Raw genomic sequence first — 64,597 nt, 5'->3', positions numbered from 1 at the left:
TAGGTTCGTAGTTTTTCATTGAATCCTTTATCTCTTTTTTCTCTTCATCTTCTTGTCTATCTATCTGTCTACGATACTGTTTACCTGTTTCAGTTGCGCCTTCTAGCTCTAAAAGCTTATAGTTCATTAATATTCGTAGCTGCTCTCATTCCATTTGTACTAATTGAGTACAATTTTTCATTACTGTACAACTGTCAACGGATTAGCTTAATTAGGAATCTCGTTATATTCAGCAACTTGCTGGTTTTTTGTTCATTTCATACTGCTTCTATTTCATATTGTTTTATCTGTGCTGTGTGCATGAAAGGCGAATAATTATTTAACACTTTTAATGCTATTTTTCTGGATAAACAGCTAGATTGCACACAACGCACCGTAGTGCTGATGTATAAACAATCCGAAAAATTATCATGTCACCTATTCAGTCTTCTTTTCTAAAATTTTCATGTTGAGTGTTTTTCCGTACAGACTACAGTCTAAGGAATATTACCGGTGTAGTAATACATTTCAAAATTCCTCACACACAAATTCAATTAAACGATTTTGTGAAAAACGTGTTTGGCGTGTAATGTGTGAATAATGTTATCGAAACAAACTGGAACCCGAATAGTCCAGTCTGTGCAGTGCAACCTATTTTAACTTTCATGTTTTATGGTTCAATTCGAAAATTGTTTACTTTAATTTTGAATATTATTAAACGGACCGGACCAAAATCCCATCCGGACCAATCCCCCGTAGCAAGGACTGACTATCCTGCTACGTGGTATAAAATAAGTCGATACGGCCAGGCCGTTCTAACGAAACAAATTTTGAATATTATTAAGTCTATATATTTAATCAGTGCATTTGAGAAACCAGTTACTATTGTAAATTAAACTTGCTGTTACTTGCTTCTTGTTTAACGTTCATCGGTTATGCTATGCACAGCACTATTACTTTGAGCTGAGACACTAAAACTATCTTTTTGAATATCCATCCTTGCAGAATTAAAATGCAACATTAGTGATGTATAGTTTTTATATTCTAAAGCACGATAATTTATTTAAAGCGATCCTCCTAATCAGCTATTAAGCGAATGGGAAAAAATAATTTAAAGTATCCAGAATGGACCATACTTTTGTACATTTTGTAAGTTAAAAACGAAATGAAGGTTCGTCCCTCGCTCTCTCTCTCTCTCTCTCTCTCTCTCTCTCTCGCTCTCTCTCTCTCTCTCTCTCTCTCTCTCTCTCTCTCTCTCTCTCTCTCTCTCTCTCTTACTGTCGTACCTTGACCTACTAGGCCATGCCTGCCATTTTTTACTTACTAGACTTATTTCATCACGTAGCCGGATAGTCAGTACTTGCTGCAGGGGATTGGTCCGGATGGGATTTTGGTCCTGTCCGCTCGTGTGAAGGACGGCGCCGATACCATCCGCCCCGGGTTATTGTCATGTAATCATTTGAATGTGCAAATTGTACATCTAATGATGATTATAATCTTCCAATTTTTCTTCGGACTGTTGAATACTTCACTTATCGCTATATTGCAATGACCGATATATTGCCGATTCAATTAATCGTGATTCGTTACTAGGAGGAAGATAACGGAGAATAACCTTCACTTGATGATTAACTTGTTACAATTGTGGATTATAACGTTGTGGATTACAAAACGTGGTGTTTTTATGTTTGCTGTTGCCATCATATCACCAGTTGAGTATTACTAGCTACTGATCAAACTAATTAAACTTGCCGCAATCAATCACAAACCTATCGTTTCTACAAACCTATCACAAACCGAAGCAGTAACATGTATTCCATGCTGTACAAGTTGATAGAATGATGACGATTGAATGACCACAACAATGAACTTTCGCTATAGATTAATGCGTAAATCCTTTCAAAAAGATTTATCGTTAAGATGTCTTCCAATTGGCTCATGAAAACGGAACATTTTAAAGAACATCAATCACGAGACTTTATCAGCTTTCGGAAAGAAACATCAACGTTGTTGTACCATCACGCATCATCAGGAATATGTCAATAATTCTCCTAGTCTACGAGAGGAAGTGTTATTATCTGTTTGTAAAGTTTACCATTCATTTTCGTGAAACCCATGTTTACGAAATAATGTTAATTTTTTTTTCTTTCTTACAGACAAATATTGTTTGAGAAAACCTATTAACCCGAACCCAAATATTTAAAATTCGCAATAATACCAAATCTATGAAATATGTTAAACCTCTCTTGGTGAGACAAAGACGTTTTATTCCATTTAAAAATACTCACGATTTTGTCTCGATAATAATATGCGTTCTCTCACCAGAAATTCAAGTTCTACTGTTTATATTTTCCTCTTGGTTATTGTTCATTAATCTAGATCATGAAAATAAATCCAGATGGCATAAAATCATTTTCGAAAATACATTATGTTGCCCTTTGTACACAGTAGCTAAATTCTTTTTAATCGTAAGAATACCTATACAACAGATTTTACCTGATGTACCATGTGTTCAAATCTATCATCCCTTATACATATTAATTCTATCACCTAGCTTTTAAACCGATCAATCTTTACGATGAAAGTGTATGTCTTAAAAAATGTTGAACGGACAGATGGCCCAGATCGTTCCTTACGTGTGAAATACATTTTCCGGGCTGTCTATACTACCGGACCATTCGAAAGTGCGTTACGATCTGATCCAAATTTATTCTAATACATAGTATGATTTTCATTGATTATCCAAGCATCATAGCGAGGAAAATGAAGAAAATTTTTTTGTAAAAATATCTTGTCATTGTTTTATCGAGGAGCAGAACCAATTTCATAATCATTCTCTGTCGATCTAACATTCCGTACTGAACTTGCAATCAAATTATTTCAATTAAACAGTTCCACGTCATTCGGGGTAATTTGAATTAAGATGTTTCCAACAATAACAAAAAAACTAGAATATATCAATTGGTGACTACGGAACCTCTGAAAATTCAATTACGACTCTTTATCTTTAGCTACATACAACTCAATTGAAACTGAACATGGAATGAGCGAGCTGAACTATTTATATTGCGAATGTGGTCTATTGAGAAACGTTTAGAAGGAGGGTTTATCAAATTCGAAGTCTCACTGTCAATGACGTGGTACTCCAATTTGGTTCTAACAACACAAATCCACTCATTCTATTTACATAACTCTATTCAATGGTCAAACATTTTTATTATAAGTTGATTAAAAATAGCTTAGAAGTTTTTTAACATACTGTTGGTTTCATTTCGCACAAACAACTGTAGTTCACCGTAAATAAAAAAACAAAACAAAACAGGGCTAGGTATTTTTTTATAACTTCTTCTGGACATGATACTAGCGGAGCCTGTTTTCACACGAACGGACTGGACCTAAATCCCATCCGAACCAATCCCCCGCAGCAAGGGCTGACTATGCGGCTACGTGATAAAATAAGTCTAGTAAGCCAGAAATGGCAGGCATGACCTAGTATGTCGTTACGCCACGAATAGAGAGAGAGAAGTTCTTGAACAACATTTAACAACGAATGAAATAATAATTTAAGTTTCACTGGCGATACTTATTAAAACGTCTACACAACTTTTAGACTAATTGAGTCCAACTTTCTGAAAGGACAACTTAATTCATCTGTCCTAGAAACCGTTCAATTATTCAAAAGCTACTGTCTTACACACTCCTGTTGACTTGCTCCGAATGAATGTGACGTAAGTTTACTGAAACATGGTATAATGTCTACTCACCACAAGCCTTACCACTTATCCTATGGTTTCAACACCGTTGGAATGTCTTTAATAGTTTCTCAATAGCTTCAAGGCGCTGCGGTACGGAATGTTCCACCAACCTTTTTGCTACCCGCACCAAGAAGTAACACCATCTATCTTTCCGAGGAAATGTGCTGAGTTAACTTTAAGCATTTGCCCACCTTAATTCCACCACCTAGCTCTACTGGTTCAGAGTGAAAATCATTTGTACAAGAGCTGAGCTACTATTATAGAAGTACATAAATATTCTGCTTGAAACTATTAGCAAATCTTCCACCCTACCTGTACATGTAGACCACCAGCTTGGTGGTAGCTGCGCAGAACTGGGAAGGAAAGTCATTGTACAATCACTCCAACTCACACAAACTATTCTTCAACACCCGGGGCCAGCTTTAAATATCTTACTGCTCATGAGAGGATAGTATCCGAGAAAATATCTCATTTATCGTAGTATTGAAGGAATTTTATAGCAAAATTGATATTAAGTTTTTATTGCTTTACAAAACGCACCATGCGTTCCTAAACAATTATGCATTGTAATAAGAGTATTACGAAACATAACATTTTAATTACAAGTTAACGTACTGACCAAACTATCGTTATCGTTATTTGTTTACTACATCGTCCTGTTTGTTTCGGCTTGGGAATTTTTCCAAACCAATAAAATTATTGTTTTTGTAGCGTGGTTGCATTCGCAATCAAAGCGTTCAGTTTCAAGCGGGAATTCCCCACTTGTTATCGCTTTGTCTTCAACCTTAACAATCACTTCCTTCCATCGCATTCCATCCATCCGCCTGCCGTTACACATACAAACTAGAAGCGATCGGAAACAGGAAACAGTTACCCTCGTCGAAAAGGTACATTATTTCCGAAATGAATAACCTGCACCACCATACCGATCGGTATATCGACAAGAACTGCAACACTTGTGTACTCTCTCGCCAGGGTGCGTTTTCTTGTTCCACACATAACGGATACAATTGTTGTCTTATTCTCGTACTGTTGCTCCACATGTGCAGACGTAAAACATTTCATTTCGGATTTTCTCCTTTTTTACCAATTATGTTTTATAAAAAACATAACTTCGTTTTAAAGTTCCAGTGAATGGAAAGCATATCTTACTCCTGTATCGAATTAGTAGTAGGTGCATAGTGCATTATAGAACAAAGTCTTGACAAGAATTATTAAAACGTTCTATGTGCCAACCGACTTTAACCTACTCACAACTATTAATTTTGAGTAAAACATTCATACTCTACTCAAAATTACGTACCCGATTGTGAATAAAATCCCGCAAAAATTACTATTTTACAACATGATTTTGGGTATTTATTAATACCGACACTCCAGATGATTAATGGAATGCATAACAAATAGTATTTCAGTACATGATCATCTCCGATCCTTCAATATCTAATTGATTTTTTTGCCTAAAAAAATTTTTTCAACAGATAACAAAACAGTAAGCACTGTAACAACAGATAACAGAACAGTAAACAATCCACTGGTAAACGACTAAATCAAATTAAAATCCCACCAAAGGAATAACGACGAAAGGAGTGAGATACTAAAAACGTTTTTTTTATTTTCTACTTTTTCTATCCTTATATTCTTTTTCCATTGCATGCACAACGCAAGGAAAACAGGGACGGGATTACGATACCCCTCTGCACAAAAGAAAATTATAACAAACTAATTCGACAATCTTCGGCCTCTTCACAGGACGGTACTAATTCAGCACGGAAGCTATGTTCCCCGGCAACCGCATCGCGTACACCTAGTAGCCCAGTATCCTTTCGCAAACTAATTAAACTTCATTGACTTCGTTAGCGAAGGTATTGTCGAAGTACGGGTATTCCCTCGATGTGGCCGCAAAAAGATCACCAATCACGTCGCTGTAAAGCAAAACGATGGAATAAGTCAAAAATGATCAAAAAAATCAGTCAAATTTTTTTATTCCATGCGTATTAATATCCCGAAAAAACCTTTCTCAGCTAATTTTATCCTAAGAAGGTCTACAGAAAAGAATCAATGATTGTTATAAAATAATCTATTTGTTGTATCCTCACCTTTTGCGATCCATGAAATAACCCATCCGGAATCCCTTTGGCCATGCTGGTGCAAGGCGTTTCGTTTCACAGTTTTGCTTGTTAGGCATGGCCAAAAAGTCATATTTGAACGCGCTGTTGTAAATGTATGGACAAAGCCCATGTGAGCCCTTGGGATAAGGACCGGCTGCGTCCTGTGATTTACCGCACCGTCCCAGATTCCAGTTTTGGTGGCATTTTCGCTCGTGCGTACCGTAGTTATCACTCGTGTGGATGCACTGCACATTTTTCGCTGCTTCTTTCGGATCTTTCTCGCGATACTTCTGTTCTCCATCGAAACCGGGGCCAGCTGGCTCACAAACTATGAAAACAATATCGATCGAAAAAAATCATGTCACAACACTTTCCAAACCTTTGCCCTCACGATCATTCCATCAATCATATACGCACCATCCAGCGCAGCCAACTTGCCGGGACCAAACCTTCTTAACGAGTCGAACGCCAGATGGGCACCGTAGCTAAATCCAAACATATAACCATCATCGAAATCGTATCCAAACTTCTCCAACTGGTGCAGTTTCGTCACCAACACTTCCGATATTGGCAAGAACTGGCGCACCAAACCGAAATAGTCATCGTGGCGAGAGAAATTGTTGTAATTCATGCAATAGATACAACCGTTCCGAACGGTTGATAGATTGCCTATCATGTCTACCAGCCATTCCGTCTGGCAACTCTCCTTCCATCCGTGGACTATGACGGCAAACGGATCCGAACTGTTGCAGCCCAGCGCTTCAAAATCCTCAAAGTCCGAGACAACGTTCGTAGTCACGTTTTGCTCACTGTAAGCCCGCACAGATGCAAACAACATGGGAAATACGATATTGAAAAAAGCTTATTTTTACACGAGGCTTTTTTGAGATCAAAATGATATCGTGTACACCTTCTTTTACCTGTTATGGATCGCAAACGTGATTAAGTTTGTATAAAAACTAGCATCTTCTGCAACAACTGTGTTCTCCCACACTGATGCTATTATAGCCATCAACACAAACCGACTCAAGCCACTTCGAAAGAAATGTGCACCCATTTTTGCGAAACAAAGCACTACACGCTTTAAGCTCAAACTCAACCGTTTCACCACCGTTCGTCACTGGAATGCAAAGATCACTCTACTAGCGTACGCTTTTATAGAATGAAATTCGGAAGATCACACTATCAATATGACCCACTTCACATTTGTTGACGTACTCATCACCGCATATGGTCCCAACTTTTCCTCTGTTTTGAAATTTCTCATTGTAAAACACAACCCAAAGAGAGCAAGCATGCTTACACGCCTAACACGTTGAAGATACCGAGCAATAGCACCAAAACCTACACTCGAAACTGTGACCCAAAAGAATTGAACAACTTTTCGATCATTGAAAGGAATCAAACAAAACCCCATCTGTTCAAACTATCCACCGAAACAACATTCTTCATTTTATAAGCTTGATCAATGAATATACTTTTTCCAGCTTTATTCTTCTATAGCCAAGCGCACTGTTGGCTAGAACATATGCCATAAAAAATACAACAAAGTGCACAGAAAAATAACACGAAACCAGTTTCGAAAGCGGTTTAACCATCAGTCGGTAGTTTGCATAGATATTTCTATTTTCACTTTTATTTGCCATTTGCGTAAACCAAATATTCAAACGATTAGCACATCATTTTCAAAGAACCTATTCAATGCATACATATGAAGGTAGGTTATTACACTGCTTTCTATTTTTCTATCACTCTTTACGCACCACTGTTATATGGCCGTTGTCATCCACGACAGATAGTATGCGATATTGAATAAAAATAAATTTGGTTTTTATTAAAAATGAAAAGTGGTACACATATTAGCATTATTGAGCACATCAGACATCTAGCAATGTTATTGTGGAGCAATCAGTCATATCAGGTTCAAATCACATCTCTCTGTTTAGTATAAGAAAATCAATCAAAAACATGACCTAATCGTCCGTTAAACACAATATGCAGGAAAGAACGTAAATAATTTTCTTTGGCTGAGAAATTATAATTCTTCACTAAGTATATTTCACATTTCAATTGATTACGCAATGATAAAGTTCATTTCACTCACTTAATTTCTTTCAATGTAACCTTTTATGTGGCATTGTTAGCTTTGATACAAATGAGAATCCAATTATTAACCAAACTTGCTAATGTATTTTTCAATTGCTCTGTTTTCAGTTTTAATTTATTTTTAGTAGTCGATAGTTCCAATATGATCAAATTAAGTTTCATTCAACGAATAAACAACATATTGTTTACACCCTTTACCTTGCAATTACGCCTGACAATACTTCATGTAGTGCACATTGCCTACCGATAGGCGAAAAAAACTATCGGTTATTTTCTCTCATTAAATTCTAGCACTTTCGAAATTTCGGTCATCTTTTGATCTACTCATGATAATAATAGCTCTCTAAATATCTCCACACATTCGTACACACATTAACTGATATGTGTGATAAGATAACATATGATAATAGTGTGTTGAACTATTTATGTTACTTATTGAAACATTTTCACTGCCAACTAAATAACTCGATTACCAACGACAACTTCAAATAGTTAATCAGCACACACCATCAAACGAGTCAAATCAAATAGAAAACAGAAAAAGTAATTGATTTATTTGAGTCTCTTGATATCAAACGTAACAAATGTTTGCCGGGGATCAATAATTGGACAAGTAATTGTTTTTTCGTTCGAATAATTGTTTTTTTTTTCAATGCATTTCACATTCAAATCGTTCATCAACATTTAAGGATCACATTCTATTCAATTCTTCACCTCACATCTTTTCATTCTCGAGTACATAATTACGGTAATAGAGAAAACGTAAAACCATCTGTATTAATTTATTATTGATAGATCTATTTAAATAACTAATGATTTATTTTATTTGCAATTCCAATATGGCGGCTTTTGCTGTAATGTCAACGTTGTTTGTTGAGTACCTGTTGAGTTTACGCTTTTCTAAGTTGGCTGTATTTATGTTAGGCTAAGTTGTTGTATTTTATGGTCGTTGTGGACTTATCGTCGTACTATTATGTGGACTATCGTCGTTGTAGTTATTGATTATGTATATTCTATTGCTTTGCGTTGAGTTCTTGATTCGAGGCTTTTTCGGTGGTTGCAGGTTGTTGTGATAAACGATATGTTCTGTGTTGGAACAATTGCTTGTGATGTAGATGATGTGTGCCTGAGTTGCTCTTCTCTAGAACAACCTTGTGCGTTTCAAAGTGACCGATCCTTCACCGAGCTGAACTAAAACAGCCAACGAATAGATTAATATGAACTACAAACATACACGTACAAGTTTACCCCCCTTTTACCGACTTCGGCTCTATCCTCAAAGGCGGTTTTTCCATCGGCCTAATGAGCCACTACATACAACAATTATCGACAACAATAACAGTTGATAAAGGAAGGACTACAAAATGATAGGAGAAAAACGGAAATTAAGGATAGGATTAAAAGGGTCAGTCCGTTGTCTCGCGCAAAGCGTTTAATGAGCCTCATCAATTTGAGTACCCTACAACCCACATATGGAGTACCCGGGAGCCTCCGATCAACCCGACCGCATCTTAAAAGACAGTTCTGGCGAGCTCAAATTCCACCGTAGGACCACATCGTGAAATCCAACCCTGCAACCACATACTTTTAACGTGACAAGATTAATACGCCGTAGGTGTGCATCGAAAACGGAATTATTGAACATGAGTTTTGACATCATCCGTTTGAACACACGATCTATGCAAACCAAGGCGGCCGGAACTCTTACGAATACATTATACAAATACAAGGAAACTCCATACTACGTACGATTAGACAAAATAATCTGGGTTCTAAACAGTCCTTGAATTTTTCGATGCTTCAGTAGCTCTTATGTTATCTGCAAATAAGAAGTACTTGACAGGGGAGCTAGATGCTTTTAAGAATAGCGCATTAAAATTACAACAAGCTCAGCCGTGAACACGCTACGTGGTAGCTGCCTCAAGTCAAAGTAGGTGGTCTCGCTGAAAACACCGAAGCCTGTGCTCTTATCAAAGGATGATCCATCGGAGTAATACTAGTTCATTTTGTCAATATAGTCGTACTTGTTTACAAAAATATCATATCAGATATCAAGATATCAATATCAGCATATGTATCCACATTCCAACGCTGATAGTACCGTAGACTTATCTTGTCGCAGGACATCGGATGGTTGTGCTCCCCACCAGAATCCGGTTACTGTGTTTAGGATGTTTTTTTTTGGTTAGAACGGCCTGGCCGTATCGACTTATTGTACCACGTAACCGGATTGTCAGTCCTTGCTACGGGGGATTGGTCCGGATGGGATTTTAATCCGGTCCGTTCGTGTGAAGAGCGGCTCCGCTACCATCATGCCACGGGGTCGCAACAGTTTTTAAGAAGTTGATTCTTTCAAAAAATTTTAATTGAATGATAATTATGAATATTCCAGGGTCGCTCCTTTCGGTGCCATGATGCTATTGACGCCGGTCTTCACACAAACGGACCAAAACCCCATGCGGACCAATCCCCCGTACGCATGACTAACTATCCGGTCAATCTATGTAAAATAGGTCCAATAAGCCAGAAATGGCAGGCATAACCTAGTAGGTCGTTACGCCAAGAAGGAAGATAGAGGATATTCCTGTTTAATCTCGAATTGAACCAAACACAAGGTATCAAAAGTTGTCAGTAATTGATATCTTCTCCCCGTAAAGAAAATTATCAATGTTTGGGACATATAGTCCTTTCTCGCTGTTCTTTCAGTGTCACTAAAAGGAGGAAAGATAACTATTTCAATTTTCATCATAGAAAAAAATGCCAAGATTTTCAAGATTCTTCTAGCCAAAAAAGAATCATCGTTTCAATGAGTTTCATCTGGCATCTGATAGCGGTTTGTCAGACTTCAAAATAGTCTGCGACTACCTTTGTTTGTAATGGGATTTTTCGTTGGTCATTAAACAAGGTACAAATCAAGTACTGCTGCTGTTGCAGTGTGATCCTGCTTTTTTAACTAAAATCTAACGATTACCTCAGTCTACATAACAAGAAGCTAAGTATTGTTTATGATCACCTACTTCCGCATGGTATAGCGTAAATTAATGAATTTCTTCTCGGTTCAAATGCACTTGCACGAAGGAAAGTGTTGAAATACGAATCGATACGACTTTCAAAAATAGCTTACGATGAGAGCGAAACACTACATGGAGAGTATTTATTCACCATCCGAGTTTGTGAGCGAAACACACCATACTGCCGAGCCGCCATGATCGCGATCAACATCATACTCAGTTATACTCATCGTTTATCCGATAACTGACGTTTTAAACTATTCGTCGACCGTTTATAGTGCAAACTAAGAATGAAGCCACTTCCATTTGGCAAGTTACTTCAATATACCTAATAGAGAATGCCAATTGACGATCTGATAAAGATTGGCTATATTAGGTTGCTAAAGTTATCTTCCAAAGCGACCATCGCCAGTTCTCTCTCGGTAACGCCGGCCCGTGCGAACAACGTTGTGTAAAAATCTAGTGATATATAAATTTAGAAAATCATTAGCTCGAGGCAACCACAGCTGCAGCCGCACAGCAGGTATCATTCTGCCTCGTGAAAACAGGGCCCATGAGATGGTTTAATGTCAAAACGATACCAACATTTCCACGTTTGCAATTACAACCACAACGGCACTTGCTGTTGATGTGATGAAAAATCACTTGGATACGATATGAACGGTGTTCCGTTTCGTCGATAGAGCTGGTTTTCCCAGTATAGTAACAAACCACACCCTATATCTGGGAGGAGTAATGGATTTTTTTGTAACAACAAGATACTGCACAGTGAATACTACCAAAAATGTGCTGTGTAAGTGACTAAAAACTCAGGTTAATTATTGTCCCGGAAGTGATGAAAAATGAAACACCAAACGTACTACGCAAACATGATGTCCAAGTCTCTTAATCAAACCTCCGTTTGAAATCTAGTGCTACGATCAAAATTTGTACAAGAGCTAAATACGTGTAGAGATGCGTGATAGTTTTATGTGAATACAATGATGATCATAGAGTACAAGTTAAGAAGTGTTCAGTTTTCGCAAAATACTCTTTTGGAACATGTGTTGAAGTGAGAGTGTAAATTATTAAAGTATTTGCTAGTTACGTACCACTTACTTAAAACACGCATACATAACACAGAGTAAGTGAAAAATTATTTTTTTTTTATATTTTGGTTACAAATCGGGTATGATTCATTTTCATTTCCGTAATGAAAAAAATACTTTCTTCTTCATTTGAAGGACAAATTAAACGATTGTAACAATGAGATATGAAAACCAAACAATACGTACGACATCAAGTTTTTTTATCAACAACTCGATAAATTAGCGTTATTTTAACTTGTAAATTAACAAGACGTCCAAACTGGGTCCATCCACCACAAACCGAAACGCATTTGAAGTGAGACTCAACATGATAAAATGTGCAATTTAAGTTTGATTTTCATTCAAATGTTATTGTTGTGTTTCGCTTCGATGCAATAACATATACAAATTCCTATGGTATGACTAGTTCTTTTGTAATCGTAGAGATTAAGTTGCAACTGCTGCTTATCAGATTTATGAACTGCGATTCACTTGTCGAGCTTAATTATTTAATAAACGAGTTTAAGTCAAGTGATTTAAGATTAATCACATTCTATAGAATTTCCTCTATGCAATCGTGAGAAGTTTGTGGCATATCGCTTAACCCACTGCAATAAATCATCTTTTACAAAAATCCACGATTTCAATGTTATGGCGTTTTGTTTAAGTAACTCTTATCACATAAGCCTCAGAAAAAAAGATGTCAGCCTTCAAACCGATCGCAAACACAAATCAAAGCAATGAAACAACCATACCTTGATAAACAGCACGAATAACAGATAACCGTCAATGTATTGAGGGTTTAAAAATAAGCCGTGGCACACAAACATATGCCACGATCACCTGTTAGCTCCGATCATGTCGCTCGTCCCATATCAATAATCTATGAACATTCGCATTGGAACGACCTAAAAATAAACAGTTTTCATTTGACATGGAATATTATACAGCATTGCAACGACAAAAATATGTACAGACTACAGGATCTTTTCCTGTGTAAGTGAGATGCGTTTCTAGATCGGAGTAGGAAAACATATCAAACAAGGGTTCCCCAAATGTGTGCAATATAGAATATGATCCATCAATCTGAAATCAGACACTTCCATCAATTGATCTCCAATTATCTATTTATGTGACAGTGGAAAACGGTGACAAAATTTTAAAAAAAATGTCATAAAATTGTCAATCACATGAGAGTATTAAATTTCCTGTACTCTCTCTCTCACTGTCACCGTTTGATGTTGCCCGTTGTGATCAACGGTCTGCTTGCCGGTGCGTATGTTTATTTCGGTACATAGTTGTGTGCAACGTAATTAAATTTGTCCTTCAGATAGCTTACAACGCGGTTTTTGATAAATAAACGATAAAATCTCAGTTTCTGTTTCGTTTTGTTCATATTTTTTATTCATGTTTCTTCTTACCTTTCTCATTTTATAACTCTATTCAATAGCAGCTAACAACGTGAAAGTATCAAAATAATGATTACAAAATGAGGTCTCCAGCCTAGCTTTGTGCTGTTATCTTAGTTAGTGAATTACAAAACATCGACATACATGGCATCTTCAAAGAAATCTAGTGGAAGCATCCACAAAGTTCGCGAGTTCGAACTAGATAAAGTAGTCTTGTCTGACGAGTTTGACATCTTACAAATTGTCGGTGAAGGATGGTTTGGGAAAATATTGCTCGTAGAGCATCGTGCTACCGACACGGAGATGGTACTGAAACTGCTACCCAAACCGTTCGTCTCACTGACAGATTTTTACAAGGAATTTCACTTCAGTCTTATGCTCGGGCAGCATAAAAATATTGTTACCACTTATGATGTCGCTTTTGAAACGGCCGGATTCTACGTATTCACGCAGGAATATGCACCATTAGGTAATGCTACACTTAAGCGCTAAAGTGCAACGGAGCTCAAGGTTCTCTTTGATGTGTTTCAACATTTTTGCAGGAGACCTAACATCAAATGTTTCGGACAGTGGGATTGGTGAGCTACACACAAAGCGTGTTGCCAGACAACTTGCGTCAGCGGTCGATTACATTCATCAAAAGTAAGAAAACAATAACAATCCTCTTTTCCGCCAGCACTTACTTAATAGTCGCCAATGCTATATTGTTTTTCAGAGACCTTATCCACCGCGATATCAAACTGGACAATGTGTTGGTGTTTCGTTCAGACTTTGCACGCATCAAGTTGTGTGACTTTGGCGAATCAAGGAAACTCGGCGAGGAGGTACTGAGGCGTAACGAATGGCTTCCGTACAGTCCTCCGGAAGTGTTGCTAGTGAAAACGGATGATAAATACAAGTGAGTAAGTACCCATTCGATAACTGCGCAGTCTGATTACAACTGTCAATTTGTTTTTGGTTCCATTTTCACATCCAGGACTGATACGGCTCACGATGTGTGGCAGTTTGGCATAGTATGCTTTGTATGTCTCACAGGCTGTTTACCCTGGCAAAAAGCGTCTCTAGATGATCCACGATATAATCGTTACCAGCAATGGCACCAGGCAACTCTTACGTTCCCGATGAAGCGTTGTCCAAAGCTGTTTAAACTGCTTTCGGCTAGGGCGTGCAAGCTTTTTAAGAAGTTTCTAGATCCCCGGTCGGATCGACGGCTAAAAACGCTGAGTGATTTACAAAAGTATCTCGATGACCGGTGGCTTGGTAAAACAGCGGAAAAGGAAATGGCTGAAAATGAACCAGATGAATTGTGTCCCTCGATGTACTCGTTTCACAGCAGCGTGGAGGAAAAAAATAAACTTCTAGGGACACTGGCACAATGCGGTATCGAGACAACCGTCGATCGTGCCGCAAAGAAAAACCGCATACGAGACTGGATCCAATCGTCGGTGATCGTAGAGGAGGAAGAGGAAGATGACTCGGGTTCGGCTACACCCTCATCGACCGTTTCACGAACGGCCGTCCCCGGACACGTGTCCTCCGTTGCAGCACTTGAACGAGCAGAGAAAAAGATCAATTCGACCGTTAAGGAAGCATCACATAAACATATCGATCCACGTACTGGAACAGTTCAGGTCGGGCCAAGTGAAATGGGATCAATTAACGCGCGGGATAGTAACAATAACTGGTCTTCACCAAACATTAATGGACATTCAATTACGACGAACTCTGGCAAACCAAGCCTTCTCGCAGCTACGCACGGTCTTGTGAAGGAGGCATTTAATACGGTTGCATCAGTGACGGTACCAGCGACAGAGATCAATCGCCACGGATTTTTTGATAAAAAGAGTAGCATACAAGACAGTGGGTACGGTAGTTTGAAAGGAGGACCAATAAGTGGACCCAATAGCAGGAAAATTCCCAAATCACCAACACTTCCCAAACGATCCACCTTTATACGATCTGAGAACAATCCTTATGAGGAACAAGAATCAGCAGAAGAACGCGATAGTCAGAGTTTGGAGTTTGATGAACTAGAAAACGATCGTGGATCGGATGGTTTTATCAGCGCCGTACCCTCCAAGCAAGTGCCTGAGAAAACACAGAAAAGCGCTTACGATAGGATTTTCTTTCGGAGAAAATAGAGCTGCAGGCTAGTCACTATAATTTTCAGTTTACATTGCAATAATTTACCGTGAACTTATCGGACATCGCACAAAACGAGTGTAACTGATTGTGTTGATTAGACATTATGCACAAACTTGTTCATGTTTCACAAAACAACATAACCAACTGCACCAATTGATGCTGCACGTGTTAGCAAACTCACTTTTTTGCGGAACGACATGGCAATTTGTATACTGAACATCTAATTCAAACGATACACCTTGTGGACCATCACTAAATATCAATAAAGCAACACTTTGTATAATTTTATAATTCAACAGTTCTATTCTATATCTCCTTTGACGAGCATCCACCGAATGTTTATTTCACCCAAAATAATAGCAGAAAAACAACACTGACAGCAAACGTACACGTTGCACGTCATTTACAATTTAATACCTTTTAGTGGAACCTTCAAAGAGAGCAACTCCTCAGATAACAACATCTACATCAACATCATGCAAAACAACGAAATGTATGGTCCAATATTGTTTATCAGGTCATTAACTCCTACACTTCGCATCTCGCTGTGTGAGCTTGAGTAAGCTTTTAATATTTTACAATCTTACCACTCATACACCAAAAATCCAACGCTCATATAAACCTATTCTGCCCGACCTACAGACCTACAAAATTATCAACCTTCACTAAAAGATATTGACACAGAACCGACACGTTGTACTGTCGCTTAGACGAGGTACGGATACTATTTATCGAACAGCTTGTATCAAATAAGTAGACATCTACATTACAAACGGTCATGAAACGTGATTCAAGGCTACAAGCAGCTTTACTCTGACTTTACTGGATTTAGAGAAAATACGAAACACTTGTAATCTTGTCTGACCGTCATGATTGCTTTCGTCGGAATAAGATAATGTGCACCAAGCATCGTCGTTTGTGTGCACGTTTTTTTTTTATTACATTTATCATAAGTATCAGCATTAAGAATATAGCTTAAGCATCAGATAAGCAAAGTGCGTACCAGCCTGCAGTGATACTTATTCGGACACTCAACAGCACGGCACAGTAGCCGTTTTGGCTGTCACCGGTCAGTTAGTTGTTCTAAGATTCTGTACGGACACATACTTCAAGTGTAGTGAATAAAGTATTTAATTGCAACTGAAAGAGATCTGTTGAGACGATTTCAAGTTTCTCGATTATTATGGAAATTAAATCATGTAAGAGAATATGTTTATTTAAAGTAGATAATATTTCCCCGTCGGCTTACCATATTTTGCATATTAGCAAGCAAACAACTTTGCTTTGCTTTTGCTTTCCACTTTGTCAGTGGAAACATTACGAATTACTTGTTATTAGTATTTAGATTTTCTGTTTTACTACGCAGTGTACAGCATTAGGTCGCAAATATTGTTCTTACTGATCAACCTTTCTTCACTCGTAGCACACATAGCAGTTTACAAAACCATCGCGTTTGCGTTTCTTTGATCGTACATTTTTGCCCTAGCTTACCCTGAAGCTGTTGAAGTACCGGCTGGGATATGGTTTTATCACTCTTATCTTACGCTCGTGCTGCTACTGAATTACTCGATAATACTTTACATTTCAACACATATACATGATGAAATCATATTGCTCAAGTAGTGAAGAGCAGACTCGTGCCTCTGCTAATCTGCTGTCAATTATACTTGCAACTTTTTGATTTCTCGATATCGCTCATTGCGTATTACGTCAACTAATAAGGCGCCAAGCGTCACGTAAGTTATCAAATTGTTCCATTCAACAGTACACCATGACCAAAGCGCTCAAACACGGTAATCTCATCATTGTGGTCCACCGTTCATCATTTTGACTTATCGATTATTTCAGCACACCTATCAGTCTAACAGTATTTTTCAGCGACTACACGAATTGCTGATTGCAAATCGGGATATCAAGATTCCGTTATCGTTCATATCGTTACTTTTGAATCATCTACTTTATAATTGTAAATCATTAGAACGCTAACTTTCATTAATGTGGAACTGATGTTTAATAGCTTGATACAGTAAGGGTACCGAACGGTATTAATATAATGTTTCTAATCAATTACTTTGATCGCGTTGCTTCATTCTTGCTCAGTTTGTCACAGCCAACTGTGGAAAGTGTTTACACTATTCTTGGCTGAGTTCTTCGGTACAGGAATGTTGCTATTCGGCGGATGCATGGCAGGTTTAGATGGGTTCGACAACATCACTACCAACGTTAGTCGTGGGATCACCTTCGGAATGGTAGTCATGATGGCGTTCATTACCTTCAGCGCTACTTCGGGAGCGATTATCAATCCTGTCGTATCACTAGCGGCCTATATCTATGGTACACTCTCTTTTCCGGTCAGTATGTACAATTACCTGTATAGTACCAAGCAACTAAAACAAATTTAATCTTTGCTACACATCTACAGCTAATGTTAATATACATTGCGGCTCAGTTCGCTGGAGCGCTTTGTGGTTATGGCATATTACGGGCAGTCACACCATGGCAGTATTACCTACAAGCTCTGGAGAACGGAGATGGCCATTGTGTGACGGTGCCGCACAGTAGCCTTTCTTCTGGGATGGCCCTGGCTGTAGAGATCTTGCTGACGGGCATATTAGTGTGGACGAACTGTGGCGTCTGGGACCCCCGCAATAAAAAAGATAGTGATTCCGTTCCAATCAAGTATGCCTTGCTGATTGCGGGTCTCTCGATTGCAGGCGGGCCCATTACCGGAGCTAGTATGAATCCAGCACGTTCCCTTGCTCCTGCTGTCTGGAACAATTCCTACGAAGGACTATGGGTAGGTACGCTAAACAAGTCGCAAAGTGTGCTTATCTGCATCATTATTTTGATCTATTACAGATTTATTTTGTCGGTCCTACGATTGGTTCCATTCTCATGGCTTCCATATATCGGTACATCTTTTGGCAAGAGTACAAAGCTACTCCTAGTTTTGTATGTAATTGTGCGGACGGCCATGTAAAACAAGAGCTCAATTGTGCTAAAACTGTACCTTGAGTTTGGCTTCAAACCTATACTAATGTAACCCGCAGACAAGCCTGCTAGCCTCTTAGATAGTATCATAAGCGTCGCAGTAAACCGTAATAAAACAAGTCTCCCGGAGGGTAGCCTGCAATTGACTAACCCGCAAGTATTCAAAACGGACACGGTGCGCTGCTACGATAGGTAAATTAGCCTTCGGAAATTACCTCCGTTTGTCAGCGGATTCGTTGATTGACCTTGTTATCGGCAAAGATAAGCTTCAATCATTGAGTTGACGCAGTCACCACGATGCGCTACCAAACCAGTTAGTACGCTACGTTCGTCCGACTCGGTCATTCGACCTGTTAAGTTTATAATATTTCCACTCACGTATCGATCGATGCATAAGAGGAAACTGCATTGCATCGTCAAGTTGCTTAATCTAAAACCACTCAAAATTCCAAGTGTTAATCAAATCGTATTGTGACATAATTGTATTCTAATCGACTTTCCGTCTAAGTCGCATAACTATTGCATAGCGGTGATGACGCACAACACATTATCGAAACAACAACAGATTTCTAGCAATGGTGAAGGATCAGCTAACGGAATCCATATAATTGAAGATGCTGCTCAAAATAGAATGGAATTGCAAACATCATGGCACACAAAGAGTAAGTTGTGATAAAAAAACACAAGTACCCCGTACATAAAAATTACAATTGCAAATATAGCTACAAATATAGGTACAAATAAGATAGATATTGGTGTATATGGTTAATGCGCAATGAGAGTAACAAAACCCCGAGGAACTTTTGAGTAGTAATTCCTTAAATATATTGAAGTTAATTGACTTTTGTCCTTTAGACCTAAAATTGTTCGTCAGAAGATAGTCTAACATTCCCTATCTTTTCGTGCAATATTCTGCCTGAGTGATAAACATATCATCGTTTCGATTATAGCAAGTAATGCAATTTTGGCCACAGACTTCTCCTAATCCGTGATAACAATATCTCTTTCGATAGCTTAAATGACACCCTTAAATACTTGCCTGTTAATAAGCGCGAATGATGAATGATGGCGGTTATTGTGATCGGTGATTATTATTTCAATAATTCGGCTGCGTTACAAGTTTACTTCAAGTTCAACTTCAACAAGTTTGGGTTGAAACTTCGGCTTCGAATATTACCAGTCAAAGCATTAAAAATAATGAGGCTCGTTTCAGTACTTCAGACAATGAACCAAAAGGACAAAGTTTTCCCTTTGTATCTATTCTAACTCAGAGTTTCTTCATACAAAATATGTATTTTTACCTTCTACAAAAACTAGCATAACGAAGTTAAATAATATCAATAATAATATATAGTTATAATAGTTATAGTTAATACATAATAGTTAATAACAGTTTTCATAGAAATATCCCCTTTCATTGAATATACGTTTCACAATCACTACGCTGTGTTAGCTTTGCTATATCATCATTTAAATTGGATTTATATTTTGTGCGACATTGAAAATATTGTAAGTTATTTGTTCCGGTCACACCTCGCTCGTCTTTATATAGCGTTATGTATGATTATATGCCCGATCAAACTAAAAAGCTTTATTGTTTGAGAACAGACATCGCAATCCGAATGGTTGTCATAATATTAAAGCATTACTGCGCTGTAAACTGGTACTTAAATTATTATTACACTTTATATCCCCCACGCGCCGGGACTTTTGTGACCATATTGTTTGGTCTGATAAATTAACGTTTAATTGATGTAATCTACAATCAAATAAGCGCCTCTTGCCACTACTTGATTGATTTTAGTTTAGTTAAGTTATTTTACTATAGTTTGATTATTTTAAAAACATTGTCTTGTATTATTTAAAAAATTTTAATTATTATTTCGTTAATCTATTTTGTTGTATGGTTTGTTCAAAACGATTCAAATAGTTTCCAAACACATAGCCTAACTGTTAATTTCCTGAAATGAAGTAAAATTGACTTTTTATGCTTATAAAACTAGCGATTGAGTAAAATGTATAGATTTTCTATTTTTATTTTAGTATCCAATACGTCGTCCTTCATCGTCTTTTCCAAGTTTCTGGGAGAATTTTTTGGCACGGCTACACTGATGTTTCTTGGATGCATGGGCTGTCTGGATGGTTTCGACAATATTACAAGCAACTTCAGTCGTGGCCTCATCTTTGGCTTTACGGTGATGGTGGTGATCCTTACATTCGGTGTTGTCTCTGGTGCTCACATCAACCCCGTTGTTTCAATAGCCGCATACATCTACGGCGATCTTTCATGCATGGTAAGTTGTAGATTTAACGATTTAAAACCATAAATTTCAAAATGATTATATCTCTCCGTTTCAGATGGTACTAGTTTACTTTGTGGCTCAGTTTGCCGGCGCTTTGTGCGGTTACGGATTGCTAATGGGTGTTGCTCCTCAGACTTACTTTGATCTAGCACTAGTTGATGGTCACGGGACCTGTGTGACGGCTCCACATGCCAGTCTTACAACATCGGCGGCCTTGGGAATAGAGTTCATCGTCACCGGTATTCTAATCTGGGCGTGTTGTGGCGTTTGGGATCCACGGAACGCCAAATATCAAGATTCGGTACCACTGAAGTTTGCGCTGCTCGTAGCATCCATCTCTGTTGCAGCAGGACCCGCTACCGGTGCGAGTATGAACCCTGCCCGAACATTGGCGCCTTGTGTTTGGAACAACAGCTACCATAAAATATGGGTATTAGCATGACGATTATTTTAACATCATGCATATTCCACCAAAACATATTTTTAATTATTGTTAATTGTTTTATTGACAGATTTATTTTGTGGGGCCTCCCCTGGCTGGTATCATCATGCCTATAACGTACAAGTATATCTTTCGAAGAGAAATTCACGGAGATGATGAACTACAAATTAAGTCGCCACAGGGATGCGTTTGCGTTGTACATAATAAGGAATCAGGAATTTAAAAAGGTCTGAGTGTTATGTTTAGTGAAATAAAAACTATTTATAAATTCGGAAACGTTTTTTTTATTCGTGCTTATAAATATGTCACTACGAAATTACGATAAGCAATATATATTTGGATTCAGTATTTCTGTTAAAAGGCATCAACAAACTTTAAAATCCATTCAAGAGAATAATATGCAGTCCTTTAAGAAAAGAATAGCGTACAAAATACTTGTAGCAAATTTCTCACTGGACCAATTTAAATAACACAATTTCTTGTAATACCTGTTGTACACCACGGAGTCTCTCTACATACCTTATAAATGGAAACCAATTATTTTATTCGGGTCTGCAATTTTTGTCGATTTTATCATTTTTTTATTATTTTGCCGGCCGTATCGATTTATTTTTACCAAGTAGCCGAGTAGTCAGTCCTTGCTACGGGGGTTCGGTATGGATTTTTTCTCGAAATCGATTTTGTCATTGAATACCCGTCTTTCCAGCGGTTACATTTTGAATTTGAATCCTCAATTGATCGACCAACCCTGAAGCGGTCGAACCTGACCGAAAATTCGACAAGTGAGAAGAATCCACTCGAAAGTGATATATTTGGCACAATGGTTCATGCTCACCTTCACATCGGTCATTTAATCAGCAATATATTTTTCAACACGTGTTCTATTCAAAGTTAATAATGGTTGAAAAGTTATACGAAATCGTGTTTTTACAGATTTGTTTTGTATTGTTTTTAGTTAAATTTACTTTTTCAGATACCACTGTAACACTTTAAGATAAGTCCATATCCGAAAAAACTTCTCATTACTTTTTTGTGTTGAAGGCGTAATTGAAGATTGTTGTTCGGTGATATTTTAAAATAAATCATTAAAAAGCATATATGATTACTTTTATCATTTGGATTTTCGTGATTTTTTGCTTCCTCAATTCAAAATTTCTGCTAATAATTTGGAAGGAATAGGCACAAAATAAGTTGTAAAAAATTCATGACAGATTCAAGTACATAAATTTTATGTATTTACTGTATTTGTATTTATAATGAATATATTGATATATTTTTTATCAATTATCACGGCTTAGCAACATAAAATTTATGACAAAAGCTGTTTCCAGTCAACATTGATCTTTATAGTTAAAATGTTTAATTAAATTATTATTTTTTATTGTAACAGTTTGACAAATTTTTACTATTTCTAAATTTCACCCATGCTTTTCTATTGGTAAGAGCGACATTTAATAATTGGAACAATTAAATGGTTTAACCAGATACCGCCGCTTAAACAAAGTTATGTTATAGCTATCAACGCATTGGTTTTTTTTATAGAATTTTGAGCTCATGAGCATAATGATCCGTACCTGTAGAAGGTCGACTAATCTGTAATACTATTTTTAGGAATTTTAGTTTATTTGCTTCCCACAAATTAGAATTTCCATCGATAAGTATAAGGAATGCTGAATACATGTAACGAAACTAAAATTTAATACCTCAGTTGGTTTAAATTATCTCTAATTTATTCACACTCTGATCACATCCATTTCATCAATCCATACATACAAAACATATTCATGAATTGAACATAATCGTGATTTTGTTCATATATTAAATGTATTCCTAAATAATTATTACATCTTGCGCAGAAATTGTATCACACCAAATATGTATCTCTTCTCAACGCCTAAACCCAAAGCAGAAGCGTATTTAACTAACATTCATAACAACCTCGGTCTGCAAATACTTTTCACCCTCAACGATGAAACATAATCCGAACTAAACAGTACATGCATCTACCAAATGTTTTATAACACAACAAACATAATATACACGAGCAGTACGTGTATTGACCGAAGTTCACCAAGCTAGACATTCTAAAAATATTCCAGCATTACGTCTTACACTCCTGTCTCCCCACACAACTCTTTCAAGCTCAGCAACGCTTGCAGGCCTCCACCCTGCCGACGGACGCTTACATTCCACGCACGCACAATTCTCCGCGAGGTCACACATTTGTGTCAGCAGTGCGTTAGCCTTGCATCCCAGCTACACTCCTTATCCCTAGAGCAAAAGGAGGAAACCAAACCGTTCTTACCAATACTTACGCGACCAAACAGTAGTTCTCCGGTACTCGAATCCACGGCAGATTAAGAAAGCATGGCGTTAACGCAACCGTCGACGACATCGACGGCAACAAAAGGTGTATGTACCACTTATCAGCAACGTTCCCCTCAGCAAAGCGGGTTTTCAGCGGCATCGTGCGAAGACGGCTATCAGTTTGCTCGTGGCGTCGAACTCGCTAGCAGTTCTAGCCGCAAGTCGTCGACGCTTCGACGAATCCTGGTTGCATCACATCTCATCTCCGAACAGCAGCTTCTTCGCGATCAGTGATTTCTGTTATTGCCACGAGTGATCACGTTTCCCATTGCTCCTTTTACGGTGAGTTTCCAAAGTTTTGTCGTAGAAATTTTACTACAACAATTTAAATATTTCCTGTTACGAAAGTGTATTTATTACTGTGGATCTAGTGTACAAACCCTATTCTCAACAGTTTTAAAATTATATTGAATAAAAATGTTTGACAACTACACAACCGTCCCAAATGGTAAATCAACGAGCAGGTAAAACCTCTCGCGCTACAGCCATTGGCAATGACTTTGATTTTAAATGGCGACAATGTCGAATCGTACCGGTGAAAGCATTTACACAATTACAATTCAATCGATTCACGAGTGCACGGGTGATTTTTTTACCACAAGTATACCAGCTATTTACATTTTCACATCGCCACAATGTTTGTTCGTCGATGACCCAAGGGTAAAAAGGCCACGCGATAGTGAACCAACGCCAACAGCGTCGAGAACATTAGCTCGGATGAGATTGGGTGGATTTAAAAAAAACACGATAGAAAAACCATAATAAACGAATACCCAGTAAAAGGAAGGTTGTCAGTTATGGTGTCAAGTGAAATTTAAACAACGCAGATGCGATCATCGTCGTCAGATCACTGCAAAACGTGCATTACGTTGATTTCAAACACCGATGCAACCAAATCCATTTTCCTTCATTGCATGGGCCTACGATACGGAAGTACTTTATTCAAAAACAAAAGAAAAAACTAAAGATAATACATTACGGTCTACCAACACTCTACCTTCAAAGCAAACAGTAAACGTTACAACAAAGTTTGCACTTTTTTTATTAATGGCACAAGGCGGCGGATTTGGCGGGAAGAGGAGTACAAAAATATTCTTGAAAATGTTACGTAAATACTGCTGCCTGCTCAACAGATTAGACCTTTTCTTTACAAATTCATTGGAACTACCCTTGGATTGGTGAAAATATGTAAAATTATGACGACAATGTGAAACACGGTTGCATTTCTGCCTTTGCATTGCAAAGTTCGAAAAACAATCTATGATTGCATATATAATACATGTTCAAAGTGGTATAGTACTCGCATCCGATAGAGCTACATCATTCCACTGTAGAAGTATTTCTAATTCAGCACGCATTAAACAACGTTTGATATATTATCATTGCTCCTTCTAACGGGACGATTAATTGTACATACAAGTGATTGTCGTCGAGTGCTGTGTCCAAGTCCACACCGGCAACTGTTTTACAACATTGTAACCGACGCATCGCAACTAGTTCCACTAGTAGTTTGAATTTCAAAATCCAGTTTTCACTCATTTGAATTGGTCATTAGTGATGCATACGTCAAGTCCTAAATATAAAACTGATAACTCGCACATCATCCGATCCTACAGGTCCTGGTCCGGTTCCAAATGCCTGCCCAAGAATGCGGCGACTCTTCACAACAGATAATGCTCATCTAGCATTCGAATCTAACCTTCGAGGTCGTAACGCAGCACCAGTGAAGCGTTCTCCTCCGATAACCCTTCATACAACCATATCAAACGCACGTCATACTTTGCTCGAATTGTACAATCCACAAAACAAAACATTCATCGTTCACTTTCATCGATCATATTACGTCACCTTTCATTCAAATCTATCTACAAGAGTAACGAAAAAGTCGAACCTAGCGTCATAACAGCAACAAGAAACGACTGTACAAAGGTTGTACCAGGATTGTTCTTGTTCAATTTATCGTCTTCCGATAACAAACTGATACCGCATTGCTGACCGATCAGATTTCTGTTACATTTTAGGGACAACCGTTTCGATAAGACATCGGCACAAGTGCAGTAGCGGTAGAGCGTAACGGAAGAATTTGAACAGCTAATCTCTTTCTTGCGCATGTTTCTTTACAACGGCTCATTTGACATGCACACATTTAAAACATATGCAATAACACTAGTTTCAACCGGGTAGATAAAGAATCAGGCAAATATACAAAGCAATACATGACAGTTTGACCACTGGGAGATTTTCCACACTTTCCTATCTACAACGAGCAAAATCACGAGGCCCTGGCCCTGGTACATCCACTTACGACGTTGGTCTACTTCAACTGTAACGCCACTGGAGATATAAAGCTACCTAGCTCAATAACATGTGATTCTTGGTTCCCGTAATGTTTAACTTGTGGTTATCTAAACAAACATTACCACTTGACTGCAGTGACTTATGTTTACAGCAATCGGGCCAATGCCATATGTGTCACGTAGTATTAGAAGTAGTAGATTGTCATAAAATATCGTATATTAAAAATATCGTACCACCGAAAATTCAGTTGTATTATTATCTTAATAAGTATAAAGTTGTCTAATTTCAAATCTTTCCATTACGGAAACAATCAAACGGGAAATTAAAAATCACACAGCTCATTCGTACTTGATGAGACAACGGCAAAGATCTTTTACAACCCCATAAACATGAACCATACCAAGCCATAAACCAGTGCAGAAACAGCAGCTCAAACTGCTACTTACTGCTACTTTATCTGCTACTTACTACTGATAAGGCAGATGGCAATTCTGAACTGCACAGATTGGTGAACATTATTGGTATCATATACTTCAAAAAAGCCCTTCTACAACAAGTGAAGGGTGAAGGATTATTAAACACATTTCAAACACATTATTTATCAAAATAACTAATACATGATCGTTTCCCTCCTACGTTTTCTCATTACAGAACAGCACAATGAAAAAGTCAACCCTCGACAATATTTCAGTCTTTCTGGCCGAGCTGATCGGCACAGGATTGTTGGTGATGCTTGGTTGCATGGGATGCGTGTCTGGATTAGGCCACACTCCTTCGCATTTTGAATTGTGCATTAACTTTGGTCTAATAGTAATGATCGTTGTACAAGTTTTCGGTTGCGTATCCGGGGCCCACTTAAATCCAGCGGTTACCGCTGCTGCATGGGTGTACGAATTAGTTTCCACCAAGGTATGTATTATAATCAGATGTCATTATTAAAACTATTTCAATCTGTATTTGTATCTGTATCTGGTTCAATTCGTAAAATAAACACTAAACTCATGTATTTCAATCTATTCCCTATAAAGATGGCCTTGGCGTATGGTGTAGCTCAATGCATTGGTGCCTTTATGGGTTACGGCATCCTAAAGCTGCTGACTCCAGGAGATGTGTTCGAAACAGCCTTAGCACATGGAGCCGGATTCTGCGTAACACAGCCGAACAGCGCCATCTCTAACATGCAGGCTGTTGGCATTGAATTTGTTGCTACAATGGTATTGATCTTAGTCTGCTGTGGTGTCTGGGATCCTCGCAACGCAAAGCATCACGATTCGGTTGCCCTCAAGTTTGGTTTCACTGTCGGAGCGCTAGCCGTTGCAGCGGTATGTAAACTTTAATAACCTATGAGTAATAACACAAAATAACAATTTTAATTACAAATTTTAGGGACCTTACACCGGCGCAAGTATGAACCCTGCCCGTTCTGTAGGCCCGGTCCTGTGGAACGGAGTGTACAATGCACATTGGATTTACTGGGTCGGCCCGCTTGGGGCTGCTTTTCTGACTGCCTTTGCCTACAAAGCTGTATTTCGGCGGGAAGTACCTATTGAACAGCTTAATCACGAGCTAGCGGCTCTTAACACTGACAAATCGAACGCTTAGCTGGCTCATTATCTTCATTCAAGCTAAATCGTTACCAATGAACGTTTCACGATATAGTACACAACACAATTTATACAATGTACTGTTTTGTATGACTACTCAGCTAATTGCCCATTTTTGAGCAGCAATCGCTTATGTCGGTTGTATTCGCAACCGCATGGAAATGAATTTGCGTCATGCAAGTTGACGTACGCCGTTTAGTTATAAGATATGTTTGTTATAATAAATAATTAGCCAGAATTTGCTATTTCCATTTCTCCTAATGGCACCCGTTGGCGTGTTTTGATCGTCTACGTATGGTAAATCTAAATTCCTTCGATCACCATAAAATACATAAAACGTTCGTTGATTTAGATTTCCACAATATTAGTCATCCGAAAATACTTTAGATTATCAAAAGCCCATTACGACACTAAATACGCTAATCGCTATACGCTGCGAAACGAAACTGTGGTTAGCATAGTCATAAGAACCATACCCGTATCGTAGAACCGAAATACACAAACATTTACCTTATTTAGTGTGAATTCATGCATGCTGCTACCAGACCACCAGCATCTCAAATGTATCATTAAAGTTTTTATCTCAGTTTTGTTTAGTTCTTTGTGCACAACGGAGGTATACTTGTTATTGATTAAGCCAGAACAACAATCAAAAGTAATGTATAGTTTTTCATCACCATTTTTGCATCTATTTCAATTGTGAAAATTTGATATCTATCAAATTGTTTTGAGCAAGAACGTAAAATCTGCATAAGACATATTTATATATTCATAATGTATACCCGTTTAATCTTCGAATGATATTTCACCAAAAGATAACAACCGCATTACCTTCATTGTTTGTTTCTTTATTTAACAGCTTTTGTCGAGAAAAGCCATTTACCTGCACATTTTCTTAACCATAACAGCGTCACTGTGCACTTATCATATACTATTGTTTTGTGAGGTTCTTCATATTCCGTACTGCAGCATCCATCTATTGTACAAGATCAAGGGACCTCTACCTATACATGAACCACTTTCCATACGATAATGTACCCTAGGCTATGTTACAAAAAGAAGCAAAGCAGGAAAATTAATATTGCCCACGATAGGGCAACATAGACTTTAATGAATAACGTAACAAACAAAGAGGCCAATGATCACTATCAGTCTAATGTTATGTTGACAATCATTCGCTTATACCATTTCCCGGCATCTTTTTGTGTTTGTGAGAGAATGTAACTAACGTGTGTAAGAGAATTGCTTCGCGTCGAATTCCCATTCGCGAATGGTTCCCAAATAATTCATGGTCGGCTTAATCCAGTATCGTTTTGATTATTCTTTTGAACAAAACGCACTACAGTCTTCCACTGGTTCTAGAGTCGTTTTAACATCGAGCTTTAATCATGTTTACTAGTTAACCTTCCCACTAATTATTACCATCCAAAATTTACCATTCGTGCAGATAATTTTATTTTTAAACTGATTTCATTTTCTCACACTAAGCGTAAGCATTCATTAACTTAATGATATCCCTCTGTTTCTCTATGTGATTTATGTTGCTTTTTGTTACCCTTACCACTATCTCCCCTTAGCGATAAACCGTCTAACATATTTAGATAATAATTTTATACAAAGCTTGTCAAGCAATACCCTCATTTCTACTACCATCACGATCATGCATCTTCTCCCTACCACCTTCAGCGATGTTCCCGAATGTGTGTCGAACGAATTTGTCAATTCCAATCAAGCAAGAAACTGTAAACTATTTATATTCACAAAACTTTCCGCATTACATGTAAGCAATTGAAAAAATACAATTAACGGAATATACTTCTGTCTATACAATGGTAAAAGTTCTACTGCAAAATTTGCTGAGTTCGTAAAAACAAATAGATTTTCGGTTACAGCTTAAATGACGATTGCTTTAATTCGTGCATCATACTGTTGGAAGTTGTGAGATTCATAATTCAGTCACCAAGCGTTCTCATATCACGCAACAAGAAAAGGCAAATAGTTCAACACGACACACAATGGCGGAAGCTGATAAACGATGTGAGAAGAAAACATCGCACAGAACTATATTAATGTACAATTGTGAATTTCTAGTCTCCCTTTTTCAATCTCTTAATTTCTCCCCCATTCTCTCTTTTTCTCCCTCTGGCTCTCTCCCTTTGTCTCTCGTCCTCTGCCTCTCTTTCTCTGTCTCTCTTCCTTTGTCTCTCTTTATCTGTTTTTCTCTCTCTTTCTCTCTATTTATCTCTCTCTACCTCTCTCTATTATTTATATTCAATTGTCCTTTTGTTTTATTTTTTTTTTCATTTCCATTCCATTTACGTAAATCTTGTTCTGCTCGTTTCTGCAACTTTTTATTGCTTTCCCTAGCACTACTAGCATCCACCAATTTTAGTAGATTACTTCGTAAACAGTGGCCTTTTTATCTCCCGAGCCCGTAACTATATATTTGTCATCGGCGGATATATCACAGCTTAGCACCGAGGAAGATTCCTTCGACTAAAATAAAAGAAAACCGATATTTGCATACAAACTGGAATAAACCAATAACATTTCCAAACTTACCTGGAAAATTGAGGCTCCGTAAGGCGTCCTCCACGCGTTTAGTAAGTTGTCTTTACCAGTCGAAACGAACCACTTGCCGCATGCGGCAAATTTCAAACTCAGTACACAGCTCTCATGTAAATGTAGCTGATACTTATCCGGCTTAGTAGCATGCAACACTTCCACATTCGAATTTTCCATTCCAACAGCGAGCCATTCACCTAGCAAACCAAATATTTTGTTATTAAACGTCTTTCACTAACAATTACAACCATCTTCTCTATTCATCTTTCATGCAATTTTACTTACCCGTTGGACAGTATCCAAGAGAGAAGATTTGCGAACTAAAATCGTGTTGCTGTAACTGTCGTCCTTCTCGAAGATCCCACGAACGTACGGTATTGTCTAAACCACCCGTCCAAAGCTTTGAACCATCGGCACTAATATCAATGCATGATGCTCCATCGGTGTGTCCTACAAAATAGTGATAAGGGTGCAAAGAATATTAATAATATTTTTTACAACCGCATGCTATTTTCCATTAGCAATTCAATTCGACGACTAGCCTTACCTTGGAATTGTCGTACTAGTGTCTGATTTTGAAGATCCCACACGGCAATATTACCATCTGAGCAGCAAGAAAAACACACTTTAGAGTCGGGTGAAATGGCAAGCGCGTAACAGGCAGGAGCATTTGATGTCAATTCAGCTTTTATTCTTGGTGTTGGGCTTGCCAGATCCCAAATCGATAAATTCGATGCTTCCCCTCCAACAATCAGCGTTCGTCCATCCGGCAAAAGCTTCACCGAACGAATGTAATTGTCACGTTGCTAGAATTATGGACAGATTAAATTATTACATCATTTTTCTGTTTCAATGAATGCAATGGGAAGGATCACTTCCTACACATTCCATAATATAATCTTTCATTTACCAAACAATCTAACTGCGACACGGGGCTTTTGTTTCCTGGCTGCGAAATATCCCACGCCTTTACGCATCCTTTGCCACCAGTGTACACATACTTTGTCGGATTGGAGATCGTTACCGCGCACACTACTTCCCCATGATTCAGGGAGCTAATTTGACGAGCGTGACGAGGAATACCGGGACCAACTAGGGCATCCTGGGGAAATGGCACTGGTTGCATTTGTCCTTCAGCATTTACATGAAATGAATAAGCTCTGCATTGAAGATCAATAGCAGAATGAAAAAAAAATACATTTAGCAAACATCGCTTCGATCTACACTTTTAAATATTTATTTTAAGATACTGACGGTTTTCCACCAGGAATACCAATTGGGCCGAGGGGAGCACGCATCTGAGGATGCGGATCGAAGGCCAACGGAGCACGGGCGTAGTTATTTAACGAGTGTGGCAGATTATTGTGCACACCGGGTCCACCGTATGCTGCCGCAGCTGCTGCTGCCTGCAAATCGTGTGGGGCTCCTGAAATAAAGGTTTAGTTATGTTATTCTTCCTTGTACAATACTTTACACTTTTCAAATATATATATATATATATATATATATATATATATATATATATATATATATATATATGTAATGGTATATATATATCATACCATTCAATGGACCCGCAAGGTACGGTGGATATCCGGGATTCAATACGGGCGGTTTATTTACCACCTTTGATACACCGTTACTTGCAACAGAGTTGGTAGGAGTAGCTGGCTTTGCTATTGGCGTGGTAGGTTTGTCGTCCAGTTTCTTATTCGAAGGAGTCGATGCGTTGGATGACGTTCCTAAAGTAAAATCAACAATCAACTTAGAAACGTTCCGTTCGATACACAACGCACTTGTTATTACCTGATCGAGGCGAATGTGTTCCTATGCGATCTCTATCCTGCACGTCCAGTTTCTTTTGCATCATACCATTTTCACGAGGAGATGCTGTACCTAACGATTTCAAAATGTACATTTTAGCTATAATCTTCTGTTAATGAACAAACTATCGAAAGTTATCATTTACCATTATGATGCTGGTTGGGCATTGGACTCATAGGATTTATCTCCGATGCGTCATCAACCACTAAATCTTGATCTGATTTTTCACCGTCAGACTGCAAATATGAAGAGAATTAGATTAATTCCGTATGTTGTAGAAATGGGAAATATCACACAGTCGGCCTTTTGCTATATTCACACTTACATGTCCCATGTCTTTTTCCTCTTTCTTAACCTTCTTCAATTCGTGTGTTGATTCTGGGGTCCTTGGACGATATTTATCTCGATCCGATGGGGAAATTGAACTTCGCTAAAGGACCAGATGAAGACAAAATAAGGCACATTGTTCAATTATGTTTTGCTCATTATGAGAACCTCCTGAACTTACGTGTCTATCATCCAAAGGCATAATGTTGCTATTGCTACTTTTAGATTCCTCTGGTCTGTGCAACTCCTGTTTATTGAGGATTGCTAATGGGTGTTGTGGAGGTGTGCTACCAAGAGCTAGTGGTCCCCCTAGAGCGCCCGGACCAAGACTAGGATGAGGCATACCAACCGGTATTGGAGGTGCACCATGAGCACCCGGAATTTGTTGTGCATGCATCTGTTGTAGTAATCGGGGTAAATCGGGTCGTTGTTGTTGCTACGGATGATAAAGAAATGACATATTATTTCAGCGTTCGACTATCGAGATTTCTAATAAAAATTACCCCAATTACGCTATTTAGTTCCGACATTGTGATTTGCTTCGCCCGTTCTACAGCTGTTAACACCTGCTGCTGATGTTCTTGGGACAAAAACGGCACGATCTGTGTAATTATTGCATTTAGCCTTTTCGATATCTCTGTCTGTGAAAACATTTCAAATAAATATTTAGTTAAATGAAGTAAAACTAAGTAGTGCAAAGTTTTTTGAGAACAATTTCTAGAAATGTAATTGTAAATAAGTCCTACTAATTTTACTGTATGAGACAGTCTGTTAATATTAATATTTGTTGTGGTAGATAACGCTGATAAATGAACCAAAGCAAGCGACATGTCACATAACACACATGACTAACAAATTTTTAAAATAGTTAGCAAGTACTACCAATCCGTCTATCTTCTTATTCACTGCCATCTATATCTTAACCCTACAAGTTGTTCATTCATCCCACCCTAGCCAGTGCTCTATGCCCTTGGAACAAGAATCCATAATGTGAGCTTATATTCAAATCAGATACGATTTCGTGTTATTCCCAGAAATCTTTCTTAAGCTCTTTCCATAATGTAGCATGCTGTAATTTTAAGGCAATGCAATGCCAAAATCCACAACGACTACGAGCAGTACTAATGATTGTTCCTTTGAATCTCCTTTTCCCGTTCTACGCACCCAAGCCTCTTTAATTACTTCGTCAATGACTGTCCGATCATTGGCCGAGAATTAGATTTGGGTGTTTATCTAGACGGTAAACTACTATTTCACGATTTCATTTCATATCTCTAATACGGTTAATTTGGCTTATAGAGCTCTTTGGTGCAATTAGACGGCTATAACGTCCGAACTGCAAGATCCACGTTGCTTGAAAGCACTTTTCTGTGGTTTAGTTCGCCCTTTGCTCGAATTCGTCAGTGTTATATGGAGCCCTACTAGCGCTACTTCGTCTGCACGAGTGGAGAGTGTGAAAAACCTTTATACACGTATCGCGTTCGGGCGATTCTATCGTACACCTTTTGCCGATATACCACCCTACTCCACTCGTTGTCTACTTTTGGAGCTCCCATCCCTCGAGATCAGGTGTCACCAAGCTAAAACAATTTGCATTACTTGTCTGTGTCGCGGTGTGACCTAATGCGCCTTCCTTGCCCTCCCTTATTCCTGCTCCTCCTATTTGTGTGCCCCTCTAGATCCTTACGATCCCGTGTTCCTTTTCATATCCCTATTCACTGCACACGCCATAGCTGAAACGATCCATTCCTTTCTTGCCTTGGTCATTTCAAAGTCTATTCTGACCTCTTCAACTACTCCTGTTCTTTGTCTTCCTTTCCTTTTCGTCTTTCTTTGTCTCACTCCCCCCATTCTAATGTACTTTCTTCCGTTTTTTTTGCTCCTTTTTGCGTGTTTGTCTGTGAAGTGTTGATTGTTAGGATAAATCTAGTTTGTAAAATTCTTTGTAATTTTTAATTTAAGCCTTGTTGTGTAGCCTTTGGGGCAAACAATAAATATTATAATTAAAAAACCTCGTTTACAAAAATTAATCAACATAAATGAGCCGTTGAATAACTTTAAAAATGAATGTTCAACACTCTAGCTCGCGCATTGACGCTAAATGTTTTACTCGTTTAATCTTTTTCTCCTGCTTGTTCATATTCTCATCTTCACAATTGAATAACTTGATCATATCACCGAATTTCTTTGGTAGTTTAGTAATAATTATATTGTCTTTTACTCGTGTTGTAAAAATCAGTTTCTATCGCAACTAAAACAATCAGAACAAATCAACACGGACCAAAAATTGACTTAATTTGTTTTATTCTTTTTTAAATTATTCATTATCATGAAGCTGCATACGGTCGTAGAATAGATGAAACAGAATGAATGATAACCGCATACGGATAAGATAATATCACAAACACAAGATCATTGGGTTGTATCACCACCAACTACAGTACATTTATTGGTTAAGCATAAATGACAATTTCAAACAGCGTGATTGAAAATAAAACCACACATCCCTTTCCTAACATTCCTACATGATGCACGAAGGGAACGCGCGAACGAACAATTCTCTTAATAGATGCCATAGAGATAGTTCATCCTCACATTGTGCTAGAACAAACAAAAGGATTTGACGTGAGGAACCACTGACTTCATTGCTTTGATTTCCTATGTCATTTACCACCCTCTTTTGATACTATCCTCAACCAACATCCTTACCACTTCTACACTACCTAATGTGCTACGGTGAGGACAACCTCATACCACAACGACTCCTGAACAGCACAGGACCCATACCGGCCCTTTATCCATCCACAGTATCCTTCGAAATATGCATGACCGCACCCCACATTTCATGATTCCACGAAATGAAGGTTGATGGTTGATCACCCCTCTTCAAGCTTTACTACACCAGTCCTTTACAACTCAGTGTTCCATCACGGCGTACTAGTGGCTCATAGCACTCGTTTACTCTCTTTCCATTTGTCTATCAAGCGGTTTTAGGTATTTTTCATTTTTTTCAACCGTATACCAGCTTTAACGTACACTGCACACTATCCTAATACTCGTTTGCCAGAAAAGATTTTCCTTTCGAGTTTGTGGAAAATTACATCCCAACAAGCACGGTTTGCAACGACGATATCGCTGTAGTGGTTACTAGAATCGAAACAGTACACTGACGGAAACTGTTATCTACTAGTGTTCACTCCCCATCATTCTCATCCCGGAAAACACATACAAAGGAAAAGACTACATTTAACAACTCTACACACACAGCACAGTCTCTCGCCATTGCAAATTTCACTCCTTCTCACTGTTGGAGGTTTATAGCATTACCGTGGGTCGTCTGGTATGCCGCTGCGAAGAACGCAAATGCCACCCGAACTCCATTCGGTGTTGGTGCGTTTTTCAGGCCATTGTCGATACAACGAAATGTTGAAGGTAAGCGACAACGGGCAGGCGTCGGCTATGAATGAAAACGAAATAAACCACCAGCAGGCACTGCGGGGTAAAGCAGGAGTCTGTGGTTTGTGGTACATAGCATAAAATAGTTGGAACCAATAGATTTCCCAACGTACATTTTGAGAGCAGATGTGCGGAAGGCAGGTTAGAGTAACTATGTAGAGCCACCGCAATGCTGCGGTTCGGGTGACCGCATCATATAGGATACAAATATGACCACAGAGGAAAACCACCGTACCCCGCCTGACAGAGGTGCAGCAACGAGAGTCTGGATTGTTGTGGCTCGAGGGCATACACAGAACGCTTTTACCAACCTCCAAGCCAGCCAGTGTACATTCATTTCATACAATTCCTCCATTCCCTGTTGCCATTGGCATTTGTACGAGGTAGAGTATAACGGATTGCTTCGGAAGTCAGGATAATAGCACCATTTTTGAGGACAGGTTTTGATACGGGTACAGGCACAATCACGCAGAGCGAAACACAACGGAAGCCGCACACGAACTTCGAGCTCAGAATTGGTTTAGATGGTTTAGTTGGTTTGCTCCTATCACTTGAGTTGGAATATAGAGCAGGGGAAAAGCTAGGTTAATATGACATATTGTCTCGAACACAGCATTCCCCTTATTCAGTTATCCAATCAACGAAGCATTCGCAGTCGCAGTCAATCACATTATATACAACCAATTCCTTTTTCACTGTAGCCTAAACCTAACGATAACGACATTTTTAAAGATTAGTATGAAAAGTTATCACTCCACATTAACACTCTTGCTTCCCGCGATAAAAGTATTCTGAACGCTAATAGTGAAGTTAGTTCATCTACTCTTATCCATCATCGTCATTGGAATTAATCTTCATTATTTGATCTGCCCTCGATTACCACACAGTGATTTCTTGTCATTCATCTATAAGCGCTTATCGACTAACAATCTATAAGCGCAATAAATTCTAATCGGAATTTAACAATTTTTCTTTTTTTCTTTTTAGTAACCAACTACATTGGTTACTAAACACAATTCGCTGCATTCGATTAAAACTCATGTTCTGGCATTGGTAATTTTTTAGCCGAAGTTTTAGTCTAACTTAATTTCTGGCAGTAATAGGCACAGTACAGTATCCGAAATTATCACTAAACCCTAAACAAACCGATCGTCGTCCTACGTGTATAATTGTACCTAAGTTCAATTTTATACTTGTATTCCCACATCAATTTACCTGTTTGTGCATTTCCACGTTGAGACCATATGACATTTCATAATACTGAAAAAAAAACAGAATAAAAATTATAAGATTTACAAGTCGTCATCCAAAGTTTATCTTTTTTCTATATCTAATAAATTGAACCTAACAGGCAGATATTCCAATAAACTGTAATTAACAAATTTATGTTTTAATATGTTTAAGTTAACGTGGAACAGTCAAGAATTTGGGAGCCAAGCTTCAACAGTTGTCTACATCTTTTGCGATCGATGGCTTTAGTCTCTAGTGTAACTGTCTACATGTCAGTTATTTAAAGGAAGGTTATTTATTTTGAAGAAAACAGTAACATTTGAAACAAATTTAGTGTACGTTTGAAAAATGTGTTAATAAAATAAATTAGTCCTCTTACCATCACATAGTGTCGCTGCATTTCCGTTTTATCCTGTGCCAGTTTTTCACATTCCATTTTGAGACTGAAAGCAAAAATAATGGCAAATTATTGTAGTAATTAGACATTTACTTCTCTTCACACATCTTTACTTACTTATGGTACTGTGCTTGAAGAAAATTAAACTCTTCTTTTATCCTATCACAGTTTTCAGTTATGGTGAATTTGAATGGCTGTGCGGATTGCGGTGGGCCCTGCAAATGAAAGAAAGCATAGAAATCTTTATTACACAAGCAAGATATCATTTTAAAGAAATGGGTTATGCTATTCAGGTGATTGTTGAACTAGTATATATAGATATGTTTCAACATTCAGTATGAAAGCGTTTAAATTGAGATCAAATAAAATATAAGACAACAACTGTAAATGCTTGCAATTTCTAAACTAAATGAATAAAACATTATCATGCTTCGAAATGTGTCTAACCAAATACGTTTTGACTTGACAAATAATCGTTAAAATTACCTGTCCATTGAACTTGATTGAAAAAACATTGTATCTCCGCGTTGCGATTTTAGCCAGAACAATCGCAACGCATCCAATATTCTTAAGCATCCTCACTTAATATTGTCCTCCGAAGCAAAGTAACTGCAGCTTAAATTAATAGCAACAGTATCTACCCATTTCCGTTGTAAATCTTAGCAATGGCTGTTTCCTCTCTTGTACTTTGCCCTAGTTATACGCTTTCCAATTTTCACACCAGTTACACCACGAACACCACACATGCTAGTTTCCATGTTTTCCCTCACGTCAGCGTCAACAATCAGCTCAGGCTGTTTTATCGACTGACTGTGCGGCTACAACCGGCAAGGCACAGAGAGAGGGCAATAAGGAACTTGCTATTCCACCCCTATTGAAAGCCTACCACACACCAATGGAAACAAAAAACACCCTACTGGAAGCCGCGGCTGGTCCCAATTTAAGGGTAAACAAATTTAAACCCATCTTTCAGTCCGCTTACCACCCAGGTGTGTGTTTGTATGTTTTTCGTGCGTGTGCATTCAAACAATGAATTATTTTTCCCTACCGGGCGTTGCCGCTGACACTAGACATTTGAAATGTTTTGAACCCCTCGCTATTTCGCCCGTGAATATAACATTATCTAAGAAAACGTTTTCTATGACGATATCACGTCAACAACAAAAAAGACATATACTGTCCCAAAAGGAAGGATGAAAAATTGTAAAATACGTACGCAGGAATGAAACATGGGCAGCCGTGAAGTAATTGTTAATTAACACGGTTGTGCACGGGACCATAATCAACGAACAGCGATCGATCGTTATGCAACAATGAAATGGTGGAGTTGTGGAGTGTTTTGTGAAATGATAAAGAATTTGCCATAAGACACAAGGGTCATATTCACGTGATATTATATGTTAATTTTTGTCATGTATACATTGGAAAAAGCACTTCTTGAGCAATTCGTGACCATCAAATAAAAAATCGCTTTCAAAATCTCACTCATTAAGTTACTTTTTCCCATTCCCGGTGTTTTGTTCGACGTGATGTATTGAGAGATATGGAAAATGCAATACCAATACCATAACCAATGCTGACGACGCTAACCAGACGCTCAGATTAATCCGGAAATTATTATCTGTGAAACGGCACCACCCTCCGTGTGTAAAGCCCGTTCCGGTATTTAGAACCAAGAAGGGTTCCCGAACATGTTCATGATACATACGCGCGCACACACACACACACACACGCATAAACGAAGAACGTGCGCACGCACGCACGCAAGGCGCTAACATAACATCATCCACGCGCTTACGATAGGGGAGAGCGTGAAGTACACTGGCAAGGGCAAAACACCTATTAGGTCAAACAAAATCGTCCCCTAAAATCTGTGATTTTTTGTCGTCCCTCTTTTCGTGCCATTTTGCGTGCATCCCATCCTTCTGAAATTAATACGGTCTATTTTCCCTTACAGTATTCAAAATCGATTTATCACCCAGTGGTCTTGCTCTTGCCCTCGAAAAATGCCATTGTGTTTTTTTTCTTACTCTTACGTATGTCCTGTCTAGTTAACTATTGATTCCATTTTTAAACCCCAAACTATTCGAGGTTCACTGATGCCAAACAACTTTCTGGCAATTAGGATACGGCAAAGACTTACGGCGAACGTGTTTTTCCTATGAAGAAATGGTGGCGTTCCAAGCGTTCTGTAATTTTTTTATTTTGAAAATCCACAACAGATGGCTTAGCGTTCATCGTTCGAAGAATCCATTCGCCGTTCTTCGTTTTTAGTTTATACCATTACGAGAACGTAGTGAATATTTCTCTACTTTTGTTTAGTTTGTTAGTCACGCGCACTGGATACATTGATAAGGCATGTTAATCGTATCATATTAATCGGTTAAACCGGCACTCATATCTCATAACTCGGGAATTAGACATCTAATAATGGACCGCACGGGAATATATAATAATGCATTATAAACACCGAAATTCCCTAAATCATGTCACATGTGCGGTAATTTCGAATGGTAGGTTTTAACGGAACCGTCTCGGATGTTTTGGAACCGTCAAAAGTGTCCAGAAGCTCAGGGGCCGGGACAACAGATACAAAACGCACCAATAATAAAAGTAAATTATTAAAGTTCGAGATAAAAAATATTGTAACTTATTTTTTTGGTTTCAAATTGACCTGTCAACGGTTGGTCTCACTCATTTGTTGGTCTCACTTTAGTTTGCTAGATTAAAAATAAAATAATGAATACAATTACAATTACAACTTACGCGATGTACCTGGAAAATAACTCATCCCTTATCCTTCGCACTTATCCCATCCCTATCTATGAACTAAAAAAACCTACCTACACCACAAACCAAACAATTGCAATAGTGCAAACAATTCGCAAACGTATACACCACCATTACCGTTAGCAAACAGAACATAAATCAGATATCGATCACATATAAACGGCACGTTCCATTTGTTCGCCCTCTTCAATGGAAACCAAACATGCAAGCAAAATTAATATTGTTATTAGTCATTGTTCGCTCTTTTACATACTTCTTCACTATGTTTCCTTTACCTAAATACTCCGACAGAACCCCCTTTACTGAAACCCCAATAGAAGATTATTTAAATACCTTTCGCTGTCGCAGTGTTGTAAAAATAACATAATAGTATCAGGAGGTAGTGATTTTTGCACTATCTTCGGGAGGAGGTGTTAACTACTGATATTAACTTTCTTCAGAGATTCCCTTAATCTTCGTTCGTTGAATCGGTTCGGTAGATTCGTTGAATCTACCTGACTCTATCGATAACGTTGGATCTCAGGGCCTCCATGGCCACTTAGTCCTCTCTCTATGGATAATCTATCTCTTAAGGTAGTATATCATAGAGCCAGAATTACAGAGATAAGATAAGAAAAAATCAATTAACATCCCGGTCAAATTGTGTGTATAAGTCAATTGATATAGAACATTTCAACTGGCAATGAAACACAATTTGAGCACAAAAAATTGATTGATTGATATATTGTAGAAAAATCTAGTTGGTGTTTTTCTTTTCTATTTTTCTCCTTAAGACTTCTGTTAACTCGCCTCATGATTTTTTTTCTTTTTGAACTGGTTTGCTACATTTAAAAACTCCGGATCGGTCTGATGAAGGTTTATTACAATTTAAGGCAAAGAGGAATATTTTCGAGGAAATGTTTTATACAAAACCCACGATCTCCGAAATGCATTCCTGTCAATCAATTTATACTGTAAACATCTCTGAAATCTGAAAACATTACTTAACGTAGTAAACACGACAGAAATTATACTTTAGACAGTTGAAGGTTCTGCTTACAGTCCAATTACATAGTACAGAGAATTTATGTTCTCTATCGGCACAACAACCCGAAAAGGTCTCCCAGGCTATTTATGGCTTTCTTCGACTTTATCTACCCCTAGACGGATAGTAAGTCCCGCATATTGAGGATGGGTCCGAATGGGATTTGGACAGGTCCTATCGTGTGATAACCGGTGCGGCTACCAATACACCACCGGACCGCTCCAAGAACATTTTGTAGTAATGTTCTGAAATCAATTGCATTATGCAATCATTTCATATTATCGGTCAAGACTTATGAGAAATATAGCTATGGTTTGGGGAATACAACGCGATTGACATGTAATAATTCCGTATATATGTGCAAACGATTGGCATCAGTTGCAGCCACTAAATGGCAACTGACATGGGAATAAACGTATAGAAGAACGCTGACATCAGAGAACTTTAAGCAAAAAATTGAAGAAAAAACATGCACAAGCTTCAAACATATCTACAACACAAGCCAACCTCACACCTATGACTTCCCCCATGAACAATTTTACTTCCAATAGCAAAACACATGAACAAACAAAACATTTCCTCCACGGAACGTATAGCGTGGCAAACGGTGATGCAGACACGGTAAGGAAAACAAACAAAAACAAACAAACCAAACATCCCAAAACCCAATTTTAACTCTGCTCACACCCATTGACGGATTTAATTCGTTTCACATTCCTTGCATGATGCACAGTATGAATCACGAAACTAATGATTATATTACTAAGAAAAAATATTAAAAAAACACGTTTTCAACTGTTATTTTGGACTGTTCAAATAATTGCAATGAAAACACCAAACAGATTGTTCAATTTGTGTTGGTATTAATGATGACGTTCGGGGCGTCTTGGTGGTGTATTTGATAGCGGCGCCAGTCTTCACACGATTGGACCGTTCCAAAATCCCATCCGGACCAATCCTCGACCGCAGGACTGGCTATCCAGCTATTGGTAAATAAAGCTAAAGAAAATCCAGAAATAGCAGTCCCTTTTGTAGTTTTAGACTACCACTCTTACGCTACACCTTTCGCTCTACCATAGTCTTTTGCTTTCCACCGAGAAAGTCTGATTTCAACAATGCCAGTTCCAGTGTGTTGATCATATCTTGCAGGAAGAAGTAAAGGAACATTTGCGTTTTGTTAGCATAAACGTAAAGCAGCATAAACCAACACCAATTCGAACCGCACAGGAAGTCGAAGCGGAAGCACGTCGGAAGAATCGAAATAACACAGGTGAAAAGTCTGGAGGAAAACAAAACAGAACAGGCTCTAAAAAGCAAACGCACCCACAAGAGCAAACGGAAGCAAAAACAATCACAGCCTTTTTCTCATCGGGAGCGTTTTTTATGCCGGAAAAAGAGCCATTCCTCAATCTACGCCTCCATTCCTATCCGCTTTCTAGACATCCCACCGCAGTGCCTTAGCTTAATCCCACAACCTTTCTCCGGATGTGTTTCTTTTTTCTTCTCCGCGCGACGATTGAAGAGAACGTAACCAGTAAGCAATATAATTCTGTAGAAAATTTTAAAAAAATATCTTTTTCTCCTAAGATGAAAAGTACTACGTCACACACTTCTACGTTCTTCTACGTACTTACACGTTCTACGTGTAAAACACACACACTTCTACGATCTTCTGTTGCAGGTACGTTTCAAAACGGCGAATATAACTAAAATATTTACCTTTAAATGCGTCTTATTTTGCTAGTTTATCAAACATACACAACAAAGCAAAACAAAGAGCAGCAAGCACTATTGCTCTATGCAAAATTAAAAATTTGTCTTCAGCTTCATCATTTCATAAAAAGACACCACTACTTTCTTCTTTGTTTGATTGATGTTATAAGTGACGTACCAAAACAGCGTTCAAGAAACAATTAAATATAACCCAATGCCGACAACCCATACTTTGCAACAAATCAAACACCAAAGAGCAAAAGAAAAAGAGAGCTTATGCTAGAAACGAAAGGCCACAACAACAAAACCAATATGGCGTGACGACGCATTTGCTCGCCTTGCGCTAATCGGCACCGTTAATTAAATACAGCCAACTGCCTCCCTCCTCACGTCGTGTGCTGCACACCTCCAGGAACAGCCAAAACTTCTTTATGCCTTCCTCAAGCTATTCTTCGCACTCTTCCCTCTTCACCCACGTTATACCCTTCTCGAGCATCCCTTACACATAACAACAACAACAACAAAAACATTCACATTATTTATCTCCTACCAACCACTCTGCCGTCCTTCCCTTTTGTTGATTACTCGTTCCTTTCCCTACATTAACACCATTCAAATGGTACGGTGCCCGTATCCCACAACACCGTGAAGCATAGAACAGCCCACCCTTTCCGTCTAATTCGTGTTTCTTATGTGTGTGTGTGTGTGTGTGCTTTTTTTATTTCTTCCTGCCAAGCCGCATCCTACGCTTACTTAAGTATACTACTTCAAAATTTTGACGATGGGTGTGTAAGGTGGAAGGAAAAGAGCCACATTAATGTTGCCGCGATTTAGAAGTATGGAACAGACAGCGGGCAAGAGAGTGAATAGGATGGAATAGCTTAAAGATCGAATTAGAAGTGGTTAATTAAGTCCCAACAGGAAGGTGCCGCATAGGAGTGTGCGAGTTCCACATTTGTGGCGCATTGCTATATTTTCCTTTTCCCTTTCCTTTTTTCTATCCGTATTACCGTAGCATTAAGATGCACACTGCTAATTTACAGAGAATTTCTTGTGCTTTGAAAAGGACTGAACCGTCAACAACTGTGTGTAATGTAACTACAAGCTGATTTCCACAATATTTAAATTATGATTCAGGTATTTCAAGTGTGTCACATTGGCATTGGTTTTCCTTTGCAATTTATCTGGACGCCTTTTTGAAAACGAAATAAACCAAAATACCTTTTCCATGCGTCACACACAATCTGATACAATTTTCAGCACTTTTCAGCACATGGTTTTTTAGTGTTTCGGGTTGCCTGGAGTATAATGTAGTATACGTTTGGTTCTTGATGAATACCAGACAGCAAATTATTACCGATTTCATTTTTTCAATTTGTCACGGAAAACACATTTTGACAATTGTGTCAGTGACATTTGATGGGTCAATTTCGGTCGATTATGTAGTTTTGTCTAGTATGCAAAGTACAGCACGCAGTTCGGCAAATCGAATAAAAAAATTAGCATCAAACAAATCGTAAACAAACATTTTAGAGAATTCGATATGGTTTTAACCAATATATTTTTGCACAAACCTCAAAAGTTGTGAGTGGAAAATTTTATATTTATTCTATAGATATCTCGACTTCTGAAGATGTCTAAGAACAACAGTGTCCCAGCCCCCTTTTTTTAGATATCCAATGACTCATGTCTCTCAAGTCTTCATGGCCTAAAATATAATGGTTGATGGTTTTCGTGCCATTGTGTGTCACAATTGTGCTAGGATCGTATTCTGCCTGAGTCGCTAAACTGTCATCTGATACGATTGTTTTCAAAGCACTCCAAACATATATTTTCAATTTCATTTAGACCTGAATAAGAAATCATCAAATTATGTATAGTGTATTACAATTTAATTAAAACTACTAAAGACAACCCCCCACCTGAATACCCCATCTTAAGCCTATGTGTTTACGAAGATCACTTACCGGATGACGGGCCGCGACCGCTGCCGCGTTAATGCCTGAATTTGGATACATCTCTCGTGGCGGCGTGATTGTTGCGTTGAAAATATCCTCTGTCCAATTGTAGTTTAAACGATCGTCTTACACGAATAAACTGAGCACACCCGGTACTAGGACTGGGGGGCGGGTTTGGCTCAGCTCCAAACTTTCACATTCAAAACTTTTCGCTTACAACTTTTCACACAACCGAAAGAACACTATATTTTTCTTCTTCTGCTTTTCTTCACACCACTATTCCATATATATTAAATGCAGGGTTGGGCTAGGTTCACTGCACTATAATAAAACAAAAAGGAAATTGCAAAAGAAATTTGTGAGACAACGCTAGAAGACTGGCGTAGAGAAATATGAAACCCTTTGTATTGCCAGAGGCTACTGCTTAGATATGAAGGTATCGTTTAAATATGAACGTCCGTCTATATCGCTTTATTTATCTACATAACGAATATCTATTCAAATCCAGTACCACACAAAGGCAAATGTAACACGAGAATACTGTTTTCAAATTTTTTTTCGTTTAATCACAATTCCTAAAGCGATCATTTAGCGCATCCCTCTTTCCCACCCATGTGTCATTACAGTAACCACACTAAAACCCAAAACAGGAACACACCACCCCCTCCCTAATAATGCAACCGTTCATCCATACACAAACACAAACCACCGCATTCGCGCATACATTCGAAAACCAACCACACCGGCTAATCGAATTTGTGTCGGATTCCGCTTTGCCATCCAACCCTGCTCTTACTTTCTCTTCTTTCTCGTTACTGGCGTTTGAGATGCGATCAAGCTCTACGGCACCGACATTTATACGCAAAGGAGCCACCGCGTGCGTACACTATTCTACACACGACACACACAAACACACACACACACGCATAGCATAGCCGGATAAAAAGGGAATCAAATTCTCTTATCGAGAGACGATGATACCAAATTCAATTATCAACCGATTTCACTTTCCACACGCATTCATCATGATAAAAAGTGCTGGAAAAAGAGCGGGAAATTTGTCGTCCTATGGGCATCTCCTTCTCGCATTGATTTAACCTCTAGTTTGCTCTCGCTCCAACTACAGCACTATTTATTTTCTTTTCTATACGAGACGTTTCTCGGTATAGAGTGGCTCTTTCACACGTGCTCGCATAGATGAAACCATTTTCGTTTCGTACTTTTCTTATTTTGTTTTGTACAGCCGACCGATTACCCATCATACCACGCTTACTAGATTCCGCCGGTTGCCACGATCGAACACACGAACAAGTCACCCCGTTTATAATGCTGCTGCTCTCGGCATTATCTACTCAGCACCATCATCACACACCACGATAAACTAAATTGATGCAGGGCAATTAATTATCGGCGACCCGTAAAAAGGTCTCTCTTTCTAGCCATGTACTGCCATCTTCGCCTAGTTGACCGAACACGGTTGTGCGTACCGGACCCCTGAAACCTGGCACGCACGCACGTACACACACATATACATATACATCTACGCCTCTAATAGCACACTTTTGCTGTGACACAGGGATTGGAACTTATAATTGCACACAATCTTCTCTGCGACCAAATGCGCCCCACAAATTAACTCAATTGTTGGAAGATATTTGGATGTATATTTTTCTCCACAACATTTCCCACACAACACACAACAGAATATTAGCACTACGAATCACATTCGCGCGGCTTTATATAGCTTTCTTAGCGATTTATTGAAAAAATGCCTTTTATTTCACTTTTCTCTTATTCGGTGCATATTTGTAACATTTGAAACAAACTTACACCCAGCCAATGCACCACCATCGTAACGATTCAAAGCCTCGGTTCAACGTAACGATGACGACTAACTATCGTCACAACGACGTTTTGACGATAACCATGTTAACAATTCATTGATATCGCACTTTTGCACTTAAGTAATAAATCTACTTGTTTTTTATGCTTCAAATGCGCTATCATTCCCAAACACAGTTTCGGGTGATGCATATTGACACTGCGAGCCGAAATATCAAGCATTGCTCATATCACATCAAACCATTTTGTAGCCGCTTGCAGCAGCGAGTACACACTATTTATTACATGATCCAAGTACAACGAACACACTTCCCCCAGTTGCAAAATCACCTTTGCTTGAGGTACCAAATTTACGCGTACAAAATTATACATGTGTAACCATGAAACCACTGCTGATTATGACAAAATTGCCAACACAAGAAGATACGCTGCCCGAACGCTTCACAAAACTCACAAGATCTCGAACAACGCCTCCTGCCTCGACCACGGCAAGCTTCCAAATAAACGTCTGTATGTGTACGCTTCCGGCTCAAACATCCACCGACAGTGGTGGTTGTGAGAGCGCTCGTGTACGTACACGCTGTGTACGACATACCGTCCACAGGCCGTTTATGTTGCCACATTCAATTCTTTCAAGCAGCTTCAAACACCTTTTGTTAGACGAATTTCTTTAAATTAAACATACATAATCTTAATAAAGTTATGTAAAATATATCTCTAAATACTTTTAACTCATGCAACTTCTCATAATTAATTGTTAAGTGAGTGAAAGTGATCCCTGAGCTACACAGTTTTTGGATTCCTGCATTGGGGAGAATTCGGTTTAATCCATCTTTGCGTCTATCTTCAATCACCATTCCATATCCCGAGCAATAGAATGTATCCAATATTTAGAACACTCCGGTCAACATTGAACATTTTTTTGCATTCAGTTATCTTATTATTTTAAAGAAATTATAAAAGCACGTATCCAGCCGTGCGTAATTCAATGTTACATAAAGTAATAAAATAATTATTTTTCTACACAAAAATAAAATAAATCAAAATAGCAACTTATTTCAAGAGTAATTAGACGACGATAATAAATTTTATAAAATTCCCTACTTTTTTCTGCAAACAATCTTCAACGCATCTCTCTGCGGTTTAGGCACGTTTGAAGCATTATGATGGGTGTCTGCCGGAGCGACGTGACAAAACGAGACGTAAAAGGTTGTGAGTTAATAGTTCAGAAAGCTACCCTACACTGCAAACAAGGCGGGCATGGGGATCCAGCTGATATAGTAATTAAAAATTTATGGTTGAATCATTGCTCGAGAGTAGCATATCAACAATGCTGTAAACCATTATTACGGTGCACTGGTTCCATCTAACATCCGTCGGCATGCTGATAGACGGTATTTTAAATATAGCGATTGAATTATTTCATCAGCAACCTTCATTCCAGCGATATTCACGTTAAATGTTGATTTCGAACGATTTTCAATTTATTGAGAAACTGCTATCTATTATCGTGCCTAGAACTTTATACAGATGATCGTAGGATAGTATTTGTAACTAACCTTATTTTGCTGTGTAATATTGATGCTTTTTTTTATTAAATTAAGTTTTGGCAATACTATTTTGGATACATTTTCTGAACTTTTACTACACTGTCGTCCAAAAATTTCCAATAAGGACAGTCGAACATAATCCATCATATGATCGATTCAGTAATCTTTTTATGCTTTTAATCGCAACAATAACTTTATCTATTGAGCGGTAGACATTTGTGTTGACTTTGGTTGAAAATTATCATTAGATTTTTGTCGTTCGATTACGCGCTGGGTGATGAAGAGGGGACACCATCAAGAGTTATAAACCGTACGTGACAACCGGAATCAAATGATTGATTATGGATCCATCGCACGTTTCACAACGATTTACGACCTATAATTCGTTTGACGCCCAGAGTGGCCGGCCACAATGGAAGCTCGTACTTATCAAGTAATCGATTTCACTAACGGCTAGACGCGGTTTTCTTTCGTTTCCAGCAATTGTTGTAGGAGTGTTAGGTCAACTCAAGCAAACGATTTGGCAATGGAATGGATATAAATGTGCATATATCTTTTCATAACCATACGAACATGCACAAATAAGGCAATACACTTAATCTGTTTGTTAAACTGTTGTGGTTAAACGGCACACTGCCACACCATTGAGTGACTCCCAGAATTTCTCCAACCGTGTGATGCAAATTTAGATGGAGGGATTTTTAATAATTCCCTACGGCCCTACTAAATTCCCTCCCAGCTGAATATACACTCAAGCTGTTCGAAGGGTTGGTGCAAGAACACAACACATCGTACAACTGTGCATCGGAGGGTTCAGCTCGGATTTGGGAAAATTTAATGTACTGATTGCTTTGGCCCTGGTTCAAGGACGTTAATTTTATGACTCTCTGCCTGCAAGGATGTATACGAAATTGACTTGCTCACATGCATCCAAACGCGTGGTGTTAATTTACGTTCGTTAACTGCTGACGATTGTTCTGTTTCACATATCGAGAGTATTTTGTTTTTTCACGAACTTTAGGCTTATATGACTTCATTTTTTCAATCTACAGCTTTCATAAAAAAGGGCAGTAAACGAAAAATAAAAGCTTGTCACGTACTAAAACTCCTAACCGATTATTAAGATCATGCAAAATCCCTCCCGAATTTCGTTTGCTCGAGGCTTGTCTTTGGCTCACAGTAACTACTATTGATGTTGTAGCGCACTGAACAGGAATTGGTATAGCCCAGTGGTCGGTAAACTTCTTGAAGCCAAGAAGCCAAATATCATAAAAATGCGCGAGGAATAAGTTTCAAAGAGCCAATATATGAACGAAAACGGATGCGTTATCCACATGGAAACTAAGTTACTGTAGGTTGAAGAAGGCAAGATTAGGCTTTAAATGATTTTATAAGATGTCCATGTATATACAACTACAAATGCGGACAATCATCCAACATCCAACGGATCAATTTTATCATTTCTATAACTGCTGTGTTACAGAAAAACAGAAATGCATTTCCTGTAAGTTGACAATATTTAAACATTAGTAAAAAGTGTCTCTAAACCGTGTTTCAAGCATTAAATCGTAAAAGAGGAACCACTCATTGCTAAATTATTCTGTTTCCTTCGATTCGTGCTCTTTTTAGCAAGCGTTCTGTTGAATACCTTCGCGAGTCGTACTTTGCCGACCACTGGTTTAGTCGGTTACAACACAGGCCACTTTCGACAATTTGCAAACTACTTATACCGATCCATGTCTACCGTGCCAGGACTAACTGAGGCTCAATTTTGGTTGCCCACCAAACCTACCAATCAGTTGACGTTTTGTACCGCCCGTTTTTTCACTACGTGGCGCCACCAGGTTAGCGATCATCCGAAACAGCCTGAGGTTTTTGCCTTTTTACGACTCATCATCATCATTATCATCGACTTCTTTTCCACCGGCTTTTGGGTCCGGTGATGGTTGTGTTATTTACTATTCTTCTCGAAATTTGTCGGTTACAAATAATGTAGTTCAGTTTGTTGTTTTAACTATATGTTATCAATCTCAAATGTCGCCTGAATGACCTTCTCAGTATCATTTAAATTGGTTTTATTGGAATTGTAATACTATACACAGTCATATTCAAACCGCTTGTAGGAAACCCATAACGTAAAAGCAATTCACAAGTGAAAACAGTGAAAAACTAACAGTCAAACAGCGTACTGATTAACACGAAAGCTGTCACTCATAAGACAGCGAAAGCCATCTTCACTATCACAGTTGCGTTAATTAATTTTCAATTACCCGCCAACTGACCACACTGTGGAACTGCTCCTTCTGGTGTAGAAATCCGCCGGGAACCGGGAACCAGCACCAGAAAGGTGCAACTATGCTGTCTCTCACCTTCAATGCAGTGCTTTATGGTTGAACATTACATAATTAATCAATTACTCGCTTTTCATGGTAAGAGCCTTGCGGAGCAGAGTCGGGTTTGTCGCACCGCGGTTTTCCACCACCCGGACGCCTTACCCTACGTACGTACAATGTACGATTAATGTAGCTCCATGTCGTTTAGTTGCCATTATGGCCAACTACACGTGGTAAATTAGGGGCCATAAATATGAGTTTCACACACCCACCATGTGAAGTTAGCGTTCTGGGCCATACGAAAGTAAACCACATAAGTTGTGTGTTCGCAGCAGTTAACCCGTTTGTATATTAGTGTTATTTTGCATGCAAAATAGTGCAATTATTAGAGTGACATTATCATCTCTCGCACCAGACTGTCGTCAAGTAGATGAATAATAATTAATTTGTTTAATGGTTGAATATCTGACATAAGTATTAAAAACAATTGATGCCTTATCTCGAAAACTTTCATTTCTTAAACAATGCGGCCGGACCGCTATTCTTGAATAACTTCAAATTCCATTCCATTCCATATGAACGGAACTAAATTACAATTGTAAGATATTTTTAAACCTTTCGAACAGAAAATTAATTCAAAACATGTAAATTATTTTAAAACACGTAATACTACTTTTCATACATCCTGTGCTTCTTAGCAGTTGTTATTGTCATAACCGGCATGTAACCAAACTTCTCTCACTGCTTTCTTTATACTTGTATGAGTTCTTTTTTTGTGTGACTTAAAAATACCATATGCATCGATCCACGACTACGGCAATCGTCTCTCACCTATCCATAACTAATCAGTTTTATTTTACTCATTTTTTATCACACTTTTTTCAGCTTCGAATCAGCGTTTTTTTGTTGTATCACTTTCCCATACATGAAAAAAATCACACGACAATAAAGAAATAGCATAAACTCATTCCTGCACATAACAAACAGCAGCAGTTCAGCAGCATTCTATTCAACCAAATAAAGATTCGCGCGTGAAACATAAACCGCACTGCGTTACCCAGCTAGGCTTTCGGAGCCCTAATCCTTCTGTTTTGTTTTTCTTGTTGCTTCTTGCTGCTACCCAATCTTGGCAAAGAATAAGTGTAAATTATTTCAAGATAACACTTAAATACCCATCTAATATTATACGGATTCATTCCGACAGAATTCGTCCACCGGGAAGATGGGAAAAATGCCACCCTTGGCATTCTCTATACGCCATCGTGGACTGCAGAGAAGAAACGCAACGCAGGGAAAACCATAATTTATTATTAGAACCATTAAAACGACGCAGGGGAAGAATCGTGGAATCGTTAAGGCACTTTCTACGTACTTCACGCCAGCAAACGAACGGGCGAACAAATTCAGCAAGAAGGAAGGGAAACCGAAGCCCCGATTAAACGACAAAACACGTGAACATGTTAGACCATCGGATCGGCAGGACGGTCACGGAGGAGAGGCGTCACAGCAGACGATGAAATCAAGAGCGCGTTAGTTGCGCCTGCGGTGGATAAACCTCTCATCAAAACGGTCCAAGCGGGCCGTGTCTTCCGGGAAGCATTCGTTATATGATGTGTGTGTGTGATGTGTATTGAGCAAAACGGGTGAGGGGTACGGAAAACAAAAGATTCACAAAAGTATTCGGGATCTGGAAATTTGTCATGCATAGAAAGCAAAATTAAAGCTGAAGTAAAAGAGCACCATAAAGGATGGTTCCCTGGTGCAGACTTTAAGATTTTGTTAAAAACGGTAAGTCCAAGGAAGCAAAGAACTACATAAATAAAATGTCATGATTGTCAATTTAATAAGATATCGTGTTCCTCACCTTTTAAGTTCACTACTATTCGTAACCGTGGGTGTTCCAATTACGAAGTGTTCCAGTAAAAATAGCAAACGTTTCTTTAGCAACGTTTTCTTTGATATTCACGTTTGCATTTCCTAGTATTTCCAAGAACGCTTCTCCCACATTTCAGCGTATCGGTTGAACATAATCAGCTACGAAAGGCTTTGAAAAATAACCGATTTCAGCATGCAAAAGTTCCCATCACTGGAAAGGATGCCTTATCCCATTCCTGTCAGGTCTACTAAAACTTTTTAGCTCAGCTCTTTTTTTGTTTTTTGTTAAAACACAGCTCTTTTTTTGTTTCAAATAATCTGTCTTATTTCCGTACATAATGTGCTGTTATTATTATTATTAATTAACTATAATTCTACATTAAAATATACTAATATTTTAGCAAATAAGAGCATTTTCACCGTATAACCATACTTGGTAAAACTTTACTTCTAAGGTCCCATTATTATACAGAATTAGTACGAGTAATTTTGTATTCAAACACTAGAATGGCCATGTCGATAAATTGCATGTCACAATTCGATGTGTTGCTATGACAGAAAGAATATCGCCACAAATGAGCCACAGTCACCTACCCTTATGTTCGAATATTTAGGCTGCACCGTGCCAAAAGTGGGAAGCAATATTAACATATGATATATGTATTAATAACAGCTAACAATTGCATTAGAGTACATTTTACACGCGCTTGTTACGACGTTGTGCTCCTATTTAGATTTCAACACTTTCCATTATATGCCACTAGCTACTAAACCCGACGTAGCTATGTTCCACCAGATCTTTGAACCAATCTATTAGCTTACAACTTTATGGATGTTTCACACCAATCAATCTTTCCGTTTTCCTTACATCTCATTTCACATGACCGGTGGAACGCGTGTAGTTACGGGCGCAATGTTGTTGGCAGAGGATCACAATTAGAAAAAGCGTTGCGCGTTTCAAACAAAGAAAATGTGCCAACGTACACACTCTGGCACATACACACACCTGTGTGGGGTGGTTGGGAAAGGTTGAAGCCACTGTTGGTGGTAATGTTATTTTTTGCACGCCTTGTCTTTTCGCTACCATTTCGTTTTGCGAAACATTAATCGGTTCGTCGGAATTCTGAAACGGGGTTCAGCGTGGCAGCAGGGTAGGAGACGCGAGATTCTAGGAGCTGCCGCTGTTTGTGTACCACGGCACCAACCACAGTGTGGATTGTATATTTATGTGAATCATGTTTTTTCGTCTCGGGTTTAATTTCTTTCGGTTTTTATGAAATGAACCCGTGGCCAGTCAGTGGCAGTGGCATAAAAATGAGATGCAGAGGAGTAAAACAAAACAAAAAAAGAATATTGTGTGCAAAACTGTTTGTGCAAGAGACGCGAAACTCGATAGACAGAGAGAGAGAGAGAGAGAGAGAGAGAGAGAGAGAGAGAGAGAGAGAGAGAGAGAGAGAGAGAGAGAGAGCGAGAGGGAAGAGTAGGATGTAGGAAGTCTTTTTGCGGAGCTTATGGAACTAGCTAGAAGGAAGCCAGAACTGTGTGTGCCTTGTGCGGTACGGCGAGCGACGTCGCCGACGACCTCTTCTCAACCACGCTCTATAGTCGCCGCCTGACACGTTTGCGTGCGTGTGTGTGTATGGGGGCGAATAGCGATGCCTTGAACGAAGGATCGCGTGAAAGAAATCGTCGATTGGAAGTGTTTTTGGATGCGCATGTGGTTGGTGCGCGGTAATGTGGCAGAGGAGCGCACTGCAAGGAGCGGGTGGAAAACTGTGCGCCAATGCACATAGCGTAGTGGCAGCAAAACGGGCAGACGGAAAATGATGGGACGGCACACCAACGCCAATCATCCAGACCAGACCAGAAGGGAAAAGACGAACAGAATCGATGGCAACAACATCACGATGACGGCGCGTGGGTGTGCGAGGCAACGAAATGTAGTTGCGAAGGAAGCAAAATTTTCCCCGGAGTGGCGGGGCACGGGGGAGAGCATAGTGAAAACGAATCAGTTATTTCTCAAAAAAAGGAACGAAAAAATTGGAAGTCGCAGCAGGGCCGCGGGAAGGTTAGGCACGAGTTCCTCTCTGCCGTCGGTTTAGTTTTGGCTTCGTTGCGCTTCAAAATTCCCATAATACCCGCGCACTGTTGGCTTGTTCACACACAGCCCCGGACGATTTCAATACCTGTTTCCCGTATTTCGAGATCGAAGCAATGCATTCAGCGAAACGTAACAAAATGACGGTAGAGTGAAGACAGAGAGCGAGAGAAAAAAAACTCGACAAACCGATTTCGAGTTCGAGAACGTCGACTACCCCCAAATGGGATGTCGTTTGTCGATTGCTTGAAGCAGCAGCAGCAGCAGCACCAGAAAGAAGCAGGAGAACACACGAAGCGTAGAAACGGTTTTTATGCTACATGTGGAAAGAAGCGCACGGAATAGGCGGCCCGAGGAAGAGAAAGAAGAGGAGCGTAGCAAAGTCTCTTAGCAAAGGGCCGTTGTGTGAAATGATTGTGTACCGGGTGGAAAGCGAAGGAAGGGGGTGAGGCTAGGAGGGGAGTGAAGAGAAAAGGTAGGCAGGTGGCGGGAGGTGGCCGGGTGACGGGTGGTGCTCAAACTCCGACAGTCGACAACGATGGCCGTGTCAGTGGAATCGGTTCGGGTTTGGGTTTCCTGTGGCTTCCCCTTGTTCGGTTTTGGTTATTGTCGAGGAAGGTTGGAATGGTAGGAAGAAGCAGGAGCAGGAGGGTACGGTTAGCGAGAACCGTGAGGTAAACATTTTTCAGTTCAACCGAGAGCTATAGCGCGTACCACAGCGACCGACCGAAAAACCGACCCGACTTGACTCCACGTGGAGTCGGGTGTTGTTGGTTCGGTGCCGTCGCAACCAATCAGCGGGCAGCATTCAGCCGAACGTATTATGGCGTGTAGATCGAGCGGCGGGAGTGCTCCTGCTTTTTCTTCTTCTCCTCCTTCTTCTTCCTGTGCTCTGGTGCTGTTTGTGTCTGCTGCTGCTGCCGCTGCTTCCCCTCACATTCGCGCCTCTTCCTGCTGACATACACTAGTCGAACAAGCTACACAGCTACAGCGCAAAGCGCACGGGTGAGGTTAGAGAACGAGCGAGACCGAGAGAAAGAGAGAGAATGTCGGATGCCATGCTGTGCCAGCCAGTAGAAGGAACCGTTGGAAACCGGCGGAGGAGAGAGGGAGGGCAAAAAGCAACAAAAAAGAAGGCACACAAAGAGAGAGGTTTACGAGCAAGGACGAACGTTACGAGCGGGGTTCTTGGAACGGTTGGAAGATCGTCATCACCATCGCTTCGTCGCCAACGTGTTCCTTTTTTTTCTTTTTCTTCGCTTTGCTCTGTTTTGCTGGCTGCTGGTGCTGCTGTTGGTGTTGCTGCTGCTATTATCGTTGGTCGTGTTGGTCTCTCGATAGCGGCAGCATGGGGTTTGGGTTTGGTTTAGGTCCCTTACCCCGCGCGCACTGTCAGGGGGCAGTTATTTGGTAAAGTGGTAGAAAAAGAAGCAACCCAACGGGAGGAGAGATGCCAAGGAAGCAGCAATGTTGAGCTTTTTTTATGGCCAGCATATAACACACACACACCCTCCTCCTTTTGCATTCCTCTCCTCCCGTGAACCACGTTTCTTCGTACTTCCTTCCGCCTGACACGACCACCAGGAATTGAAAATGGTGCCCATTTGCTGAAGGAGAACTGGGTGTTGAGGCCTTTTTTTGCTTTCGCTTCTACAACAGATCTCAGCCCAAGAACATCATTCTGCCGAAGAACCCATAAGGGACCCTCTCATGTACTGCTTGCCGCGATCAAGTTATGGCCGAAGAAAAAGGAAAGTATTTGCTAAGTTGAGAGTGAACTTCTCCAGTGATCTGATCCGTGTGGAATCTGTTTTCTTCCACCGCTTGGGATGATAGTTATTTTCAGGCAGTGTGGTGTAAACCGAACAGCCGGCACGTAATCTGCATATAAGTACAACAACAGCAGCACACAGCACAGCACACTCCGGTTGACCGTTTGCCCGCCATTATTGTGTGCCGTTGGATTAAACGAGAGAATGCGAGTGTGTGTGAGTGAGCGCGTACCCTGTGGACGAACACCAACACGCTTTGCGATGCGAGCAAACCCACACTATCTCACAGCGGAAGGAAAACATTGCACGTACACTACTGCGCGCCAATTCGTTCCCGAGTTTGAAGCTGTACCAAACTGGTTGCCAACGGTTAGTTCAAAAACATTCAAGCTGTTTTTCCTTTTGCGAGGATTTTTGCTAATCCTTACCCTTGCAACGGAATATATTATGGGGTTTTGTTACGAAATAGAAGCGGAGGGAAAGTCAAGCGTGTTAGCAAAGTGGCCTTAAGAGGGTTTCAAGGTTTTGCATAATTCATGCAACATTTCCCACTTCACCGTTTCGTCAGAACCAAATCTGACTCAAAGTCTTGCTCCTTCAAGTTGTCGAGAATAGTCTGATTGTGAAGTCGCACTTGCAGTTTCTTTACTTTTGGTATTTCTTTAAAATTGTCTCAAACTCTGATTCCTCCAAAAATAAACCTCGTAAAGATTGTTTTGCTCAAGAGTCACCATGCCTTTTATTTAATTCCAATTTGAAACCATCCCTCAAACAAAAACTACAGCCTATATTTATTGATCGCAAAGACCCGGAATCCAATCAGTCTAATTGAATTTGCAAAATATTATTAAACGTAACAAATTTCATTTTAAAAAAACAACAAGGTGACTACTATTTCAGTACATTGTGTGTCAATTTGAACAGTCCATGCAATCGCTACCATTTCATTTCTAAGGGGACTGGTGACGGTGAACACGGTAGACCGGGTACCGTAGTCAAGCATGAGCATTGGTCACGCGATCATTCACCATACAGTTTTTTGCTGGCGACTGCGTAAATCACACTTTGCGCCGTTACTACTCTCCACTGTTGTTTTACCACGTTCAGTGGTTAAATGAAAATCGGTTACATCCGGTAGTAACATCGGTAAGGAGGTAGCAGCCATCGGTTGCTATTCGATACAACCTACACGATTGGGGTGGTATATTGTAAATGTAAATGTGAATATTGTAAATGTATGGGAAGTGAAAATCAAACAAGGAATTAAAAAGAGCCGACTCAACACTGATGCGGCAAGGTGGTGTATTTGTAGCGGCACCGGGCTTCACACGACAGGAGCTGTCCAAAATCCCATTTGGACCAATCCTCCTCCGTACGCAGATCCTGTGACTATCCAGTAGGGGTTGTGCCGATAAAGAAAAAATATTTTATACATGAAGAAATATGGTACTTCCAGTTTCCCCAAACGCTTAACAACGCACTCGCTATCAACCACTTATAAAATGGATTAATTTCGTTTCGTTTCTGGAGCATTTTACAAATTGACACTCGATCCAGAAACGAGTATTAACTCAAGCCGCTTAAGGCTTCCAAACATCATGCGTGCCTGTTGGAAAGCTTTGTTTACGAATGTATGAGAGTTGTTCAATAAATTCGTAACATCTTGACATGCTGTCCAGAGCACCGAACATTTTTTACGTTCGGTTACGTGTGTTTGCCATCCTTCTTTGTCGTGAGGAGTACAAATTGTTGGCTAATATACTCTTTAGGAAATCCATGTTTGTAAATTCCATAGGAATTTTGCTCATGGATTGAATGGTGTGCACAAATTAACTTCAGGCGCGAAATATGCATCTTGGGTAGTAAAATGATTGCCTGAATATGCCCTGTCAAACGAACGAACAGTCACAATCATCATGAAAATAATACAATAATTAAAGCAAGTCGATGCAAACATACAAACATAAAACTTTCCTAATAACCTAGTGTGTGGTAAAGTTATAAAACCTGGTTCATCTATAACGCACTCGACGTCATTGTCCACTTCGTTACTATGAGAAAAATGCCTTTTTCCCGGCAGACTCAGCCAGACAGATGCCCCCCATGTCGGTTAATTTGTTGCAGTACGCACACATCCAATTTTTCACCCTTTCCATTTTCTCATATACGTTTTTGAACCGTGGTATGGTACGTCGTATTGCTTTACGATCTAACAACGCTTAAACATGGATCTAATCAACGATCAGTTTTCTTGCCAACATTGAACAGGCAGTAATGGGCACCTACGACGTGTGCTCAAGGTAGCAATGGGTAGGCTTTTTGTTGTTGGTCAATTTCTCCCCTTGCGTTGTATGTACCGGTTATCGGTGTAAAACTTCATTTTACACCAGTGCTCATCACTGTTCTTCTACGTGTAACCTCCCCCGGCTCAACGCAACAACCTTAATGCGATGCTCTATGATTTCTTGCGCATTAAATAAAAGAACACGTGATTTTGCCTGTCGTTGATGTCGCTGTGCGTCCACTCTGGTTTTATTTCCACCTGTCACTGAACTGTCAAATTTTAGCTTGTCTGACAGTTATGTTACGTTTGCGTTTATATACTATGTTTGGTTGCTGGAGTTTAACCGCTACATCTACTCCCCCCTGGGGGATCGGAGATTGAATGTTACCTTTTTCGAAGGATTTGATGTTATCAACTCCATTTTGTAAGCTGGCTTTAGTCGATCAATGCTTACCGACGTATTCTTTCCTTTCATATCCAATATGAAATATTTTCTAAGCCTTTTGAGGACTGTATAAGGTCCTTCATAAGGAGGTTGTAGTCCGGTTTTTACCCTATCAATTCTAACATAAACTTGCTTGCATGAGCTTAAATCATTATGCACGTAACTGTTTGCAGTGGATTGTCTTGGTACAGAAGGGGATATGGATTTAAAAGCGTTTCTAAGACGGCTCACAAAATCGCTTATGTCTGTTGGTTCTTTTCCTGGTGGAGCGAAAAAATCAGCTGGCAACCTAAGACTTTGACCGTAGACTAACTCTGCTGGAGAAAATCCTGAGTCTTCTTTAACGCATGATCGTATGCCTAGCATCACTAACGGTAGTTTTTCGGTCCATTTATCAGACATATCGTTTGCCATAAGCGCACTTTTTAAATGGCGGTGAAACCTCTCCACCATGCCATTCGCTTGAGGATGGTATGCTGTTGTTTTACAATGATTGCTGCCTAATAGCTTTGCTAGTTCTGTAAATAGTTTAGATTGAAACTGTGTTCCTCTATCTGTAGTAATGATAAGAGGGCATCCGAATCTAGCTATATATTGTGTTACAAATGTTTTTGCGACTGTTTCGGCAGTTATATCTGTTAGAGGAATTGCTTCTGGCCATCTGGTATACCGATCTATTATTGTTAACAGGTAAGTGAAGTTATCTGATGGAGGAAGAGGTCCTACTATGTCTAAGTGTACATGATCAAATCTTCCTTTCGGTATATCGATTTCTTGGAACGGAGAACGGGTGTGTCTGGTTACTTTCGCGATTTGGCACCTTTCACAGGCTTTACACCATGAGTTAATGTTTTTGTTCATTGCGGGCCAAAAATATTTAGAAGAAATTAACTTCCTCGAAGCTCTATTTCCAGGATGGGAAAAACCATGTAATTTACAGAAAAGATTGAACCTTAATTCTTCTGGTATGTATAGGCGATTAGTACCAGTTGAACCTTCAAAATATAATTCTCGATTATTAATGAAAACTTTTTCTAATCTATACTTTGAGTTAGATGGTTGGTTTTGAATTAGGTATTTTAGTTCCTTATCCGTTCCTTGGGATGTGGCCAGAGTGTCATAATCGAATGCTTCCACACTGTTGGTGTCTCCAATTCTTGACATCGTGTCCGCGACGATGTTGCTTTGTCCCTTCAGGTACCTAATGTCAGTAGTGAATTGAGCTATATAATCCATGTGTCTGGATTGGCGTGGAGACTTTTCAGATTTTGTGGTAAAAGCAGTTGTAAGGGGCTTATGGTCTGTTAGGACAGAGAATTCTCTCCCTTCGACGAAGTACCGGAAGTGTTTTATAGATAAGAAAATTGCTAAGAGCTCCTTGTCGAATGTGGAATATTTACGTTCGGCTTCTGAAAGTTGCTTTGAAAAGAATGCTAATGGTTCCCATGCATTATTGTGCCATTGTTGCAATACTGCTCCTACTGCAACGTTCGAAGCGTCAGTAGTAATATTGTACAGAGTGTTGCTTCTCGGATGATGCAGCAACACGGTTTCAGCTATCTCTGACTTAAGCTTTTCAAAAGCAGCGTCACATTCGGGTGACCAAAACCACTGTTCTGTTTGATTTTTTGAACAGTTGGCCATTAGCTGATATAATGGTTTTGTAATTTCGGCAATGCGTGGGATGAAACGGTGGTAGAAGTTTACCATTCCTACGAATCGCTGAAGTTGTTTTAGGCTTGTGGGCTGTGGAAAATTGCTGATAACTTCAACTCTTTCCGGGGCTGGAGCTATGCCATCTTTAGAAATGATGTGTCCCAAGAATTCTATCTCAGGCACTCCTAAAACACATTTCGATGGTTTTAGTTTGATGTCAAATTCATCTAAGCGCCTTAACACTTGGGAGAGATGTTCTCTATGCTGTTCGGGAGAACTGCTTCCTATGAGGATATCGTCTATGTAGACGTAGACAAATGTTAAATCCTGGAAAATTGAATCCATAAATCTTTGGAAAGTGGCACCAGCATTTCTAAGCCCAAAAGGCATTCTTAAAAACTCGTATAACCCAAACGGTGTTGTTATTGCCGTTTTGTGCACGTCTCCTGGAGCTACTGGTATAATGTGATAAGCTCGGACAATATCCAACTTAGAAAAAATGTTACAGTTTTCTAAGTGCATCGAAAAATTTTGAACGTGGGGAATAGGATATCGGTCAGGAATTGTTGCAGCGTTCAATCTGCGATAATCGCCACAAGGGCGCCAATCGGTATCATTCTTTGCAACCATGTGTAACGGTGAGGACACAGGTGATGAAGATTGTTGACAAATCCCTAGTTCCATCATATGTTGAAATTCGGAAAGGGCTGCATTATGTCGAACTGGATCTAATCTTCTAGGCTTGGAAACTGGTAGCTGACCTTTGGTATGAATATGGTGAACTATGTTGTGCCTTACAGGTTTGTTGTAATTAGGAGACTCTGTCAAAGATGGAAAATTATCCAAAAGGTTTGAGAAACTACTATTAATGACAAATAGTTTGGGACTGGGTGTTTCGACTGTGGCAATGCGTGCCGTAACTTCCAAGTTTGTTAATGAGTCGATTAACTTTTTGTTTTTTATATCCACTAGCAATCCGTATTTTTTCAAAAAATCGGCGCCTATGATTGGGTGGTTAACAGCTGCAAGAATGAAAGTATGAGGATATACGCGACGAAGACCTAATGAGACCTGAAGCAGCTTAACACCGTAAACAGCAATGGATGATCCGTTGGCGGCGATAAGGCTATCACTGGATTTCGTCATTTTTCCGAAAATGTTGTTAGGGATGACAGATACTTCTGCACCACTGTCAATCAGAAAAGTTAACTTGGACATGTTGTCGAAAACAAAAAGACGGCAAGTTTCTAGGGAGCCACACTCAGACCCTGCCATATCTGGTAACCCTACTCGTTTTTTTGGCACTTTTGGTTTAAAATTGCATGGTGGAACACACTTTGTAGCTGCGTTACCGAACCGTGTATGGTACCAACATTTGAGGTTAGGAGTCTTTGATCGATTTCGACCACGAGAAACATTACGATCACGACAACTCGATCGACCACGAGAACGTCCGCGATCGCGCGATAGAGCTAATTTCTGAATCTGATTCTTGAGCTCCATTATTTCATCACGGAGAGATGCTACTTCATGGCTCGAAGAATTTCCCGAAAACCCAGCACACTCGTTCACCGTGGTTCCTTTTGAAGCTTCCCAAATCCTATCTGCTATTTCTACTATTTCACGCATTGGACGCTCGCCTAAAGATATTACAGCAATTTCGATTGCCTTCGGCAATCGACCTAACCACAAACGCTTTACCAACCTTTCCGACACATCGGTCGACGATCCTGCTAGTTGCGTCATTCGGCGATGGAACTCTGATGGGCTAGAGTCCCCTATTTCTGCGTTGTACAGCAGCTTCCCTATGCGTTGTTCTTCGCTGGCCGAGAGTCTGGTCATCAGTGCATGTTTTAAACTGGTGTACCGATTTTCCTCCGGTGGCGAGCGGATGACATCTATAACTTTATCCAACGCGTCGGGAGTTAAGGACGCAAGAAGATGGGCGTACTTGGTGTTTTCCGACCGAATGTGCGTAAGGTCGAACTGCGCCTCCGCCTGGATGAACCAACTGTCGGGTGCGTTCATCCAGAATCCAGGGAGTTTGAGCGAACATACTTCCGGATACGACTGCATCGTCGGAGCATTCTGTGGTGGCGGAATATACGGCGGTGTTAGCAATTGAATGTGCTGCGGAGGTGCTGCACCCGCTGCTGGTGGTGGCAGGTTCTCGTCGCTGGGCATCACTGGCATCACTAGGCTGGTAATAGGATCCAATAGGATCACAGCAGGATCGAAATCACAATCGGTGAGAGGATGACGCCGTTGCCACGTGGGTTAGCTTTTGCTAACAAAATGGCGGACTCAGAATAATGTGTGAATCACGATGCGACAGCGATGAACAGCGAATAGCTTCTCGGAAAAAGGTCCGATGAATTAGAACTTTCCTTCCGCAGGCAGGCGATCACGTCGGGGTCACCAATAATGCGATGCTCTATGATTTCTTGCGCATTAAATAAAAGAACACGTGATTTTGCCTGTCGTTGATGTCGCTGTGCGTCCACTCTGGTTTTATTTCCACCTGTCACTGAACTGTCAAATTTTAGCTTGTCTGACAGTTATGTTACGTTTGCGTTTATATACTATGTTTGGTTGCTGGAGTTTAACCGCTACAACCTTACCGTAAGAAGGGTGGGTGAAGGATAGCGTAAATGTGAGGGCAGAGATAGGAGACACTGAGTTTTCTGTCTTACATACGCGCATAACCGTATAGACCGCCAAACTGGCAGGAGGATGGTCACGTTACAATCATTAATTAAACACGAGCAATTAAAGACATCAGCCTAACTGAAAGGAATGAGCGCGTCTGGGTGGTTCACAAGTGGGATGTGGTAATACAGTGGTAATGGCTCCCGCGGACTACTCTAGTGGGCGTTTGGATGGTGTCATGATTAGGCCAACAAGCGTGAACAAGTGTTACTACGATGCGTAACACTGATTTTCAGAATGAAAACAGAATGAAGTACTATTTCCGACCAGTCAGCGCTTGGTAGAGCACTTGTCTCTCTCTCGCTTTTTCTCTTACTCATTCTCTCTCTATCTTTATTTTTCTTTCTCTCTCTCTCTCTCTCTCTCTCTCTCTCTCTCTCTATCTCTCTATCTCTCTCTCCGTCTCTACACACATCCTTGTGCATGTAGGCCTGATCTTATCGGACAGAGTGCAACAATGTGTAAAGAAGGTTGAGGAGTCCCGCTAATGGGTGATTGTGTTCCACTATTTCTTATCAACTTGTACATTACAAGTAGAAGGCAATGTGAAAAATTCAAAAATGTCTGCAACTGCGCTCAAATCGAATAGAACCGTTTTTGGAGTCCGTGATATCTGCTTGGAGAATGCATGGTTTCGAGATAATCGCCTTTTTGAAGTCTTCCTGTGAGTGAATAACCTTAAACACACAACATGTAATACACTTAGAGCACAAAGTTTAGGAACCTAAAGGTACAGGTTACGATTCTAGCATGTATAAGGATTATGATACAATTATGAGAGTGTGTCACTCGTGGGCTAGTTTTACTAACATATTGAAACCCATTTTGCAGCAGCCTGTTTGCGAAGATAGCCGCACCGTAAACTGGTCCAACGAGTGTCGCAGTTTTTCCACTCCACCCAGAGCAGCACTCATTCTCGCATAAATATCGCAGCCCATTTTTACCAACGGAAGAGCGTCGTTATCTTTGACCGGTGCCGTTGAAGAGTATTTGATTTTGCCCCCACTTTGAGTACACGTCACACGGAAAACGGTTGGGTAAACTTGTGTAGACAAACAAACAAATGACCGGCGGAATTGTGTTGAGCGATGGGTGGTTTGATAGCGGGCATTAGTATGGTTGGCATCGCAGGTGGAAGGTTGCGAGGAAGTCGAACTAGTA

General features: G+C 39.5%; 5 protein-coding genes across 5 annotated transcripts; 3 read left to right on the top strand and 2 right to left on the bottom strand.

Moving 5' to 3' along the window:
• Positions 1-5,571: 5,571 nt before the first annotated feature.
• Positions 5,572-6,902, bottom strand: LOC128298553 (pancreatic lipase-related protein 2-like). The gene is made up of 4 exons (XM_053034320.1): positions 6,766-6,902; positions 6,263-6,654; positions 5,834-6,173; positions 5,572-5,659 (listed from the first exon to the last, which is right to left on the bottom strand). Exons 1-4 carry the CDS (start codon positions 6,900-6,902, stop codon positions 5,572-5,574), a joined length of 957 nt encoding a protein of 318 aa, XP_052890280.1.
• A 6,680-nt stretch (positions 6,903-13,582) lies between these two features.
• Positions 13,583-15,824, top strand: LOC128297646 (serine/threonine-protein kinase meng-po). The gene is made up of 4 exons (XM_053033327.1): positions 13,583-13,907; positions 13,981-14,080; positions 14,154-14,336; positions 14,415-15,824. Exons 1-4 carry the CDS (start codon positions 13,583-13,585, stop codon positions 15,577-15,579), a joined length of 1,773 nt encoding a protein of 590 aa, XP_052889287.1. The 3' UTR covers positions 15,580-15,824.
• Positions 15,825-17,354: 1,530 nt separating this feature from the next.
• Positions 17,355-18,598, top strand: LOC128296762 (aquaporin AQPAn.G-like). Its single transcript, XM_053032249.1, has 4 exons — positions 17,355-17,376; positions 17,684-17,934; positions 18,006-18,380; positions 18,443-18,598. The coding sequence occupies exons 1-4, from the start codon at positions 17,355-17,357 to the stop codon at positions 18,596-18,598; spliced, it is 804 nt and encodes a 267-aa protein (XP_052888209.1).
• Positions 18,599-19,106: 508 nt separating this feature from the next.
• LOC128296751 (uncharacterized) lies at positions 19,107-27,895 on the top strand. Its single transcript, XM_053032238.1, has 7 exons — positions 19,107-19,236; positions 20,618-20,868; positions 20,933-21,307; positions 21,390-21,539; positions 26,636-26,893; positions 27,013-27,306; positions 27,371-27,895. The coding sequence occupies exons 1-7, from the start codon at positions 19,107-19,109 to the stop codon at positions 27,584-27,586; spliced, it is 1,674 nt and encodes a 557-aa protein (XP_052888198.1). The 3' UTR covers positions 27,587-27,895.
• A 1,954-nt stretch (positions 27,896-29,849) lies between these two features.
• LOC128309800 (protein groucho-like) lies at positions 29,850-47,184 on the bottom strand. The gene is made up of 17 exons (XM_053046275.1): positions 47,045-47,184; positions 44,882-45,193; positions 37,505-37,602; positions 37,370-37,433; positions 36,976-37,020; positions 32,808-32,945; positions 32,486-32,740; positions 32,303-32,407; positions 32,123-32,213; positions 31,960-32,049; positions 31,716-31,895; positions 31,408-31,579; positions 31,064-31,313; positions 30,701-30,959; positions 30,439-30,603; positions 30,151-30,350; positions 29,850-30,084 (listed from the first exon to the last, which is right to left on the bottom strand). Exons 2-17 carry the CDS (start codon positions 44,930-44,932, stop codon positions 29,977-29,979), a joined length of 2,271 nt encoding a protein of 756 aa, XP_052902235.1. The 5' UTR covers positions 44,933-45,193; positions 47,045-47,184; the 3' UTR covers positions 29,850-29,976.
• Between the last annotated feature and the right edge of the window lie 17,413 nt (positions 47,185-64,597).

Source organism: Anopheles moucheti, chromosome 2 (assembly GCF_943734755.1).
Source record: "Anopheles moucheti chromosome 2, idAnoMoucSN_F20_07, whole genome shotgun sequence".
Classification (NCBI taxonomy): Eukaryota; Metazoa; Arthropoda; class Insecta; order Diptera; family Culicidae; genus Anopheles; species Anopheles moucheti.
Note: the sequence above shows the minus strand (reverse complement) of the source record. Positions and strands in the feature narration are given on the sequence as shown.

Excerpts from the sequence above, each read along its gene's own strand:
- LOC128298553 (XM_053034320.1), bottom strand. The coding sequence starts at position 6,902 with ATGGGTGCACATTTCTTTCGAAGTGGCTTGAGTCGGTTTGTGTTGATG. Across the intron at positions 6,174-6,262 it reads CAAGTTGGCTGCGCTGGATG|TTTGTGAGCCAGCTGGCCCC; the intron begins GTGCGTATATGA and ends TTGTTTTCATAG. Across the intron at positions 5,660-5,833 it reads TATTTCATGGATCGCAAAAG|CGACGTGATTGGTGATCTTT; the intron begins GTGAGGATACAA and ends TTTGCTTTACAG.
- LOC128297646 (XM_053033327.1), top strand. The coding sequence starts at position 13,583 with ATGGCATCTTCAAAGAAATCTAGTGGAAGCATCCACAAAGTTCGCGAG. Across the intron at positions 13,908-13,980 it reads GCAGGAATATGCACCATTAG|GAGACCTAACATCAAATGTT; the intron begins GTAATGCTACAC and ends ACATTTTTGCAG. Across the intron at positions 14,081-14,153 it reads GTCGATTACATTCATCAAAA|AGACCTTATCCACCGCGATA; the intron begins GTAAGAAAACAA and ends ATTGTTTTTCAG.
- LOC128296762 (XM_053032249.1), top strand. The coding sequence starts at position 17,355 with ATGACCAAAGCGCTCAAACACG. Across the intron at positions 17,935-18,005 it reads ATGGTACACTCTCTTTTCCG|CTAATGTTAATATACATTGC; the intron begins GTCAGTATGTAC and ends ACACATCTACAG. Across the intron at positions 18,381-18,442 it reads ATTCCTACGAAGGACTATGG|ATTTATTTTGTCGGTCCTAC; the intron begins GTAGGTACGCTA and ends GATCTATTACAG.
- LOC128296751 (XM_053032238.1), top strand. The coding sequence starts at position 19,107 with ATGACGCACAACACATTATCGAAACAACAACAGATTTCTAGCAATGGT. Across the intron at positions 19,237-20,617 it reads AACATCATGGCACACAAAGA|TATCCAATACGTCGTCCTTC; the intron begins GTAAGTTGTGAT and ends TTTTTATTTTAG. Across the intron at positions 27,307-27,370 it reads GAGCGCTAGCCGTTGCAGCG|GGACCTTACACCGGCGCAAG; the intron begins GTATGTAAACTT and ends TACAAATTTTAG.
- LOC128309800 (XM_053046275.1), bottom strand. The coding sequence starts at position 44,932 with ATGTATCCAAATTCAGGCATTAACGCGGCAGCGGTCGCGGCCCGTCAT. Across the intron at positions 32,946-36,975 it reads ACGTGGAAATGCACAAACAG|ACAGAGATATCGAAAAGGCT; the intron begins GTAAATTGATGT and ends ATGTTTTCACAG. Across the intron at positions 31,896-31,959 it reads AACACATTCGCCTCGATCAG|GAACGTCATCCAACGCATCG; the intron begins GTAATAACAAGT and ends ATTTTACTTTAG.